At 33.1% G+C, this 72,089-nt stretch overlaps 1 protein-coding gene across 1 annotated transcript; it reads left to right on the top strand.

Moving 5' to 3' along the window:
- Nucleotides 1-35,771: 35,771 nt before the first annotated feature.
- On the top strand, nucleotides 35,772-36,562 carry LOC106115248 (uncharacterized). Its single transcript, XM_013308575.1, has one exon. The coding sequence runs from the start codon at nucleotides 35,828-35,830 to the stop codon at nucleotides 36,524-36,526; it is 699 nt and encodes a 232-aa protein (XP_013164029.1). The 5' UTR covers nucleotides 35,772-35,827; the 3' UTR covers nucleotides 36,527-36,562.
- The last annotated feature ends 35,527 nt before the right edge of the window (nucleotides 36,563-72,089 follow it).

Here is a 72,089-nt window from a genome sequence, read left to right as displayed (position 1 = left end):
AACAACAATCAAAATAAAATGTTGTCTTGTGGTACGACGAGTACAGTTAAGGTACGTGTCCATTGGCCGGACGCATCGTACGCACGGCCCGCAACGGATTTTAGTTTACTTTCCATGATTTTACATAGCGCTGCGGCGATCATCCGCGCCGCCCGTATCGAATAACAAAGTAAATTCGTTTAATCCGTACGTGCGATGCGTCCGATAAATGGACACGTACCTTTAGCATATTAAAATTGTATCATTTCTACATCTACCAAATGATACAGTAAACTTTGTGTTTTGTATACTAGCAAATTGCTTAAATTATAAAAGAAAATATGCTCCGATCCACCCTTAAATTACAATTAGAGAGTATCCCGTAATTAACGTAGATTATTCTTTATCGCCAGCTCTGATATTAAACCCTAGTTGGAGATAATCAGCGATGAAGCAGCATTTTTTTACTGTTTTCACGAAAATATTTGAAACATTTTTTATTTAATGTTTATAAATGTTTTCTTCTAAAATTCCTTTACGTTTATATTACGTCTTATTCTTAATTTCACAATCAATTTGTTGTCATGACATTTTTAATTGCTTATTTGGTACATTTCCTAATCAACTGTGTTATAATTGATATTATAAAACACTATAAAAAAACCTTTACAACTCTTTTGTCGCGTTAAAAAAATAGCATATGTTTCTCAGGTAAAGCGACACAGACAGGGTTATTTTCGAATAATATAAAAAATGTTAGTTAGGATTGTGACACAATTTATAAACAACAAAAATGACATTTAATATCTAGCCAAGTAATAAAAGAAAAATAAAAAATTTACCCCTTGAATATTCTAAGATTTATTCGAAAAGTTTGTAGGGGAAATTATAAAATTAGTCGCAGTCAGAAATGTATATCCATTAAAAATGCTAAAGCCCGCACCTAGCCTTGTTAGCCACTAATGAAACGACGTTTATCATTCTGACTGCCAAATAAAACCTGAAAATTTCTACCTGGTTGTGTGCAAGTGCTATAAAAATAAATATTATTTCACGTTAAGAGTTTCTAGAATTTTCTACTACATAGACCAATGTTATTTGTCGATTAAAAACTTAAAGGTTAATATGTTTGAGTAAAACTTTCTGATCGAAAGTAATTATTGTAAAGAACTATGTGTGAAATATCCATCTTACTAATGTAAAGGGTTGGATGGAAGGATGGATGGATAGTTTTTTTTAAGAAGGTATCTGCAGAACGGCTCAACGGATCTCTATGAAATTTGCAATAGATGTAGAACATAATCTGGAAGAACACGTAGACTACTAAATCATTTTTTTTGTTACGCACACACGGAGTCGTGGGCGACAGCTAGTATAATTATAAAAATATAAGCATTACTTATGTAAAACGTTAAGCATTTTGAGGTTTTAAACATTGTAAACAATCGAATATTTAATAATCTACTATTACAAATAAAATGTTCTTCACATAAATATATGAACTTTAGAAAAGCAGTGATACATACAAAACGAAAACTATTTCAGCATAAGATAAGTCAGGAAGTTTGGTAAGAAAATTAGTAATAAGGTCGAATGTTGTTGGCAAGATTTATGAGGTCTTTGGACGTTAGTTCGCAGTCCGGTCAATGCGATCGAGACTTATTACTTAGCTCAGGCAGCTGCCCTCTTACGTAACACACGGTTAAGCTACGTTCACACAGATGAACAGTGCAGTAACACAACCCAGTACTCCTATAGATAGAACGCGCACATCGCATACGTACAATAGGGGTACTGCACTGCTTTACTGTTCTGTTCCCATGTGAATCTAAATGAACTGATATATCACGTATGCGGAAATAAAAAGATTTTATAGAACTAATACAATTTTAGATCTTGAAATTTTAAAAATGAAAATGTATTTCGTAACCTTAGCTTTAGATATGTGAATAAAGTTTAAATTTTGGTATTTTATTATGTTTTTAACTGTATTTTAAGTATTGTAATGGATTCCAACTGATTAATTGTCTTATTATTATTATAGTAATGGTAATTTTCATTTAATTTAGTAATTAAATTATTCAAACTTTCGTGAGACATTATAATAAACTGATATTAAAACGGCTAAACACTCTGTATATTCGTCCGGTGGCGGCACCGACTAGTTTCGAGCCCATCGGTGGCACTTCATCAGGGTGAGTGGTACTGGTATTATTTCGCGGACGCGGCCCGTCGCACACTGAGCTCGCTCAGTGGGCTCGAAACTAGTCGGCGTCGCCACCGGACGAATATAGTAAGTGTTTAGCCGTTTTTATATTAATTTAGTAATATTATTAATGCGACTATTTGTTTAAAGGTATCTCCAGAACGGCTGCATAAATATCGCTGAAATTTGGCATAGATATAGAACATAGTTCGGAAGTAGTTTTTTTAAACTCTCGCGGACAGAATCGCACGCAACAGCTAGTAAGACAATATCGTATACAGTATTATATGAAATTCGTTTAAAAGCTATATCATCATCATCAGCTCACTATACGTCCCCACCGAGGGGCTCGCAGCCTACCCTAAGTTAGAGTTAACTAGGCCATAGTCAACCATGCTGGCCAAATGCGGGTTGGTTGACTTCACACATATCTTTGAATTCTCAGATATGTGTAGGTTGCATCACGATGTTTTCCTTCAACGTAAGAATGACGGATAAATGTACATAATATAAAAGCTATATATCAGACTCAAAACCGTCAGAATATTGACCCTATATTGAATTAACGTCGCAAGCAATACGTGTTAGGTACACGGACAAAACTTAATCAACTAATATCAACTTGATTGATTAATCTAGTTCATAGTTTGATGGGTAATGTATCAAAGTTACTTAAGCATACATCATTAGATAGTCTAATGAATATATCAATAACAATATTATTAGAATGGCGCTATAACACATCGAACGATCTAGACATATTCAATCCTAAATATGTCTACAGAAAGGCTGTCTTAAAAATACTGCAGTGACAATGTCTGGTTGGTCTCATCCTATTTTTACGATTTTTATTAATTCGCAAAATGTAACAGTTCAAATTTAAATATAAATTATTGTTATTATACATCCTTATTTCTATCTTTTTATATATATATAATTCTTCTGTAAGTGTGTATGTCACTGAACTTCTCTCAAACAACTGGACCGATTTTGATGAAATTTTTTGTGTGTCTTCAAAGGGATCTGGGAATGGTTTATTCAAATTAAAGACGTGTAGACAGGACAACGTCTGTCGGGTCCGCTAGTAATTACAAATAGACTTAAATCTATGATATAAAATAAAATATAAAAAAAACGAATATGTCACTAAAATATGTTATTATATTAAAAGGAGTCCCTTTAGGCAAGGTAATGTTTATTTGATAGTGTTTAATCTGATCTTTTCATGCTTTTTACATAATAATCATGTTATATACATTTACTCTGGCTTATAATCTAGCTTCTTACACTTACTTCATATATTTTGATTTTAAGGGTACCAACAAATAAATATCTAGATTTAATCACCGACAGGAATCAGTTAAACCAAGGGTTTTCACAACAAAATAAATACATACATACATACATACATACATAGCATAAAGAAATTGGATTTTTTTTCTCTTACTGTTCAATAAAATCACTTGACCAACCTTTAAAAAGATTTTGAATGAACAAACAAAAATTCTTCTGAATGCAAAATAAACTATCTTTTCTGTTATAAAACACTTCTATAATATTTTATTGTGTTTGCATTGTTAAGATTATCTTCCGTGTTGGCTCTATATCGAGTGTTGGTGCCAAGAACTATCTGGAAGGAAATGTTACGTATCGACATAAAACTTAAGCCTCAAATACACAATGTTCTTTGTAAATGACATGAAAACAAGCCATATACATCACCTTTAGGTACAGATTACATTTTTAGGAGGAGGAGGAGAGGTAAAGATTACTTTTTTTCACATCTTTTTGATCTTATCTGTTTCAATGTATCCTTTTAACATTCCTAAATAAAGTATTTTTTAATGGAAATAAAGCAAGAATTAGACCTTTAGAAGGTGAATGCCCACTGACCTCTATAAATGGACTGGCTATAACAATTAATTTTTTGTTCCTATTTGATTTCCACCATTTTGACGCTGATGGTAGCGGTTTGTAGCGGTGGTGTGGATTCGAAGTAATAATATAGATAGAATTAACTGTCACATAATAACAGGGGCGTTTAAATCTGGATAAAGCAAAAGCTTAATGTTCCAACTCTATACATTCCTAGAGATGGATGGATGGATGTTTGTTTGTAGGTGTCTTTAGAACAGCTAAACGGACCTCGATGATTTTATTATTGAATTATTATTGAATTAAGTTTTTTATTAATTAAGCAGCCGGAGCCGCGGGCGACAGCTAGTCAAATATAATTACTAATTCTAGTTTTAACTATTTGTATAAAGATCAGTAAATTGATCTAATAGTTCACTACGTTTAGTGTGAACATGGACTGTATTTGCAGCTTCATAAATAAACATGCGAATCTAGCGGAATTCCACTTTGCATCGAGTTTCAACGACACATGATTCTCGACTGAATAAGCAATCAAAACTTTTCTCCCCAAACTCCGTTACCGATGACGCAAACGAATTTTCTCTTGGATGTTTTGATAACTGTATTATGTTACCGACAAATCGTTAATCTTGACCAATATTAATTTGCCTAGGAAAATTATTATCGGAACATTGCATATCGAGCATATTTAAATAGAGATAGGCAGAAGTAGAGATAAAAGACTGAAATTAAGTTGTTAATTCTTACGAATATAAATGCGAATGTTAGGTTGGATGGATGGATGTTTGTTTAAAGGTATCTCCGGAACGGCTGTATGGATCTTGTTTAAATTTGGCATAGATGTAGAAAATAGTCGGGAAGAACAGATAGGCTACCAATTTTTTTTTTAAATATTAGCAGATTTTTGTAAATTTACTAATATTTCTTGTACCAATTCCAACTAAGCTGTAGCTTGTGCTAGGATATGGTTTACGACAATAGACGAATGGCGGGATTCGAACTCCCGACCTCGTGATCGGCTATTGGCGCTTAAAATTATGTTCTTTAATGCCGCGCGGACGGAGACGCGGGCGACAACTAGTTTAATAATAATATTACTATAGGTAATTGACATATTTTAATTTCGGTCTCTACCGTACCCTATTTTAGTAGTTTGACCCTTTAAATTAGCCGTATAGTAAACCTCACTTATATTCATGACATCTTTATATCCAACTCGATGAGAGAACGTAACCTATTCTTCCACTCAAATATTACTGACTAAGCATATTCTCTGTTGAAAAATCAAGTAATAATTAATTTTACGAACAAATTAAAAACCAAGTGAAGTTCTGGATAATTTAAGAAGATTTATTTTCCCATTTAAAGATGAAATAAATTATGGCTAATTTGAAACAAACCATGCAAATGAACGTCAGGTCGGGAAAATGTCGCCGCAATCACTCTCACCTTTTATTTCTTACGTAAATTTCAAATTACGTTCCGCCAAATTTTATTGGAAAACTTGAACAATATCAAACCCGTGTCATACGGATGCGTAGTTACGTTCAGCTGAACGAAAACAAAAATCTTGAATTTATTAGTATCGGTTTTTATACAATATTAATATATTTATCAGAATATATACAAAGTTAATCTCTACTTGATATGTTTTCAATTATATTTTGTCACAAACAATATGAAAATTACATAATTTGATCCATGGATTATATATTTTATATTACCAATAGCCAAATAATAATGCATTATCATTCACGTGAGTTCATATTATTATCCAAATCATTTAAAAAATCTTATAAATAACAATCCTTATTTCATAATGGTAATTTGTAACAAATTCACTGGTTACTCTTAAAGTTCGCCATTCTCTATGACCGTGTGTCAGAACTTTGAAACAAAAAAACTGAAATTTCACCCCGCAGCCGCGTTTCTTTTATTGACTCTCGAAGTTTATTTGAAAAAAAAATAACCTGAAGTCGACTATTAGCGTAAATCATAAGCATACGATGGTCAAAAACTTAGAACCTTGGAAACTAGGATAGGCTAATAAACGTCACGAGAGCATTGCGGCGCCCCCAGATTCTTTATCTCTGCAAGTCTTCACTTACTGTGGGTTTCTGAGTTCAACATTTCCGATTAAAATATAGTGTTATCTCTATTTTGCTAAATATAATGACAGGGATGACGATACGTATATACAGATATTTTGGTTACAGAAACCAACGGTAAATAAAGCAAGAAGTATGAAAGAATATTCGTATAATTTACGCTATAAGCTTATGCCTTAAACATTTAAATGACATTCTTTACAGGCAGAAGCTCAGATTTTATTGCTATCGAGACAACGACAGCTGTAAATATAACTAATTTTGTTTTTTCCAATGATTTCTTTGGTAATAATTTTTATTACGATGTCATTTGATAAAGACATAAAAAAAGATATTCGATTATTAACTTTAACAATATTAAAATTGAAACGATAAACTCAAAAACTACACAAACATGATTAATTTATCAGTGTGACATAAGATTTGTGCAAGATATTTCTAACAGACTGCTGCAAGTTCTTATTCCATGCAATATAAAATAACGCATAAAGAAATAAAAAGTTTTAAACAACTTTATTACTTTTCACTTTAAGTTATGTCATAAGGTGACAAACAAGCGAGGGGCCACCTGAAATCTTTAAAATAGCGAAGCTACAGATGCATTACCTACCTTTAATCGATGGAGGATGGGATGCACAGAAAAAGAATATTTTCTCTTCCCATGCATCCTCATTTCGGGAAAATCCACTTCCACTTTCCATACTCTTCTTATAAGATAAAGGGTAAGAAGGGAAAGAGGATTAAAATTACGCTTTCGGGACGCACACTCATTAGATGCAAGGTGGAATTGCTTCTACTTCACGCCTGTCTTCTGTGTGGTCGTGGTATTGCACTGGACGAGCCGGGCCAATTCTTGCGAAGATGTTTAAACGGACTCTACCACTGATAAAATATAACGAGTGGGTTCTAACATTGTTGTATACTTCGTTTGCTCCAACTCAAACCTAGTCGTTGACGGACTCGGTTTGTCACTGTGACGTCAATGTTACATCATCATACACTTAAGTCATACAAGAAACTGTTGACAGTCAAAGTTGGCAGCCGCTGCCGAAGTTTGTGCACAAATCATTGTTGCGAATGGCTTCGTATGTGTCGGGTAATGGCAAAACTTCCCCTTAACTTTGCTATACAAATACCACTAGTACAATGCTCCCTCTAGTTCGGTTTACGAATAAATTTGCCTGTGTAATAAGTAAAAAGAATAAAAATGTTTTTCTCTTCGCTATTCGCTATTATTTCACGTCAAATGATAACCGATTTCTGTGAATTCTGTTGAGATTTTTTACTAGAATATATTTCTAAATGAACATGTCACTAAACTCTGAAATGTACTTATATTTTTCAATTACCTTTGATAATTTTTCAAATTATATTTCATGTACACTTGTTTTACAAATGTATATAAAAATATATCAGTTTGTTTTATTCCATATATGACCAATTCGATCGATATAAGTTCGCTTAAAGCTTCATTGAACTTCGAAACAAAAAACAACATTTTCAACATATACCGAGAAGAGTCGCAAAAACATTTGGTAATCAGATCACCAATGATCGTGTCGGTATATATTGGATGGAATAGACATATAAACCGTTTTCTGACAATACAAGCTGTTACTTCAGAGGGCACGTAGCAACCGCCAATCTAATCAACTCACAGTAATAAGTCACAAGCGAAAGCGAGTTTATAAAAAAAACGAAGATGTAATAAAACAAAAATTCAATATATTATATCTATAGCTAAATAAATTATTCAAACTTTCGTGAGAAATTATACTAAACTGATATATAAACACGGCTAAACACTCACGTATTATATATACGTCCGGTGGCGCTAGTAGTCGGTGCCGGCACCGGACGTATATACGTGAGTGTTTAGCCATGTTTATATATCAGTTTAGTATAATGTCTCACGAAAGTTTGAATAATTTATTTAGCTAAATAAGCTAACTAAAACTAACAAGAAGAGATTAACTTATCAAAGATAAGTTACTGCTTCACACATAATCCATAAAAATAGGCATAAATTACTGATTTCCATTTGGCTCGACTATTGAAACCTTAAGTTACGGATAATCTTTGTATAATCTTTCTAAATGCTCTCTTATTTTCGTATTTTTCATAAATGATATCTGTGCTGTTAGACGAAGGTGAATAAAAAGGAATTCCATTTTCAAATAAATCAGAAAAAGGTAAGAAAGGATAATAAAAATAAAAACAATACATTGCGTCAACCGCTAAAATTTTATCACTTGGGACACCATCAACCTTTCTTTGGAAGTCTTCCAAGTCGTGTGCTACCTGAGGTTAAACGTATATAAAATCGTCGTGTACTTTACTGATTGAGTCCTCTGTCACTACAACTATAAAAACTCCTTGAACCAAACTCTTCAAAAATCACTTAATATCATGTTTTGACATTAACCTAACCTGAGTAATGCGACGAAATATCTCTTAATTGTGACATAATTGGTTCATCTTGCAAAACACAAATAAGTCTTAACATTAGAACCAATTTTTCCAAAAAAACATTTCAACAGGCACTGGCCTCAGTTTTCATAGACGACGCAGTGGGCAATTATGGTGCGAATAGTACATGATAGCCATTTCATGCAACGCCGTCCGCGCGGGATGAAAAAAAAAAGTTAATTAGTAGCCTATGTGTTCTTCCAGATGTCCTACATCTATGCCAAATTTCAGCTAGATCCATACAGCTGTTCTGGAGATATCTTCAAACAAACATTCATCCAAACCTTATTTATTACCTTTATAATATTAGTAAGAAGTTAATATGGGTCTTAATGACGTCAATATGAGTTTTTACAGATTTAATTCCATCTCTATAAATCTACTTCATGCGCTTTATGAATATTACGCCACAAAATTATAAATAATTTAATTTCTAGATGAAGTACAGAAAATTAAAGTACTTGCTTCAAATAAAACTGAATTCGACAGCGTCTGCGGTACACCGGGGGACATAGTTACTAACTTCTGGCATATCCAACGCTGTAATGAAAGTTGGGAATTGCACATTTTGAATAAATAATTCACTAATAATTACACAGACTTCATAACGCTTATAATGTTGCTTGTAATGTTTTGACATATAACTAAGTTATATGTCAAAACATTACAACATATTAAATTTAAATCTAGGAGTTCTACTAGTAGGAAGTGCTACTAGTAGTTAGTGCTACTAGTAGGGGAACATGTTGCGCGATTGTTAATTTTTTGATTACCTGCTTCAGAAGATGTTTCATGACTAAAGTAATTATCTAATCTTTATCTTACTAATATTATAAATGCGAAAGTTTGGATGGATGGATATTTGTTTAAAGGTCACCAATTTGGCTGCACGGATCTCACTGAAAGGTACATATGTAGAACATAGTCTGGAAGAACACATAACTTACTTTTATTTTTTTTATTTCGCGCGGACGCAGTCGCAGGCGACAACTAGTATTTCAATGTAAAACAACCGATGTACATTTGCTAAATTGCAGTCAAAATAACCCTTATTCGCTTAAACTATAACTTACTTTAACTCTGTACCAAATTACCGTAAATACAAATATATAAGACAGTCGTTGTTGCAAAGTTAATGATAACTCCGCTGCAACACTTACGCAAATTACTTAACAGAGAAGCGCCGAGTACCAGAGTACCAGATGTGGTGCAATTAAGTCCCTACATTCGTTGACTAAACCCACTTTTCCACTAGCGCGACTGAACACCACTCCAGTCACGCGCAACTGCTATTTCTATGAGTCACAGTCCAATGGCGCAATCGTGAAAATTATGCAATTAACAGTCGCGCGCAGCCAGAATCGAGCGAACAGTCTCGTAGTGTAAAAAGGTTTTAATATATTCGTTCGCATGTCTTGGCCCGGATCCAAACAATTATGCTTCCTGTTTAGTTATACGTAATTTCTAAATTAACTTCACTTGAAGTATAGAACTATTACAAGCAGAATTTTGAAACGAAAAAAGAATTTGTAAATAAGACAAACATGCATTGTTTTTAAATTATGGGATTATGAATGATTTTTATGTAATTTTACATACAAATATTAATAATATAATGCTAAAGAAAACATTATATATAACACGTTTTGAATTCAAATAAAACCGCATTTCAAGATTCAAGGTTTCTCATTTACGGAATTACTGTAGAAAAAATATATTCAACAAGAGATATGTATTATACGTGTACTTAAAATGAACATTCTAAATTAAGATTTTCATATCTGAATGCGGAGTCATTTACGTAAGTGCTGCGTAGACGGTTTATTCGAAGTGAGTACGGCCTTATAAAGTTTTAAACGCGCGAACAAATTCGTACCATTCAAATGCAGAAATAATTTACATCTTTTTAAATATAACTAGACCCTATTATACTAATATACTGACTCATACTCTTTTGAAAGCTTTGAATTAAGAAATAGTTTCTTTTCTTTCGTTGAATTAAAAGTGCGGAAATTATAATAGTGTTGTAAATTCTACATATTAGAACTCTTTGTTATTTTTGGTATATCTTAATATAAGGTATTTATATAAAACTCGATACTAAGTACTAAGAGCGTCGGTGACTCACGGGTTAAACACTTGACTTGTAATCTACAGGTCCTGAGTTCGAATCCCACCATGTACCAATGTGTTTTTTTTATTTTCGATTTAATTAATAAGTAGTATATGTATTCTTCAGACTATGTTGGCAAATTTCATCGAGATCCGTTAAGCCGTTCTATCTTGTATCTATCCATCCATCCATCCATAAAAACTTTCGCATTTATTAGTCAGGTATAATATAAGAAGAAAATGTTATAACAATACAATTTAAAAATAAAAATACTGTGAGAAAAACTAAAATCCCTCTTAACATATTATTTCGCTTTTTAACTTCTTTCTTTTCGTATAATTTCAAGCTTAGCTACAGATTTATTTACTTTTATAAACATAAACCTGTAAGTGTATGAACAAAGCAATTTTCCTCGCAAAATAAGAGTTGTGTAAATGTTTTCTTATCTACCAGCATTATAAAGTAAGATATAGATAACAACACTGACTTATCAGACTTTACTTGACGTTTACGAGGCTGCGAGACTATATGACGGAATTTAAATTACAATACGTAAATCTGTATAAAGTAATATACATAAGGTTTTCTAACGTAAGCTTACACGGCAGTAACAACTTTAGTAGGGAATACAGAGATTTATTTTGTACAAATACATCGGCTGTTAAAACTTACGTTAATGTAAGTCGAATCGCTAAATGAGAATTTAAAATTAAGAAACAGATATTATCTCTGATCATATTGATCGGGTCAGTTATCACTGGAACGACGACGTTGAGCTGGATCTGTTATGTTTTCAAGCAGTCACTGGCAGGAGATGGCGCGCGATGGCGATCTCTAATGTCGGAGACCAAGACCCACTTTGGGTCGCTGCGCGTATAAGATGATGAATATTACAATAACTCGCTTTGTACAAATTAATCTATAAGAATTAAAACTTGAAGGAAATTGTATAAATAGAAAAAATGCATAAAGCGACTTTTCATTAAAAAATATTTAATTTCTATATTGTTTTATTTTTGAATGTCGTCTAATGGACGACCACTAGTTCAATTACGTCATGCGTTTTCTTTTATGTTTCCAAATAAATTAACAATCGACAAACTATATGAATTATTCGTGCATATAATTAGTTAAAATTAACAGTAATAATATAAAATTAAATTGTACACAGTATGAAAATAAATGTTTAAAGGTAAATATCTTGAGTGGGAGCTTATTGGGTAATCTGCTAAAGTCAATGGCGAGCGGATAGGCGCTCGTTACCGTAATTCTTGGCAAGCCTTATACGACATATAGCTTGTCTAGAAGAGACATGATATTTTTAAATGTTTTTCTTTTGTTTTAAATCTCCATTAGTATTAGATTTAACGTAAAAATACATCGAATGCTTAATAGTTACTGGATCACTTAAATAATCCTTATGGTGAAATTTATTTTTGAAGAAAAATTAAAGTAAATTTGAAGAATAATTCGTAATTTTTTTTAACAGAGGGGGCAAACTAGCAGTGGAACACCGAGGTGTTCAACGATGCCCATGGACATCAGCAATACCAGAAAAACCGCAGATGCATTGCCGGCCTTTGAGAAATTATTTTTCATAAGATGAAATTCATAGATGTGCGTCAATTTCCGGGAGAAAATACGACGCGGCTTGCACCACGTTCCGTCTTCCGCAAGGGCGAAAAGTGGATTGTGGAGGTTCGTTTGGCCACTCCAAATGGAGGTCCGTAGTCTACCTACCCTTCTGGTTTACAAGCGTGAGTTGTGTTTTGTTTTTTTATTTATTTTGCTTTGAGTAAAAAAAATGTAAAATTTATAATCTTCTCATGACCTTGTCTTTGTATTCTCGAAGTCACATCCAGTAGCGATATGCATATTTGTTTTCCTTAGCGTGGGATCATTAACTTTGAGCACCTCCTTTAAGTGTAGTAAGCTTTAACAGCCTCCTGACTGGTAATTAAGGGGTTCTTTATGAATACCTCGCAGGTACGTTAGTTCTCCGCTGATTAAATATACGATAAACTTTAGGGCTCTTTAAAAGACGTTGATCAGTAAACTATACTTAGTAAATTAAACAATATCTCATAAATTATGGATAGACACCTGCATGTATCAAAAATAACCTAAGACTCCATTTCCACTAGTACGACAATGCCTTTGAATGCGATAGCTCGCGTTGTCACTACAAAACAAATGACGCTCGGCAGTAATCGTCCGGCTAGTTGCCTAGTTAATAGGATTTTAATATGGATAAAAATCGAAATCGTACGAAGGTTTTGGGCTCTTGATTTCTTAATAATAGTACTCATGATTTAAGGTCTTGTTTCACTGGAAGAGGCAACTTTATAGCACTCTTGATGTTAAAAGTAATACCACAGAACTCATTAATTTGATTGATTAGATTTTTAAGGTTAAATGTGTAATTTTTTAATTTAATATAAACCAGACGTATTAGACACGGCGGACCGTTTCGGCTCCGCAGAAAACATAAAAAACATTTTACGTTGTAAGGTCGTAAAAGAGTCCGCTTACGCGATAGACTAGTTTTCCGAATTACTTTTATGTATCCAAATGAATTTTAGTAAAGGCGCTCTTCTTATATATTTCCTCGAGTTCCAAAAAAAGGTTTTTTACGATAGTATTTTATTTAAGGTAACAAACCTGTTCACTTTGTTATATGGCAATGTCTAATATCCCTTAATTTATTTTTCACATAGTTCATTTTGAAACAGATCCTTAATCTAGTTTCGTTGTAATTAAACTACACTAAAGGTCTACTTAAATGAGTATAAAAAATTTTGAGTGTGGCATTAGCTTTGTATAAGATTGCACTATAACATAATTAACTTTAAAAATGATTTAAAAGCCGACGAAATGAAATTATAACAGCGAGAGATGAGTTCTGTCTGTGTACGCCATCTCTACACTTACGCTAATGAATTTAAAAATTGTGATTTAAAAGACGAGAATTTTTATACTAAAGTAATTATCAAAATATAGCTGTTGAACGCGACTCCGTCCGCGGGGTATTAAAAACACTTAATACTTTGCGTGTAGCCTATGTGTTCTTCCAGGTTATGTTCTACTACATCTAAGCCAAATTTTATGGAGATCCGTTTACTCGTTCAGGTACCTTCTAACAAACATCCATCCATCCATACATTGACATTCAGGATTATGTTGCATTCAAAATTCTGAATGTGAAAAATTGGGAACATTGCGCCAATCGGCCTAACTTCCAAGATTTTTTTTAATAGCTCCGATTGATTGTATAGATTCAATAAGCCCAAATTACATATTATAAATTACATAATTATACATAGACATTCCTCAAATTAAAGCAAAATGTCCTTGTTAACAGTAATTAAACTTGCAATCGTGTCCATTACAAACACGTAATTGAAAACAAATTTGATTGGTGGCGCTCGTCGATGTGTTTGTAACATTCGAAACGTCGTTTGTAGTTGACAACGATTTGCTGCGACTTTATATTGCTCTCGGAAATTGTGTTAGTTTCTACAAATTACTATTGCTATTGAATATTATTTTATATTATAGTAATTTGGATGGTACTATAATAATTATTATTGCAACAACTGATTGTCCAGCTGTCGCCCGCGACTACGTCCGCGCGGAATAAAATAAACTTAATTAGTAGTCTAAGTGTTGTTCTGGACTATGTTCTACATCTATACAGCCGTTCTGGAGATACCTTCTAACAAACATCCATCCATACATTTAAACTTTCGCATTTATAATATGAGTAACACTAAGATATATGACGTCTTCCGAATTAAATTCAGAAGTTGCTAATAGTTTTTGCTCAGTTTTATGTAAATATATAATAAAAAAGTTTCCTGAACTTATTTTAAAGGAAATTAATCTTTTTTAAAACTAAAATTCCTTTTCAACGTGTAATCAGAATTGGTTAGCTAGTTTATATAACTTCTATGAGGGAAATATTATCGCATAGAGTATTCGCAATCAAGCTATGTTACAAGCATCTTTATTAGTATTCCACACGGCTTGGTGCGGCGCCCAACCTTCCTCAATTACTGTACACACGCTAACTACGTCACTCGTTATATTTCATATGGAAACCACTAAAATGGCGCTCTTAAAAAATTTACTTAAATTAATTGAAGTCAAATTGCTCTATTGTTTAAGTCTCAATAAAATAAGTACTTATTACTTTGCAACTGCAATTTTGTTGCATACTAATAAATATTTATTTTATATTTACATTTCTAACGCTACAGAAAGCAACAGAAAATTAAATTTTCAAGTTAAAACGACATACATATCTGATCTATTCTGTAGTTTCTTTATTTACATTGATGTAAGAAATGCCGTGTTTTTTTATTAAGTAGCATTATGTAAGTGTAAGTGTAGCGTTAACGTAAATCAACTTAGGAATATTGTCTAAAGCGACATTTTAGCGCTCTATGTCCCAGAGGAATAACCTTTCAGGATCTTGTTCTAGCTATATCGTTCCAGTAAGGATTTCACTGACCAAGCAATAACAGAAAGTACAAGTAAAACTAACTTATTTATTAATATTATAAACATATTTAATTACATAACTGATTTAACATCAAATAAAACCAAATATTGTTGTTTTTTTTACACAAAAAGGTATAAAGTCTTGTTTTTTCTTTGCATATGCGTTGTCTACCTTTAATCGACGGAGGAGAGGATGCACAGAAAGATAATATTTTCCCCTTCCATGCATCCTTTCATCCGGAAAGTCCACTTCCACTTCCCATCCTTTCCTTATGAGAAAAAGGGTGGGAAGGGAAAGAGGACTAAATTTTAGGTCTCCGGGACGCACACTCATCAGACGAAACGCGGAATTGCTTCCACTTCCACGAGCCTGGCCGATTCGTGCGAAGATGTTAAAGGGGGCTCTACCACTGTTAAAAAACTGTTGTTCTATATTTTCAATGGCCAACAATTACTTTGTAAGTGCATGTTTCCACAGTCTTATGTACATCTTAACGAACCTTTTTTTAAACAGAATAAAAAGAATGACCGTTTCTACGTGTGTTTTAAAAAACGAAAACTCAAAATATTCACAATAAATTTATAAAATACATTTTATTTAATTTTATACTTTGATCCATTTCTAAAATAATTTCAAATTTAACATCGTATTAACTGTAACACAATAACAATATCGTATGTTAAATGTGTCAAATAAATACGCGCCACGAATGTGTTGTAGAACCTAAATACGGTTTCCAATCTCGTTCGCCCTTTCAAGTAGAATTAAATCCGTAATCAAATAAAGCAGCCGTAATCACGACAATTTGAAATGAAACACCACTGAAAGCTAAGCTATATCTTACTAATATTATAAATGTGAATGTTTAAATGTTTGTTTAAAATTATCTCCAGAATGGCTGAATGGAGCTCGATGAAATTTGGACATATAGACCATAATCTAGAAGAACACATAGACTAATTATTTTTTTTAATTCCGCACGGACGGTGTCGCGGTTGACAGCCAGTTACAATATAAATAATAAACATTTCTAAATCAAAGTGATTACTAAAATTTTAGAAATTAATTCCAACATTCTTCTACTTACTTTCCATGATAATTTTTTTTCTGAAAGGACGTAATTAAGGCGTAATTGTAGATAAAAACTAGAATGTAAGTATCAATGTTGCCATCTCATAAGTGTGTTGTCGTACCAACATAAAAAAATATCCTTAATAAGTCTATCGATGGTATAACACGGCTTAATAATTTTAATAAAAGTAAAATAGTTAAATCTTAGCATTGCATTGGACAAAATCTTTACATCGTCTGTCCCTAATTATCTATTCTTTAATCTTTAACTTTAATACGAAAGCTTTGTCCAAGTACTCCGCTATAAATAGACGTTGAAATACCTTTGTTTCTGTTTAAATGTTTGTTTTTGTTTATTGTTCTTGTATAAAAAACTGGGTGTAATATAATGAGCTGATAGGCGCCATCTTTTTTTATATTAAATAGAATATTTTCTTAAATTCTACTGACGTTAAATTAAATGTGAACCTTGTCAATTAAAAGCCTGATCATCATCATCTCCCTGATCTTATCCTACTTATATGGAGTTCTCGCAGGTTTTAAAAACCTTAATGTTTTGGCTTTGTTTGGCTTAAGTTTTTAATGGCGGCGGCTTGCCTGGTGCCAACCCGAATTGGGAGGAATAAATTCAAATTAAATATTAAGTTTTTAAATGAGTTAAGAACCCGATAAAGAATTTGGTCTTAAATAAAGATAGTCTTCTGTGAATTATAAATCAATCATGACACAACGAACCCTTTTAATACTAAAGTTAAACCCAATCAAATGCTGTTCAAATAATTCTACTTAGTCTAAGAGAATATTTTAATGTCAAAGCAATAACACGCGAATGAATTTCTCTGTGAAATGGGATTTTATTTGGGCATATTTTACATTAAGAAAATTGCCAGTCTCTATGTCACAGTCAGATTGTTGACGTCGACAATCGACAATCTTACGATCTACATTGTAAACTTGCAACTAAGCAACTAACCAGTTTTCGTTGATAAAAGTTTTATTATATTAGTGTTCAATCTGAGAAGAATTTGACTATGAATAATATAGAAATACGTAAAACTAAACGTATCGGAAGATACTTAGATGCAACGCTTAAATTAATATAAAAATCTAAAGAAATAGGTACTAAAAATAATTGTCAGTTTTACGATTTCCCTTATAATAAAATATGATAATTTAGTACTGAACTACACTGTTTCATTTAAGACTTCAAGAAGTTTGTTATTGGTAGATCCCAAAGGGTTTTGGCAATAAACAGTAAATCTCTAGTCTAATCAAGTTGGCAACCTCTGTTATGAAATTGTCAATACTATTACTACACGGCATCTGTTTTAGGTAAACATAATAAACTGACGAAATACACAATTTGAATGTAACTTCTTATAGTAATTTTTCACGTATATATTTTCTTATGCGACGGGAGTTATCACAATATGCTAAAATTCACGAAATATCTGTAACATGGTTTGTTTGTGCGAAACAGGAATTATTGCTTTCAATACTTAAAGTTTGTTTGTAAATCATTCACGGCGGCGTTGTCGCCGGATTCCGTGTCGTTGCTTTACGAATCAACTCGATACGTTCAAAGTTTTTTATGTGCGTTTTATTTGTTAACTTCGGAAACTTTAATTTTATTATTCATCATTCGCTCGTTCGCGGTATAAATAACTCTTCTATTATTTTTAACCGACTTCAAAAAGGAGGTTCTCAATTCGTCTTTGTTTTTTTTTAAATTTTTATTCGTCCGTAACTCCTCTCCTAGTTGTCCGATTTTTATATTTTTTTTGTCTGAAAGGTATAGTGCATCATTTGGTTCTAAAAAACTATCGGCCTCGGCTGAAACCAACTCCATAATAACAATAATTGTACAATTTAGAAATATTACAAAAAAGAAAACTTTCTTACTTTCGAGGTTATTTAAGAACATTTTTTTTATTGAAAACGGTTTTATTTTTTTCTTAATTTGTTAAACTAATTTTGTTTATCAATGGAGAAAAAAATTAGTAATCACGTCCGATTTTATAAAAGTAGATCAATTTTAATATAAAATACCTTTGTACGCCCACATTTTAGGTGTTTTTAATATATTAAAATTTTTAAATTAAATTCACAAATTTGATATCACGATAGTTAAAATTCTCGGTAAAGATTTCGTGGGTGGAACCTACTCCACGTATATTTTATCAAAGGCAATGGATTTTCTATCAATAAAATGTCTCGCTTACATCCTTTGTAAGCGTTGTAAAGAGAACTTCTTTGTTATTATTTTGGTACATCCTTTTCGTTCAAAAATAATCCTTTGTATGTTTAATCAAGTGTTGCCAGACTGTATCAATATGATATTAAAAGATTTATAGAATAAATTGGATCTATAAATATTTATCTGGAAAATAAATAAATCAGAGAAATAAGACAATAAAAAGTTGCTTCGATCAACAACGGAACGAACGTTAGATAAAATGAAACACAAAAAGAATTTATTCCCTTTGTAATAAACATTGATAAAGGTTAACGAGTTTCGTCCCTTATTGATAGGAAATTCGCAAAATCTCATTTCCTCTAACGCAATATTTATTTACCCCCATTTAAAACATAGACTGCGATGTCACCAATTCTGACGTACCATTTATAGGATTTATCGACGGATTTCTTTAAAAAATTGTAGAGTGTAACAGAATACACGCTTTAAGTTACTAGCGCTCACCCGTGACTTAGCGAAATTTTACCTTAAAAGTAGAATATAATATTCACGCATGCATCAGCCATCTTCCGTCAAACTATCTTTAAAATCGGTCCAGCTGTTCCCGAGAATATCCGGAACAAACGTGGCCTTACGGACAGACACTCTTATTTATATTCTAATGTATATTTACATATAGTTAGTTACTGTTAGTAAATGGCGAAAATAAATTTTTAATAATGGAAACGTATAGCTTTAAGAATAGGTAATATCTTGAACATAATTAATTTTCTTTCTTTACTCATCATAATTCAGAACTAAAGGGTTTGCCTATTGTCTATACTATTCTATTCTGTTCTTTGTTTTCTATAGTCATGGTATTTCGCTTTACATATCTATAAAAAAAATAATTCGCTAAACCTTTCCGTCTTTAATTACTTTTGAACCTTTTTATTCTATTCAAAATGACCTTGAATAAAGTGGAAATTGTAGCTGAATATCGTAAAGAGAATAACATAGTATCAAGACTAGAAATTCAATAGTAACGGCTGACCTTAAAAGCTCTTTCCACTAATTGAAATAGTGAACAGTAACAATGAAGAGAAGGGTTTAATGGTAAGATATAAAATTTCACTACAATGCAATTTATTACTTTCCCGCTCATAAGAAATTAATTAATAGACAAGCCTCTTATTACTTATGCTAGATAAATCAAATATTTAGGGTCCAAAAAACACACTAGGACTACAACGCGGATTATTGGCAAATCGTGGCTGTTGAATACAATATTATGTGTAGATTTACGATATGAATCTGATTCATAGTACAATGCGGAATTCCAACTCAGGACCTGAAGATTACAAGCCAAGAGCTTCGCCGAGCGTCGGTGGCTCTTTTCGACTTGACTTTGTTCAGATACTTTTTACGACGAACTTTATTTAGATAAAGTTAATAGTCATAGGACAAGGAACATGAACGGGACTCCAAGGGAAATGAACATGCAAATATCGAAGACGTGAATTTGCATTCATAACAAGTCCTGTTCATATATTCTACGAGTATTATAATAGAATTATGCATAGTGTACTAGACCTCGTATATGAATTCAAATACTTAAGCCCTTGGGTATACAGGCAGACCTAGAAATATCCTACTTCAGAAAAGGTTAAGAAAAGGAAAATTGTCAGCTGTAAGACAATCTTAATTATACTGTAACTGACGGTCGCCGGCGACTGCGTCCATGTGGATTAAAAAAAAACTAAATTAGTAGCCTATGTGTTCTTCCAGATGTTCTATATGTATGCCAAATTCCTTACCTTAGAAGACATACCTTCAAACAAACATCTATCCATCCATCCATCCAAACATTCGCATTTAAAATATTTGAAAGAAGTAAGATAAGATTGATCACCAAGTCTGACTTTTACCAAGTCAAAACTCTGATCTTGTTTATTAAACTCTCTTGACCTTGAATTGAATCCTCTAATTACAGCTTTTCTTTAATATTTTACTTGGATATTCGTTTGAGTCAGCAAATAATTAAAATATTGTTTATGAGACCATAACATGATCTTATAAAATTCAGCGAAATGATTACCTAACGTCCGTAACATCCTTTTCTGTAACCTGAATCGAATTTTCCCGCGTGAGACTTAAAATGGCTCCGGCACTTCAAAGCTTTACTTATGTAACCGAATATTCGAGAGCGTTGGGGGCTACTCAAAGAGAATCGCTAATGGTCTCCGAGAAGCGATAATGATTTACTTACATATAGACTAACAGATATTTAGTAATATAATGTTTTCTAATATTAACGTGCCTCTATACATTAGAACTAATAAAACACTTCAAATAAGATCGAAATGTGTTTTTAAAGTGCTTGTATTGCCGTCCTTCTTGTATTCTTTACATAAAGTGTAATAACAATAGTATGTTATTGTAAGGATGTTTGCAGTGTAAACGCAAACACATACATACATCCGTATTTATATCACCACTACCTTATCGTATTAGTGTAAGCTCATGAACTGTCATACTCAGAGTCACTTAGCGCTCACTTATTTTACTAATATTATGAATGCGAAAGTTGAGATGGATGTTTAAGTATCTCCGAGACGACTTAATGTATCTTGTCGAAATTTGGCATATATGTAAAACATAGTCTGGAAGAACACATAGGCTACTTATTAAGTTTTTTTTTTAATTCCGCACAAACGGAGTCGCTGGCAACAACTAGTACATACACACAAAGGGTTACCACTTATTTACTTTCAATGTGGTAATATTTATTAAAAGACATACAAATAAAAGAAACATTCTTTTCACATATTCGAGGAACTTCAATTATATAATATATTTCGTCTGGCGAAAATTCCATTGTGCCTTGTAAACTGAAAATCACCGCATTTAATTTTCTCTCTTCCGCTGACAGCGGCGTTGTCAAAATACTCAAGCAGGCAAACAAGACGAAATGTTTCATTCTATCTGTCACTTTATAAACTACGTTAATTTAAAATCGGTCTAGATAAACTATAAAAAAGCTGTCGCTCGCGAATCGGTCTACGCGGAATGAAAACAAAAACTTAATTAGTAGCCTATGTGTTCTTCCTGACTATGTTTTACATCTATGCCAAATTTCAGCGAAATCGATTGAGCCATTCTGGAGATACCTTCTAACACTTTATAGACTAACGAATGCAAATTGTAAAAATATACAACTGATACCAGTTGTATATTTTTACAATTTGCAATGGAAAATATACATTTTCCAAAAAAAATATTGATTAAAAAACACATTTATTTCTTTATTCATGACGCATATAATTTAAAATAATTCCTTTAGTCAGTTCTTCCGCGCTATCAGTTTTTAATGTTTTAATTTTTAGACCGACAATAAATTGACGGACATTACACTCGCTCGGTAACATGTCCACCGTATTATCTGCAAACGAATTTATTAATTAAAAACATTCGCTGTGGAATATCGCGAGGTGTTGAAAAACCTGAATTTAAATTTAATTTCACGCTAGAGCTATTTCATTTATACTGAATAAGTCTGATGTATTCATTTGTATCACTCAAAAAATTACTGGTAAAATATTGTTCTTCGTGGTATAATATTCGCGTTAAGTCGGCCTCGAGACGCGAGACGCCGTAGAGATGGACCTTCGGAAGCAACAAGAAAAGGAACCAGTCCGATAGGAGAAGGCGTAGGACAGGCGACTTTGGCGATATCTTGTGTTAGCTGCGCCAGTTCCTATCGATGTTTTTATTCAAGTCAAAATTTCTTAGGAAACAAAATTCTAACTAAAATATAAATTGGCCACATAATTATTGAATAGAACTGCCGTAGATAGTAGATATCCCCTCCCCTCGACCCGGCGCTCGAGCTTTTAAGATTGGCGACGCCGCACCGTCTCGCATACCGACGCGTGAAATACAGACTAACTGCGTACAGAGATAACACAACATTGTAAAGTTGTTAAAAAGTATACTTCATAGAGTAACCAATGACGTAATCTGAAAGAGTTAAAAACGAGTGAATGCTACTCATGAGTTGAAAATTTTAATAAAGTAATTCAATTGTTAAATTAATTAGAAAATAAGTAATGTATCTGTGATTAGATATTCCGTTCTTGTATTAAAAAAAATTCTTGCCTTTAATTTTCTTTAAATACAACAATAATTTTCAATAGAAGTGTAACGGCAGAATTTTACCGTTACAAACCAAAAAAGCAACCGCTCTGAATCTTGCGTTATACTGTGCATTGGACGCAGAAGCTTTCCCCGCTCAGTCTTCCTTGAAAGCCTCAATTGTCACGCAAAACACGTTCGACTTCGAATTTACAAGCAATTCATTCGATATTGGATTATTAGGCATTGATCTCAAAAAAAATTCTAACTAATTCGTTTCTGCGTCACCTCCTATGATTCTTAATTTTTCTCGAATGAGAAAATAATGTCGGTACTGAACTCGAATGGAATCCTTAATTGCTTTTCTATAATGTTTTGTAGTAGAATTCTGTTGATATCTTTTCTTTAGGCGAACTTAACAACCAAGCCAACTCACTGAAATATTCGTCAACCTGAAACTCGTCTTACATTGAAAACAACACACGCTGCTCATTTGTTTGTTTCAATCACAAAGAAAAATGTTTGTTTTGTTGCATATTTCTCTCTCCCCCCCCCCCCCTCTCTCTCTTTCTCTCTCTCTATCTCTGCGAAATTTCTTCCTCCCGATTTTTATTCTTGATCCTATATTGTAAAATGATTCTCCATTACTTGCGATCCTTAAAGATTTGAATGATATAATGCATTGAGGTCTCGAACGCAGTGAATATTGCAGTTGTGTTACACTACCTAACTATATGAATATTTTCCTACAAAAATGCGTATCCGTCTGTATCAAATATCTCGTTAAATTGTCAAGTGTTTTATAATTGAGTGTTGCTTCAGACGAGACGGATGTTTACAAACGCTACAAGTTCATACAGGATTTTATGAAAGCAGTCGTCAACCGCCAGTTCTAAAGGGGAACGTGAGACAAATTTTAATTAAACACTAATGTCATTCGCGAGGAAATTAACAATTGAAATAGTGATGTGACATTATAAGATAATAATTTTTAATCGACTTTAATTTGTTATTAAAAAGTAATATTTATTTTACTTTCTTCCCCTCTTTATTTCTTTCATTCTTTATATAAACATGCTACGTTTATTTTACACTAGCTACTCGACCGCTACTCCTTCTGCTCAGAATTAAAAAAACTTAATACGTAGCATATGTGTTCTTCCAAACTATGTTCTACATCTGCGCCAAATGTCATCAAGATCCGTTGAGTCGTTCCGAAGATACCTTCTAAAAACATCCATACATCTAAACTTTCGCATTTATAATATTAGTAAGATTAATTTAAACTAATCACTTCCAACTATAAAATATAACTTAACAAACAGCGTATATTTGAATATATTATACTATTATAAAATGTTAGAAAAAGTTGCCAGGATTGTTTAAAATATTTGCAATTAAATTATAACGTCATTTGTAACCCACATTACGCGTATATTTAGTTATAATTATGTAAAGTTTGTTTTTTAACAAACATCGATAACAGTAAAAGCACCGCCCTATCTGTGCGTAGCGATGAAGAAATTATTTTGTATATTTGTGAAGTGGTAACGAAGCAACCGCGCGTTTCAAACTAAACAAAATGATACATCATATTCTTTTGACGTATGTTTTATAAATTGTTTATTATAAAAGAAAAACATTTCTTCTTCTTCGCATACTTCATTACTGGAGGTCGTGTTCGCCTTGATATTTATTTACAGATGCGTTGACCAGATGCTTTCACGCCATCGTGTCTTCCCTTGGTCGGGCCAACGATATTTGTATTAGGAACATAAGAACTTAAAATAAACAATTCAACAGTGGTAGAACGCTTTAACATCTACGCACGAATTGGCCGGTTCGCCCGGTGCAATACAACGACCATACAAAATGCATGAGTCAAGTGGAAGCAATTCCGCGTTTCGTCTGATGAGTGTGCGTGACTGAGGCCCAGCGGCAGGTCGCTCGTTTGCCACCTTATGATATAAAATAAACTCTGGAATAAGATAAAGTCAATGCAACTTAAATCAAAGAAATATGAAAACAAACGTTGCTCCTAAAATGCAAAGATATACGTATTAATACTTTTACATTTGGCTGCAGTACACAATAATTTAAGTGATACGCTTTGAAAATGCCAAAATGTTGGAATTAAGCGAACAAGGCAAAAATAACCAAACTTAGATATAGAAGCAATATTTGGCATCGTTCGAGGATTGTTCAGTATTTACAAAAAAATATTCAACGTCTATTGCCTTGAGGCCGTTTGGAGAAAATTAAATTGGGCCATTAAGTGCCCTATCGCCGGTTAAAACTGGTTTATACCGGCTTAGGCACCGAGCACACTGGATAAAAATCTGTTACGTAACGTTGCGTTTCTTATTATTTTATGCTCTGGGAATTGCTACACAGTGAACATGCAATACGCTTTATCTTTTCAGGAATTTAAAATCTGTTTCCTACATTTATGATTTTACAAGTTTCCATTAAATTAACTATCATAAAATTAAAATGTGTAAAATATTTAAAACTTTTAATAATTGGAATCTGTGAATTCGTGGATTTCAAACGAACAAGTTCAAATAGAAATGTTAATATAGACAACGCGGATGTTGTTTGGTACCGAAATGCTCACGCCTGAATAAATCATTTTACACAATGTTCCATTTATACAGGATGTTAAAAATTTTATCTTACATTCTAAATTGAATTTATATGAATTTAAAGACACAAATGTAGGACTGCAGTAGTAAAACATAAGTAGTAAAACCTTTCCTTTTGTTTGAAAGAAACCACAGAGGTCGTTTAAGGAAACACAATATGATATTATACAGGATGTTCTGGCAGTGTTAATCGGTCAGTTATTTACTACAAACAGTTTAATTGTTGCAACAACATAACATCAAGGAGATAGAATCTACCAAAGGTACGGGTACCTTGGTTAAGGCTTAAGGTTGACGAATATTTCTAATTCCTTCGCAGATAAGTGCAAGTTTCCTTACGATGCTTTAGTATTTTGAAAATAATTAAATAAACATCCTGTAGATGCAGTTTTAAAATTTATAAATGTTGTATTTAATATACTTGTTTTGAATGTAACTATAGATGTAACATAGCACATAGGAATCACAACAAATTACGCGGCCGTCGCAAACAAACAAGTTGGGAAATGTTACGGACGAACGCACTGGCCGTTTTTTTATTTTTTGTACAAAACTATGTTCATTTCGAAACAATGAAAGCTATTGAGTCATTTTGCTTAATTTTATTTTCACAATAATTTATTTCTATGTTTATAGAAATTAGTGGACAATCAGTTGTCACCTTAAAATGGTAAGTTTATTATTTGATTAAGCTAATTAGGTGGCATTATTTTTAAGCTTCTCCTGTCCCGATGTTTGTCATCAAGTTTTACAAATTAAATTTATGTTAACATATTATGATGAAACGGTGCTGATCTGAGGATGGCCTTAGTAACTACGCGGTCAAACAACACCTTGGCTCGTTTGAATCATCTTGTCGAATAGTTTTTTTTAATTGTTTTTTATTTCATTAAATTAGCACAACAGATAATTAATTTTCATACTTATGATATAAATAGTAAAAAAAAACGAATTTAACGTAAAATAATTCTATTGATTTTTTGAATGTTTTTTATTTTCTCGAACTTGTGTTCTTAGAATCTTCGCCGATAACTAATTAACAAGACTTCGCCCAGCGTGAGTTATACCTGAAAGGTAATAAAACCCCTCAATTACTAGTCAGGAGGTCATTAAAGCCTACTACACTCAAAGGCGCTACTTAAACTTAATGGACCCATGCCGGGAACAAATACATAAGAACAGTGGAAGTGACACAATCATATTTAAAAAAAATCTTTCTTGCATTTTATTCGAGGTTAACATTTGAAAATAAAATAATTCAAATAAAAAAATCGTTTTTCTCTACTTTTTCTTAAATTCCTCTTTTAATAATTATAAGGTATTGATTTTCTAGATAAAGTTCACAAATTTTTAAGTACGTACAGAGTAAGCTCCAAATTATTATAAAAAAAAATAATTATTTAATCTGATCACAACATACTTAATTCTAGCACGATAAATTAAAAATTACACTCAACAAAAATTACAAGGTAAACAACATTGTCACTTCCAGATCTATTTATAAAGCGGGGGCTTCGTAAAAGATACGGTAATGAGTACTCGCCCCTCTCCCCCCGCCAATGACTTTAGCAGATTACGTGATGAGCGTCTACTTAACGCCTACACCTGATAATATATCTAGATTCTTTACCTCTATAAATTCTGATCTAGATTAATAAATAACGTACATCGAGCAAGTTTGCACATGAGTATAGCTCAACTCACGAATTGTGTTTGAGTATGTTAAGGCTCTCTTGGTATTTGGAATCCTAGGTTGAGACATAGCGAAAACAATGTATAGGATACAAAATTTGTTAAAAAATTCAAGTGCAGCTTAATAATGCTACCAAAACACACTGTTTTACTAATAAACAGATTCATTTTTGCCTGTTTTATTGTGACTTTCAATAGTATGATTTAAATCCTATTTGAATCAATTCACAAGCTACTACATTTAGTAAGGCTAACTGATGGGTGTATTGTTTTATAAAATTTATTTAAAGAAATCAAAATTTTCTCAGAGTGTAGTCCTTCGCTCTGTGTTTAAGCCCTTCTAAATTATGTAAGAAGTTCCATGTCTCAATTGGCATTGTGTTGACGGGTATTATGCGAGGGCACGGCCGCTCTGAGGCGGTCCTTTGTCCCACGCGAGCCGGCTTAGCAAAACGTTTAGTTTCACACGAGGACACAAAATGAAACAGATTAGTGTACACTACAGTATTGATAGAGCGGTATGTTGTTGTGTACACGTGCGTTCAAACAATAGTAATACTGCATTACCTAGTAGCAGTACTGATATGCTTCACTGTTCTATCATAGTGTAAGGAAGCTCAACTTCCCTTAACAATCGTACCTTGTGAATGCTTTAATAATTTAATACTGAGTTGTACTTTAAAGGATGTGTGTGTAACTTTGTATACGCGATTGAAGTTATATTTGTTTACAAATAACTTTAATTAATGAAAACACACACAAGTACGTATTATGCTTAGATGTATATTCTTTGCCACTTGTTGGCCAAGTTTGGGACAAACTTATTAAAGTAACGAGGAATTATCTGACAAATCAAGTTGAATTATTTGTTAAAATGACTAATCTGTTCTACTATAATATAATTTTTTTTATATTATAACAGAAGAGGGCAAAAGAGCAGCGGAAACACCGAGGTGTTCAACGATGCCCATGGACATCAGCAATACCAGAGGAACCAAAATAAATTTTTTTTTTCCTGAATATGTATAAACAAGCAAAAATCGAATCGTATTTTCAGTACCTGGAAATCTTTTAGCATACGCTTAAGGCGTTTCGACCGTACGGCGGTTTATGACCGGCCCTAATCCGTCTCTGGAGAACGAAGGGGTTACGATATCTGAATATAGGTCTACATGGAATTTATCTACTAGTTAATTATGATTCATTTTTCTTTTCTTTCATAAATAACAAACATGCTTAATAAAAAAAAACAATAGCTTTGACCAACGCTTCCTTCTTCAACGATGTTACAACCTACAGATATTAGAAATGATGTATTTCATCAATAACTATGTCCATTTTTCGTCTAGTACCTTTTAATTCGTTGAAGCTTAAGGGTTATTTTCACTATCATAAATTTTACAAATTCAGTGACACCGAAAAGTCTGTCGAGTACATTTTCAAAAAGTAGTAGCTATGGAAAAATCGTAATGGCATAACGTGTTTTAGATATTCCGAAAATACACCGAGAAACGGAGGAAACAGCACATTTATACACTTTGCTAATGCTCTTTTGTGTTTTCTACTTCAATTTCTAGACACCAACTAACGTGTTAGTACTTACACGTTAGTATTACTACTAAAGTAATCAAATTTCAATCTGAACAGATTAAAATTTGATTACTTTAGTACATGTCAACTACTATTTAGGTTATAAAACACTTTTTAATCGTTTATTTGAATAAATACGCAATGTCTAGGTAGCAATAAATTGCATTTCAATTAAATTTCATTCTCCCCTCGTATCCTTGCATCTCCGCCCGTTGTTTCTCGCAAACTATTTTAATTTGCGCAAAGTGCTCTAAAGGTCAGCCATTAGCTAGGACTTCCTTGAACACAACCTCTTTATTGCTAACTTTATGACCTGGAGGTTCATTACAAATGCTATTTATGTTTTAAAGTATAAGACACAAAACAATTTACAGAATTTAAATAAGAAATCAAATTAAAATCTGATTTCAAACTGATATCAAATGACATGAAAAATTATCCCTGCAAAAAAATGAACAAGTTACATTGCTATTATTTTTATAGTATTAACAAAATTATTGATACAGTTGCAATGTTCATCATAAAACATCACGATATTCAATAATAATAAGTATATTAAATCATAAAACAACTTCCCGTTCCTTGGTGACTACCCACAATATAAATCTTTGATGTATAGTCGGCAGATCTTTCAAAGTTATTGTAGCGTATTTAACGCGACTATTCTGCAATCAATCTTGGTGATATGTGGATAGGTTTTCCGGGGTCTTTGCTTTTAATTCTGTAACGAAAAAGGTTCAATACCACAATCAGAAAATATAGTATTGCGTTAAAATTAAAAAATGCTAGTGTGAACACACCCTAATGTCATCCTAAACTCCCTAAACAGTTTAATCTGTGAAGGCATCTTAAATTTCAAAGTCGTAATCCTAAACAAAGAAGGCGCTTTATATTTTAAAATTACCAATAAAATATTAAATTTTCCCCGGAGTAAAACTTTGCAAGGTAACAAGCTCATATTATTTGTTGGTACAATTTAAAAATTCAAGCGCATTCATAGCGCATTAAGGGATGCACATAAATATAACAGGCACTGACAGAGCGCAGTGCCACCAACACAATGCTTGTAAGTAAAACTGGCAGATTTATATTTGCAGTTTCAAATGAAAGAACTACTCTCCCATCCTGTCGGATAATATCCACTTAAAGCTATGATATTTTCCTTCCGTGAGAAAATTGTGTTACATTTTACATTTTAATTGGTCGTTAATTATCAAAGATTTACCGTGAGTTTCTGATACTAAAATCTCTGTCTAGAATATAACCTTAGACAATACAGAGATAACAATATGTTTTAAACGGATATATAGGTCTCAAAAACACACGATTAGAGTCACGAGTAGAGTTTGTTGTTATAGGTTTACAAAAAATATTTAGTGCCTGTTTTTTTTTTTTATATATATATTTTTTTTATTTATTTTTTTTTATAGTCAGGAAATGCATTTACGCACGCCTACGCCGGGCGGTGCAATGGCGTAGGGAGTGTGGGACTCGCCGGCCACAGAAGGTGACCAGAATACCCACTAAAACCTGACTGCTCTCTGACGCATCGGGACGGGGCCACGGGCACGCTTTCGCTCTCGTCCGCGGCAGTGCCTGTTTGCACTAGCTACGCGCGGCTCTCATTTTGCAAATTACAGAGTCGCGTCAGTGGAAACCAATCCGCATATAAAAACAGCAAGTTCTTACCTAAAAATAATAAATTTACAAAAGATAAATTATGAAAAAGACTATTTTTGTTGTAATTACTTTAGTTTGAAAACAAAATATTTAATTCAATTAAATCTAGTATACCGGTAGCCAAATATTCTCATAACGTATTCTTCAAACGAAATTGAAATTCCGGACGATAATTTACATTTTAATTGTTTTCACTACTAAAGGTAATCAAATCAAAGCAACGAAAATTCATGAAATTAAAGGCAAATTCTATTAAGTTAACGTTTAGACTTTGTTACTAAAAAGTAGAACTTTCTCGTTTACATTTTATGAAGGCAAGGAAAGTAATAAATAAAACGTTTTGAGGCGAAGCGTCTTTCAAAAGCATTGGCTTATTTTGTCAGCGGAGAGCGGCGATTAATCATTTGAGTGTCCCAAAGGAACGCCTAGTGACCTTCATCTTAAAAAAATTGTCAAGCAACATTTTCCTTGTTGCAGCCCCTCATCTTGCTGTCTTGACGTTATAATTAAGTTAAATTAATTATTGACTATTCTGACAATATTTATGATTCAAGCCAAAATTTAAAAAATATGGCTGAGAGTCTATTAAGAATATTTACGACGTGCGTTTTCGACAATATATATTTCAAAATTTGTGTGAGATAATATTCGCCCGATAGGTGGCGCTGTACAAATTTAATACAATTTTTTTCGAACACGTTACGAATGCTTTTTCGCAAATTTTCATGCTAGGTCCTCTATTCTATCGTAAATTAAAATAACAATATTATATACTTGATAAAACTAAATTTTAGGTAAAATTCATATTGATAATTGTACTTTTTTTTAATAACGAAACTATGAACGTACTGTTACGAATAAAATCCAGAAATTAGCCAGTGTATTGACTCAACACTAGCCTTACTAAAAGGTCGACGTTTGTGTCCCCTCACTATTCATTCTGACAGGAGACTTTGTAACGAAAGCACGTCATTCGTGCCAAAGGATTGTAATTAATAACGTCTAAAATTACTTTGTTTTTATTATTTACATATTCATAATATGTTAAAAAATCAAATTTAAATTCACGTTAAAGAAAAACATAAGCGGATGGAGAAAGAAGAAATTTAATTAAGAGTTGGTTGGAATTTAACGTCTGCATGTTGACTCAATTTAAATGCAAATCCATTATTATAATTTCTTGTCTATAAAGTCTACTTTAGGTATAAACTTTAAAGCCGTAATTTCTATTCATCTATTGTACTCGGCCTCTGATTTTCTGTATTCCTGGTACTTAAATAGAGTTTGTTTTTTTTTAATTTTAAATTGAAAAAGCAGTCATTAAATCTTATCTTGCTTTAATCTTACGTCCGTGATATTGCAAATATTTACGCAACTTTTATCTTTCTCTCACCGTTTTGCGCATCCGTTATCAGTAATAAGAAAAATCATGTAAAAAACTAACTTCTTTTGTAATCTACTCTCTAGCCACAAATGCAAATATCTTTCCAAAATCAAATTTTCATTCTTGATAAAATAGGCCATAGACCTCGCTATAGAGCTCGATGATTTAAAACTTCCAATGAGAAGTTTTAAATCTACCACTTTCATCATAATTAGGTCACTATCGGACCTCGGAGACTAAGCTAAGTCAGGGATGATTTTTCCATAGTAAACCACGCAGGCCCAGTATGGGTTGACTTCAGACATATCTTTGAATTTCTTCGCATATATGTTCAGGTTGCATCACGATGTTTTCCTCCACCGTAAGAACTTAGGATATATGTACATATATAAATCGATACACACGTTAGTACTATGCGAGATTCGAACCCAGGACTTGCAGATTACAAGTCAAGTGCTTAACCCCTGTGCCACCGACGCTCTACCAATTTATTACTGAGTTATATGAAGTTGAATTACCAAATACCGAAATTAAACTTTTCTCGCTAGAATTGTGGAAACGGAAGCAGATTTAAAGCGCTTAAAGTAATGTAATGAGTAAATTATAATTGATTTGATGGTCAGCGAATTAAATTTTGGACGGTCTCCAGAGAGGGCGCTGCGCCCCCGAGGGCCCATTAAAAGTTTCCATTGTTCAAACCTCGCAACACTCGCCTGATGAATTGCTTACAAGTTTTTATTTTCTCTTATTTTTACTGCCTGTATGTTGCATAATCCTTTCCACTTGATAAAACAGCAGGAAATTATTAAAGCTAGCCGTCGCCCGCGACTCCGTTCGCACGCAGACCTACTGAATATTTGTATAAAATTTCATAAAACTCGGTGAAGTCGTTTTGGACGAGACGAGAGAGTATGGTAACTAACATTGTGACACGAGAATTTCATATATAAGATAGCTTTTTATGAAAATACTCACTTGAATATGATGTTCTTTTATTATTAACTGTAACGATGTATTTTCTGTTAGGTTTACACATCTGAGAGACCAACATAAAGTAATATTGTTATCTCTGTCTATCTCTTTGAAAAATCTGAAATAATAATATGTTTTTGTATAAATGTTGAGACAATGAAAACATACGGTTAAGGTGAAACAAATATTCATTGTACAACGTTTCATCACGTAGCTATCAAATTACGAACGTAAAAATAATACTATCTATTCAATTCCATCAGAAGGTAAACATAATAAAACTAACTTGTAAAAATAAGTGCCATTTTTTACGATCGTCGTCAATTTGTTGCCTTAATAAAATTTTATATTTCATCCATAGAGCTTTAAGAAAGCTATCAGAAGGGTTGACTATATGGGCGTTAATATTTTTATAGAAATACGTGATTAAATTATATAATGCGCCATTTCCTTTGAACTATTCTAGTAATCTTACTAATATTATAAATGCGAAAGTCTAGATTGATGGATAGATGTTTGTTTGAAGATATCTCCAGAACGACTGCGTTGATCTCGCTAAAAATGTTGCAAATTTCATGGAGATCCGCTCTGCCGTTATGGGGATACCTTTAAACATCCATCCATCTACACATTCGCATTTATATTAGAAAGATGTCAAAATGTTATTTGTTCTATTATGCGTAATCATCATTACAATCATTTGCGTTGATTTCCATTTCCAATCCGTATAAAAAGGGGAAAGTTTTTAAACTAATTTTAAATTGTTTTCAAGCTAAGTTACCTAAAGATATCAATTAACGCGTTTATTTCTTTGGGACGTTCTCATGTAACTTTGTATTCTAGAATTCGTATCTTTCTCAAAGTGCTCATCTTATTTCGTAATAACCACATGTGTGGGACTGACAGATAACTAATTTCCCTCGAGATCTTTTCAGACTCGCACTATGAAATTACAGCCTAGAAACAAACCAAAACTTTCATTGGTACTCGCGATTGACGTGAGAAAACGCAGAAATATATCGTAGGTACGTAGATCTTAGTATAGTTTTAGTGTTTTTTTTTTGTTTCTTGTCGTAAACGTATACTTTATTTTTATCTGCGTCACAGTGCTCCGTTCTCCTTCCGATTTCAATTAGTCTACTCACTTCTTTGACAACATTACTGACAATTCATCTGTAAGTTATCTTTTCTTTTCATCTTTTACCGTGGATCTTAGGTGGCAGTCAATTAGCGTGCCCGTGGCCCCGTCCCCATGCGTTGGAGGAACAGAGAGGTTTAGTGGGTATACCTCCGATATGGAGGAGAATCCCACATAACTACCGCGTCCCCCCCCGAGGCGCGGAGAATGCATAAAGCACTCCGCTCTGAAAAAAAAGATGGTTGTCTAATTGACAACCATCTTTAAATCTTACTAATATTATAAATACGAAAGTTTGGATGAATGTTTATTAGAAGGTATCTCCTGACCGACTCAACGGATACCGATGAAATTAGGCACAGATTAAGAACATAGTCTGGCACAACATATAGGCTACTTACTAAGTTTTTTAATTCTGCACGGATGGAGCCGCGGGCGACAGCTAGTTATTCTATAAATCAAACAAAACGATAAACATACGGACAGTATTATAAAATGATTTGAATTCATTCTAATTAGAAGATAGCTAAGTTAATCAAAAATCCAATAATAAACTAAATAAAATGTCAGAAAAATTCTATAAAAACGTATAAAGAAATCAGTGAAGCGGTGACCACAATTGAGAGTGTTCGTGAGGACTAAAAGGACTTTGTCCGAAGGTGCGGTGACCAGGAGCCGTGAAATTGGATTGATATTCACTGTATTGGAGTACATTGTGTTAACCTAAACATTAACTAAGATTATAAACAGTTAATATAATAATATATGTAATTTAGGACATAAATTATGGTAAATAACGAAAGGACAGATATAAAATAGTGTTGTGCTTAAAATAACTTTCTTCTAAAAAAATTGTAATGCGAGAAACGTTATAAACAGACTGACAATACTTAGGTAGTACTAATGTAAACATGAAAATATGTGAATTATTACATCCCTTTTAATCATTTGGGGTAGAGTAGACTACTACGTCTATTCTGTACTGAATATTTATAAAAAATAAACAACTAACTCTCGCCTGCGACTCTGTTAGTACGTAATTAAAAAAAAACTTAAATAATAGTCTATGGGTTATTCCAGACTATATTCTAGATTTATTTTCAACGAGACCCATGCAGCTCTTCTGAAGATACCATCTAACAAACATCCATCCATCAAAACATTCGCATTTATATATTAGTAATATAAGATCACTTGGTTATTACGCAAATTTTAGATAAAAAGATAAGTAGAGCGGTTAAATATTAAACCAATCTATGGTATTGTCTTATCGATTTATTTCTGTAAGTTAAATTGAAAACTCTTCAAAATATCAAATACTTAGGCGTCCTTGATACATTTAACACTTGATTTACTGATAGAGATTGTTTTCACCATAGATAAAAATAAATTTTTGATGTAAACTGTACGTCACATGGTAAATGTTTGCTTAATTTATTATCTTTCCTACGTTATCGTTTTTGATATGGTGGTACAGTCGCGCAGAACAAGTGAAATAGAGAAACGTATGAAAAATGAATTATTTTTGGTATATTCAAAACGAATGTGGAAGGTATAAAAAGTAATTCAAAAGTTGTCAAAACCGTCATAACCTAGATAACTTCAAAATCCTGTTAAAATATTTTATAAAAAAAATTCTCGAGTCACAATGTTAGCTACCACACACCTCCGAAACGACTTGACCGAATTTTATGTAATTTTATGTGCATATTCAGTAGTTCTGAATATCGGCTACTATCTATTTTTAATTCCGCATATACGAAGTCACGGTCAACAGCTAGTATTATACAATTGTACATATATCTTACTAATATTATAAATGCGAATGTTTAGACGAATACAGCAGCTGTATTTTGCCATCTATATAGAATATAATCTACAAGGAGATATAGGCTACTTATTAAGTATAGTACAATTCCGCGCGGACGGAGTCGCAGGCGACAGCTAGTTATAATATAATAAAAATGTTTAAGACTTTTCTCAGTGACTGTACGACAGCAGTATCCTTACTATCTTTATTATCAACTACAGTTCAATTTTACGGTTAGTTCCATTATTGTACTGACAACATCACACAAAGCCGATAACATGAAAACTGCAGTATTCAGTCTTATAGTTATTCTTGCAACCAACACGTATTGTCTTCTACTAACAAAACCAGAAAATGTTCAAGAAACAACCAATGATGGGGTTTTTCTAAGGAAATTACAAACGATAATTCATAGTGGAACGGATAAAGAAGCAACATCTTTGTCGTGGAGTGAAATTTTTGCTGATATATTAGTGAATAAAATTGGTCTATCTAAAATTCTACCAAAAGAAAATGAACAAGTTGCAGAAAATAATAGTACACAAGATAATTTCTTTACTAAGATATGCAGTGTCGTACTAAATGTATATAAACATTTTGTATACGACAAATTCTCTCAACAACCAGCCGAAGATATACCAACTTCAACCAGTAAACTTGTAGTTACCGAAAACAATATTGAATTACAAGAAATAGAATCAAATACTCCGGGAGTTAATGATTTCGATGTGATCACAATTAATCCAGACGTGGAAATAATTGAACCTAAATATCATGGGAAATTATGTAGTGGTTGTGATACTCAAAATATTGAAAAGAAAGAAGTGACGTCAAAAAGTTGTCCAGAAAATCTTGTTAAAGATGCTGAAGGAAACTGTGTGGATCCTAAATCATTGAATTATATGATATCTATTCCTTACCAATGTCCGATTGGCTATAGGCTTACTTGGTCTGGATATTGCAGGCCAATATTTTAAAATGCTACGTAAACTAATTTTAATGTCATTGCTCATGTGAAGAAATTAATTACTAAACATCGTATTGTGTTTAATATAAAACAAGATAAAGACTGTATGTGTTACATTAAATTAGTTACGTTGATGGAATTTAAGTTTTAAAGACTTTGTTATTATTTTTGGATGTAGCCGTTCAGTATGTTTTTATTTTTTTACTGAATTCCGCTAACATTTATTTTATTGGTATACATGAGGTCTCCAGCGACTCCGTCCTTGTGGAATAAAAAAAAACATAATGAGAAGCATGCGCACATGTGTGCCAAATTTAATCAAGATCTGTTCAGCTGTTCTCGAGAAAACTTCAAACAAACATCCATTCATCCATCCATCTAAGCATTCGCATTTATAATATTAGTAAGATCTTCTTTCGTGATTGTTTCGATAGAATTAGGATCTATTTAGTATAAGACCTTTGTTACGAGATATGGTCATTGAAAGTAAATGTATCATTGTTAAATAGTCTTGTTTTACTACTAGCTGTCGCCCGTGACTCTGTCCACGCGGAAATAAAACTTAATTAGTAGCCTATGTATTCCTCCAAGCTTAATTTTTAATCTATGCCACAATTCAGCGAGATCTATGCAACTGTTAAGGAGTTACCTTCTAACAGTCATCCATCCATCCATACATCCAAACATTCGCATTGATATTAAAGTTTTATTTCAGAATTTATTGTACAAACTGTAAATATAAGTTAAGGCAATCCATGGCTTTCTTTGATAACAATCTTTGAAGTCTTTTGAAAAAGAAAAATAAATAAAAGAACTTACATATATATTCATTTGGTTTTACTCATCAACAAATAAATATTATTTGTACCGAAAACTTCAAACTGATATCATACAAAGCAACATACATAATTCAATAGAGAATGTCGTTCGGTGTTTACTTATTACAAGCGAGGCAAAGGAAGTAATTTCGTTCAGCCAGTCGGCAAACAAGTCTTTTTACATCGGATAGACAATCGAACGAGTCAATTTCACGCTGTGCCGACCACAAAAGAAGGTCCCGGATACGTACCTGGGATCAAACGGACGTTCGGCAGAGGCCGGATCGCCGTAAATTGACTGGTCTACAGAGTGCGCGTTATATTCTATTGAATCTGTAAATAAAATAAAGGCAAGATATTGATGGCGGTGGAAGTGTTTGGGGTCGGGGAAAACATTCAGCTGTCAACGTGTTGGTTCGCTAGATAAGGAGAATTAATAAGAACTTTCGTTTGTTTTTATTACTTTTTAATGGACTGTCGCAGTTAGAATTGTTAAGTCATTACTAAGGCTGTAATTATTAATAAACATTAATTTCTTCTAAACTAGCTGTGGTCCGCGACTCTATCTGGCCGCGCGGCGCGAACTTAGTAACTTGCTTAATAAGTAGCCTAGGTGTCCAAATTTCGGCGAGATCTGCACCGTCATTTTGGAGATACCTACTTACAAACATGTATTTATTCATCCATCCATTACATTCAAACATTCGTATTAATAATATTAGTAAGATTCGGCCAAAGGAAAGCACCACGTTGAATATCACTAAAGACGTATAAAAAGTTGAGTTTATAGCGACAGCAAAGACTGGCTGTTATTTTTTCTTTTTTTAAAAGCTGAAATTATTTCAAATTAAGAACTATAAATGTAGTCAGCCAGGCTCTGAGCGGTTGACATTCTCTCGTCGTGGGACGTAATTAATCAAAACTAACAAAGTTTTAACGAGCGCGAAGTGGCGTGAACCACATACGTTTGGTATTCAACTTAAATATTTACGATTTTTGCCTCAAAGTGGGAATTTTGTTTTGAATAACTTTAAAGTACACCATGTCTGCGAAGTTTTGACGCATGATATTAACATTTAAATGCGAATGTTTTACGGTACCTGATTTGAATGTATATCTTTAATAGCAAATGTGGCAAACGCGCGGCAACTTGTATTCGCAAAATAGCAAAGTATCCTTTGTCCATAGAGCGTTGGCCTTTAATCGACAGAGAAGTAGACACACAAAAATAACATATTTCTCCTTCCCTCCTATATATTAGGATAGTCTATCGGGTACAAGAAACAAAAGAAATCTTTTATTTAAATATTATTTTGGAATTAGTTAACTTAATTATTAAATCGATGCAAAATAAATTCCAGCTTGATACCTTCACGCGTTTTTAAGAAAAAGGGTCTTGACAGACGGACGGACAGACAACAAAGTGATCATATAACGGTTCCGTTTTTTTCCTATGAGGTACGGAACCCTAAAAAGGAATGAACAAGATATAAGTAGTACCCTATTAAAGTAATGGGAAAAACTCCAGGATATTCTACTTCGATAGTTTTGGTGGCGTTACAATCCCCAGCGTCTGTCAAAGTGTTAAAATGAAAACATGAATAAACTATTATATAAATTAATAACATAAACTTAAGTTGACCTAAAGTTTAATCTTATGGGACATTAGTTCATTTAAGATACGAACTATGTTATCGTTACGTGGATACAAAAGACATATTTTAACGACTTAATATCACGTAAGTATGTTATTTGTAACAAGATTTCAGGGAATTTCATCAAGTAATCTGTGAGTCTGAACATTGTATGTTTTGTGTCCTGAGTTACAGGAAGTTATGCGTCACAAACTTGGTGAAACACAGGTGTTAATTACGACTTTAGTGGCACAAACGACCATTATATCTTGGTCTTCGTCAACATATACAGTAGGGGTAAGTTTCCTAGGTGTGAAAGGTCATTTGCCACTGGAGCACGGAATAGCAACTGTTATCGACAAGACATAAATTAATAAAATTACCCTTAGTGTGATCCAATTATAAGATGTCAGTATAACAGTGGTATTTTAGCAAATTAACGTCTGCAATCATGAATTACAAGCTGTCGCCCGCGACTCCGTTCGCGCTTAATTAAAAAAAAAGTTAATAAGCAGCTTGTGTGTTCTTCAGTCTTTGTTCTACATCTATGCCAAATTTCATCCAGATCCTTTGAGCCATTCCGGAGATATGCCTTCAAACAAACATCCATCCATACATCTAAACTTTCGCTTTTATTATATTAGTAAGAAGTAAGAGTTTCATGATTTATCGTAAAAGTTGAAATTCAAACCCCAAAGGCTAGGGAAGAAGGAAAAATATGTAAATCAAAAAACTTAAATATAAAATTCTCGTGTCACAGTGTTACCATACTTCTTCGTAACAGCTTGACCGATTTTTATGATATTTTATATCAATATTCAGTAGGTCTACCAATCGGCTACTATCTATGAAATAAGTATGTAAACAGAAAAACTCAAGTAAATGTAATGAGTGTCGTGATTTTAGTACTAATATAAAGCTAATTAGATTTCACAGTCGATTTTAAAAAGCTTAAGTCATTAAATAACGAATAACTAATTAAATTCACTCTTTGATATAACAATTCGTCAGCAAAAAATCACGTATTAACGATACAAGATACTGGGACACCTCGTACAGATCCCGTTATTTGGCAGATCTCCAGAATAATTACTTTACGTAAACCAGTCGTCAACTCATCGAAGCTGGACTATGATCTAAAACAAATAACGGATATGGTATGTCACAAATATATAGTTTACAAGCTATCGCCCGCGACTCCGTCCGCGCGGCATTAAAAAAAGATTAGTAGCTCATGTATTCTTCATTAAGATCCGTTCAGCCTTTTTGGAGATACCTTCAAACAAACATCCATCCATTCATTCACATTCGCATTTACGAGTATAATAGTAGTAGGAAGTAAGATTTTTATTATTGTCGTGTCATGTTTCAGTCTGATTATTGCCGATTACAAGCGTACAAGCGAAAAACTAATGCATCATAGTTAACACTATTAAAAGTAAAATCAATTTCAACTAGCGCACAACGCCATCTAGTGACAAACTTGCGATAATAATGCCCAATTATATATAATATTTTCTACTATAACTATAAAATGTGTAAATAAAGATTGAAATTAAACGAAGTATTTCTTATCCATTTGAATCTAGATTCTTGTTGATATATCTTGTTGGCAACAAGCTTCCAATACGGTTTTTGTATCAAATATTCATTATATCATCGTAAAAGGTATTTTGCAAGCGGAGAGGAGAGCGCAGCCGATTTGGCAGCGTTGTAACAAATAAAATACGGCCATAACAATATCGAATAACCTCGTTAAACTCTTGATTAAAGAAAAAAATGTATATTAATTTCGAGTTGGACATACCGTGGTTTTCGCAAACTATAATCTCCGTTAAAACATATTGTTATCTCTGTTTGTTAACGATGAGAGATAGGGATGACGATATATTTTATGCAGAGATTTTTGACTCGGTCTTAGTTTGACACGCCTTCGTGTGAAATATCATTTCTTTGACGACTATTATTGTTTAAATGTTTATAGATAAATTTTGCGAATGTCCGCTCTATAAGCAGATTATTTGAAACTCTTTGACAACAATGCAACGATAGAGGTATACGTCAGTTTATATTGGGTGAATTATGAAGGAATCATTTCTAATTTTTTAATTGTTTTATCATCAAATTTTGAATCTTTATATTCTGGAATACTTTTAATGTTTAAGTCATTACAAAAATCGCTTATAAAATTTAATTAAACAATATTACAACACTGCACGTTGTCAGTATCAAATTATGTCTGAATCAAATTCTTAAACTACACTTGACGCGCTTAAATTGGATCTCGCTCTGGGAATTTTTTTCCACTAAGCTGCTCGTAATTGGATCCCAAATTGACCGGGGCCCAGACGGTTTAGAATGGGATATCTACAGGATGCCCTCTCTATCGGTTTTATATCCTTTGTTTAAAAATGAACTGCTCTCTAACATAAGAATATAGCCCTTTCATGAATTGCGCAATTTACATTTATGTTTACTTTCTCATTTACTACGTCGATCCCAAAGCTTTCTATTTTAGATTTTTGATTAGAAGCATTAAAATTCCTTTTTTATTTTAACAGTATCTCGACAAATTTGTTGTAATGTTATTAAGTAACGTAATTTTTCAATTCGACGAAGAATTAATTTTTTAAGGTAGAAATGGAAGGTGATGTGAATTCAACAGAGGAAGAGAGAGGAGCAGAGAAAGAGGTTTTCCATTATTATGTATCCTCTCCTCTGTCGGTAAAAGGTAGGCACCGCATCTGCAAATACGGATGTCTATAGGCAACGGTTGCTTCGCTGTTTCGGCGAATTCAGGTGCCCGCTTGCTCGTTTGCCAAGTAATAAAAAAAAACATGATAAATTTTATTCATTTTTTTATAAATTAGTACAAGCTATGTGAAAGTCGCTCGTGCAAAATTATTCGAAGCAACTTTCCGATATAATCTTACCCAAACCGCGGAAACATTTTAGCGAACTTTGTACTTTTTGAAAATTAACGAAACCGTTGAAAGTTTTTCAGTTTCCTAAAGCCACGCATGAATTTGAAAGTAACCACTTCCTTTGGTATTCAATTTAACTGAAACTTAAATTTTAGTGATTAAAAATTTTGCGTTTTCATAACGCATTTGAACTACGTTGTTCATTTTTAATGGAACTTTTGTGGAAAATTTATGTTTTGGTGCGAGGAGTTATGCAAAAAATGTAAGTACATTGCTGAAAGAGAACTTCAAATCTTTGCCTTGCCTCAGCTTATGTGTTCCCACCAAGGGACTCGGAATCTTTTTTATTTTTATTTTTTTTTTCATACAAAAGATTTAACAAAGAATTTTATCTCGCCAAGCTGTAATGCTTAACGGCGAGACGCGCTCGTTATCTCTATCCAAGTAAGGGATGACTTGCCTATGGGTTAGTTGACTTTAAATTTTTTTTATTTCTTCCCAGATATGTACAAGTTTCAATGATGTTTTTCTTCAATGTAAAAACATCGGATAATTTAATTAAATTCAAAAATTGAAATTTGGCGAGGATCGAACCTGGACGTGTAGATTCCAGTCCGATCGGGTCAAGAGCTTAACAACTGCCCCACCGACGCTATCCTCTATAAAAAAGAGTTTTTTCAAAAACATATTTTTCTTAATTCGGTTTCACTTTGTTAATTAAGATGATCGTTGAACGAGAACTTGGCAGAAAGAGCTATACTGCAAGTATCAAATGCCATTCTTCAGATTAATGTAATTTCCAATATTAAATTTAAATGGATTTTGGAAATGCAATTACAAAATCTTACAAAATATATTACGGAAGTAAAAAATGAACGTTCCAACAAAATACATTTAAAAAGATTTCTACTATATTTTTGAAACTTAAAACTAATTCCTTGCAGTCGAATAGTGGTGAGGATGAAATCCTGACTTTATCCAACACTTTGAGATTTAACTTTAGTTCGGGAAAAATAAAATTCGATTGTGGAGAAGCTAGGCTTAGTACAAAAGAACTAAGTATATTTCAATGCCTGGTTTTCTTGATAAATTTTATTATTTTTTATTTAGGAAAAAGTGGCGAACGAGAACGCTGCCATCTGAATTAGCTAAAAAATATATAAAGCAAAAAGCTAAAGTTACTTATATTTTGTCTTGCCTACCATTATTAGACAATAAAGAGAATAAACAGTAAAGGGCTATTTCCTTTTCTAACTTCGAAACAATCTCCCCTTCTCATATTTTCATTTTAGAAAGAGATGATAAAGAAAAGAAGACTTGAAGTAATAAGGTAATTGTAATTATAATAAAGTCTTATTTCAAAAAATAACTCCATGAAACAAATACCTCTTCTAACAAATAGAAAGCAAGTTAACAAACAAGATGCATAGTCCAAACTGTTTTCCAACAAATTAATTTGCAAACTCTCCAGTTAGGCGACAGTTGAGCAAGTGCTTCTAGTTTATGTGAGGTGTGGCCGGTTAATAACTGTTACTAAGTTTGTTGCAGTTACCAACACTAATTACCAAACAACAAAGACTCCGCTGAAGAGAATTTTAATCAATTCTTGTATTTGACAGTACACTTATACCATTGACATGAAAGACTTTCAGCCAAGTAACGAAAAAGGACAACATATAACAATGGTAGAGTCAACAAAAATCATCTATTCCACGAATGGGCCTGGTCGATTTGTGTAGACACAGAAGACTGGCTTGAAGTGATGAATGTGCCTACTGAAGGACTAATGTTATTCCTCTTCCCTTCTCATCCTATTGTTATAAGAAAGGGATGGAAGTAGGAAATAGACGCATAAGAAGTGAAAATATCCTCTTTCCATGTGACTCCTGCTCTGTCGATTAAAGATGGGACACGCACCTGCACATGCAGATATTTATTACTATTTATATGGATCCCATATCAACTCCTTTCATCACATGGCTCGATTCGTATGTTTGTTTCGAATAAGCTACTCTACTACTTCAAAAGCTACTCTGACAATTTTTTTTTTCAACATAACAATAATTAATAACAGATAAATAACCGTACATTTAATGAAAATTATTTTCATTTCAACTTAGTTAAAATATAATTGTATTTCGTCAATTTTTTTTCAAAGAGAATTTTGTTAAAAACCGTTGAAATGAATGTCATTAAAAATAACAAGAGTATTAATTAAAATAATATGAAAGAAACAAAAGCCGCTCGTGTAATAAAACTCTGTAGATGTATAGAAACATAATAAAGAGAAAGAAAAATTCCTTTTCAAATTATTGCTTCCATACGACAGTCAATCATCCGCATATTTCTTTACACAACTCCCGAATTTTTTTTAGAATAACATGTCATCTCTCTTATTCTCTAAAAACAGATATAAGAATATATTTTTTCACATCTCCAATTTTTTTTATCCGTCACTACATTGTTTAAAACAATATGTACGTCTGTACGTCACCTCATTTCCTCTTCCATTTAGCTTAACCTCCACTAATGTGAAACTGCTTCTAAATTGTAATGAGACGGTTCTGAGCATTTCCCTTGTGTTTGTGGTTTGCTGCTTTTCGATTGTTTTTCGCTAAACTAATATAACAAACTTTCCAGTCATACGACATTCGTGGTAACACTGCTTTGGTCTATCGCTAGCAATATAAATTAACTTTCAGTACAGATTTTACAGATAAAATCACACGAGAATCATTTATCATAATCATCATGCGATTTATAATTTACTAAAAGAGTGCGTGACCACGAATCCATCTTATTTTAAGTGTTGATTTATTCATAGCTAGTTTTAACCTCGTCTATATTCGAATGCTGGCAGCTAAGCGACGAGGCTATATTGTAAAATATTGCATTCGATAATCGCTGCAGCAAACTAATGAGTGCAATACGAGGTGACGTAACGAGCCATCGCCGTCGCCGTCGCCGTTCGAACAAAACGTCCCACCTGGCAATTGTCCAACCAATTAGACCATCCATTGACTGACATTGTCTCTATTTCATTTTAATCGCAAAATTCTCTTAACGAAACAGTCAATTATTTTTTGTAAAATCACTATCGAATTTGTTGATATACATAAATGATAACAACGTCTTTATTACGGATAAAGATCTTCGAGAGCAACATGTCCGGGACTAGGTATGGGGCCAAGGCCACTTCGGGTTGCTGCGTCAATCTAGTTAATTAATTAATTAGTTATTAAAAAACGCATTTTTAAATTTTCTAAAAGATTTTCCCTTTAACATTACAAAATCAGTGGACTGATAGGGGTGAAACTTTAGAATGTTGTTGTGAGTTACAAAAGCTTATTCTATAAAGTTACCCAAAAGGTAATAACCTAACACCCTTGTGCTCGTAGATACTCCCAACAAGCATACAAATATCCTACATTCGTTTAACAAAACGAATTAAAACTCAAAGCCTTTGTGTGGAACAAACGATGTGCTAATTTTTGAGTTCAGCTAACAAAAGTTTGGCGTCGGATTTAAATTCGATTAACGCCTGGTGCAAATTATTTAGACGAATTGTATACTATTACGTCTATTTTACTTAGAAATTGACTTATAATATTCAAATTTAGGATACAAGGAACTTGTGGCTTATACACTGTAATTTTTTTTTATATTTAAATTATGGTTGTTTCTCGGTTTTACCCGATATAAATTCAAACGATTCTGAGGGTCTTATCATTATGTATGATATTACTACACTAATGAAGTTTTCGACCTTAAAAATGTAAACTAAAAGTTGTTTATTGGTTTCAATGAAACCTTTAATTGCACTACGTTTTTTTTTACTATTTTGTCTATGTTTTGTCTTTAGCATTTCAAATCCATGTTTAATTAGTAAATAAACATCAAAATTACTAATACATGAGTAAACTAGAATTGTTTCATTAGGTACTAAACAGAATTGATTTGTAAATAACTATCTGTACAAACAAATTGGATTGTTTGAGTGTTGACTCGTTCACGGACTATTTAATTGAGGATCATTTGATTTGTTTGTCCCTAATTAGTGTTTTGAATAAACATTTATCGATAGTAACTTTAGCTGGAATAACTACATGACGACATATTATATACACCATGTATTTGTATATAAATTTACTAGAAAAAATTACTACGAAAGTCGTAACCATTGCGTAGATGTAGTCGTAGACATCACGTAGCCGTAGATGTAGCCATAGCGTAGCCTGTTAAACAAGAGGCTGAGAATTTTATTTAACACGTTCCTGATACATTTCTCTTGTTACTTTTAAGTTCTTACACGAAAAGGTCGCTTACTGTTTAAAGTTGACTGCTCATTAAAGCTAAACGACTGTCTGTTACTAGTACAATGCGTAGACGTCGCAATTATGCCCATGCCTAGCGCAACTAGAAGTACATTACATATATGTTTTTTTTTATATATCATAAGGTGGCAAACGAGCGAGCGGCCACCTGAAATCGCTGAAATACCGAAGTGACCGTTGCTCATAGACATACGCAATTGCATAAGCGTTACCTATCTTTAATCGACGGCGGAAAGGATGCACTGAGAGAGAATGTGTTTCCTTTCCATGCATCATCTCATCCGGAAAGTCTACTTCCACTTCCCATCCTTTCCTTATAAGAAAAAAGGTAGTAAGGGAAAGAGGGCTAAATTAGGCCTCTGGGACGCACACTCATCAGACGAAACGCGGTATAGCTTCCACTTCACGCCTGTCTTCTGTGTGGTCGTGGTATTTCACCGAGCAAGCCGGGTCAATGAGTACAAAGATGGTAAAGCGGGCTCTACCACTGTTAAATGTCTTTTCCATGTTACTAGTTGATTTGATATTGGTTTGTACGTGACATATTTATTTTGCCTTTCAATATTAAAGTTCAACAGAAATCAATTAATCGAAGTCTCTCGCTTAGAAAACTTGAGCAAAGACAAATGTTCCCGCATCGCGTCAGTCAAACGATGGCCTAATTGTTTGGAAAATTGCCAGGTGCCGGTACTGTCGCATAACAAAATATTGTAGTATAAAGTAATTTGCTTTAATAATTATCGATTATATTAGTAATTATTTATCAAAGATTTGAAGATATCAAATATCGTCTACAATTGTTTAAAATTGTGTATGTTTTAATGGGAAAAGATGGATGGATGGATTTTTGTTTGGAGGTATCTCCAGAATGGCTTCATGAATTTCGCTGAAATTCAGCAAAGACGTAGTACAGAGCTTGGAAAAACACACGGGGTACTTATTAGGTTTTTCTTCAAGTCGACATCGACAGACTCGCGGGCGACCGCTTGGTAAGTATAGTGTAGTAACCAAAAATGACAATTGTTATTAATCTATATAGATAAAAGAAAGTCGTTCTAGTTACACTATTTATAACACAAGAACGGCTTTACCGATATGCCTGAAAATTGGTGACGAGGAAGCTTAGAGCATGGAGACGGACATAGGATACTATTTATTAATTTTTTTTTCGAACTTATGCCTTGAAGAGCTGCTTTTTATTTAACTTACTAATATTATAAATGCGAATGTTTAGATGGATGTGATGTGGATGGATGGATGGATGGGTGTTTGAAGATATCTCTAGAACGGCTGAACGGATCTCGATTAAATTTACGCATACGTATAGAACATAGTCTGAAAGAACATATAGTCTACATTAATTAAGATTTTTTTATACACGCGGACGGAGTCGCGGGCGACAGCTGGTAGTCAATAAAACATATTTAAATAAAAAAATCAAACCAAAAACAACTAAACAAATTACTTATAATTTAAGAAAGTGTTACGTATTTCCATTTCAACTTGAGAAATAACCCAATTGCTTAAATGAAATAACATTTGTATTGAAGAAGTGCAATTCAGTAGCAGATAAGTACAGCAATCAATTTGTGCAAAAGAAACGTTCTATTTAGAGGCGAGAGATGGCGCCACTGAGATGTCATTGGTATATTACATTAGCTTAGAAAGAACTTAATTAAAGGATCATTTCCACTAGACGAAGGAGGCTTGAAGTCTATGTTTTATCCTTGAGTTATTACCACCGCTAATCTTACTGTTACTAATATTATAAATGCGAATGTTTGGATGGATGAACGGATGTTTGAAGATATATCTTTAGAATGGCTGGGTGTATTACGGTGAAATTTGGCATAGATGTAGAATGTAGTGTACTAATTATTTTTTTAATACCACGCGGATGGAGTCGCAGATGATAGCTAGTGTATATATTTTCAAGAAGATTGATATTGCCATATAGTTTTTGTTTAAGTTTCGCCAATGGAACCCATGCTAAGTAACATAAAAAAAAATTGCGTGAACCTTACTTAAAATTAAATTAAAGTTCTTAGTAGTAATAAGGAAAATATAAGATTTTATTTCAGTGGCAACTTTAAAAAACTTTTCTTCCACTCTGAGAATGTTTCACGAGAAATAGTTATAGCTAGTTTGAATTGCGACAAATATAACAAACTTTATCAACATTGCAAATTGCAAATGTTTTTACTTTGCATTCCGCCAGCAAAGCTTATTTTTAATGTTTATTTGAATTCGATTCCACGAACCTTTAAGGAGTTTTATAGTTATTTAACCTTTTTTAGAATTCATGTATTAAAATGCAATTCCATATGATATAAAGTAATATTAAATTTGTTTGAAAGAGGATTTGTGTACGTAAGAAATAAATTCAGAAATTATTATTAAAGGTATATGAAAGAGTTGATAGAATACTGCGATAAGGAAAAAGGAATGGAAAATAAGTTGTTTGTAAATTGTGAACTTTATATATTCACACGATCAGTTTGTTCAAACTGAAACTGTCTTTACAAAATTTTCTTTGCGTATAGATTTTTTTCTAAGTCATTGATTCGATTCTTCGTTATCTAAAATCCACAAATAAAGTTAAGAGTAGATAATTTGTGATCCAGAATCCGCAAGATTCGTCCCTCGCGGGCATACCAACAATTACGACATAGAATTCTCCCAGGAAATAATTTTGATCGGAAAATAAAATTGTCAATTTGCGACGACTCGTGTTCTTTAATTGGGAATAAATCCGTAGTTTATAAAAGTACAATGATTTTAACGCTGTTTACAAAGATAATTGTAGATATTTTTTTTAACTAATTCCAATAATTGTACGGCCAAATTAATTTACCAAATAATTAAATTAGACACTATTAAGTAACATAATATCAAACTTTTAAGGTACGTGTCCATTGGCCCGCGCCGGACGCATCGTACACACGACCCGCAACAGATTGCTTGTTGATAAATACCGTCTGTCGATGCGGGTAGCGGGAATAATTGACGCTATAAAAAGCAAACTAAATTGCGGGTCGTGTGTACGGTGCGTCCGGCGCGGCCTAATGGACGCGTACCTTTAAAGAATTCAACATTTTCACGTATTTTTTTAATTTTATTTTTACTATTCCTTATTTATTTTCTAAAACTAATGAGTGTTACACGACGCTGTAGTCTAATACAGATATTCTATCTACAAATAGTCCACTAGCGTATTTTCAAATAAAAAATCTTACATCTCAATACTTCGATAGTGAGAGTATAATTGATAAATGAAACAAAAGCAACTAATTCTGTTAGCATGAAATTAAATTTGCATCCACTTTAAGTTCGTCACTAAAAGCAGGACTCGAAATTAAAGTGGTCGAGTGCTGCAGTAATTGTATTTGCAAATTAACCCAAGGCGTTAATTGGAGATTGCGTCCGCCCGGCTAGCGGCTAGCCCAGCGCGGCGCAACTGCGGTACATTCTTCTATTATTGTCATACTAGCTGTCGCCTGTGACTCCGTTCGAGCAGAATTTAAAAAATCTATATAACTAGCCTATGTGTTCTTCCAAACTGTGTTCCACAACTATGCCAAATTTCAGCTAGATCCCTTGAGCCGTTCCGAAGATACCTTCAATCTAAACTTTATAATTTTAGTAAGATTTACAATTCAAAAGGCATCATAATTACTAGTAGTTATATTTTTTTATTGTTATTTTAATTCTTATTTGATTGTATTATACATTTGTATTTTTTTATGAATAAATAGTCTTAAGCTAAAATAAGAAAGTAAAAAAGAAACGACCTGCGAAAAAATCCGAAGTTTTGATCACATAATCGTAATCATAATCGATGGGGGAGGCCTACGTCCAGCAGTGGACAAGTTTAGGCTGAGTATGATGATGATGAATCATAATTTATTATTATTAATTATAATGAGTTAAATAAATACGGTAAAAATTATGATAAGGAGAGATTTCAGAAAAAAAGGAAATAAAAATAACGATTATAATTATACACTGTTTGTACATTTTAAAAAAGTTAAAAATCCTACTTAATATCGCATTTCAACGACGCATAATAATCAAAGTAAAAAAAATTCTTCCTTTCTTTAAAAATAAGGTTTTTATTCCAAGCATTTTTAATACAGAATGAGGACGGATTTATTCTTACTGTGGCAAGTTTCGATTTCAAGTAGCACCGAGTACACAGTTTAATTTCCGGTTTAACAAAATAAAAGACGCGAGTTGTTTGTGCTTTGCATTCAGCCAGCAGCTACGGCATCTAAGTTAACATTAAGTTGCTTTGAATACTCAAGTATTAACTTATGTTTACTTCGAAGATTTTCAAGCACTAATACTGCAGTATTTTTCTCATTTTATGTCTCGATTTTTTAAGGTTGTGCGAAGTTTTGCACGCTATAAAAAAGATGCCTGCCTTTATTAATATGTTTTCTTTGTCTATCAATATATTAAACAAACTGTGTAATCTTAAAACGTAAAGACAGATACAAAAATATAGTCAAAAATCGCTTTTTAGCGGTTAATTCTGTCACAAAATATGTAACATGTTCATAGAAAATGGCATTAAAAAAACATAAACGAGTAAAAAAAGATAAGATAGACATAATATATATATTTTGAAAGCCATTTATAAAATGACTAGCTGTCGCCCGTGACTCCGTCGGTGCGTAATTAAAAAAAAAAAGTAACCTATGTTCTACATCTGTGCCAAATTACATTGTGATCCGTCCAGCCGTTCTGGAGATATCCTGTAACATCCATCCATCCATTTAAACTTTCGCATTCGTAATATTAGTAAGATATGTACAGCAATGATTTAGCAGTGATTCTTACTGACAGTAAGTTAATTGCAGTACACTCATTCTCCACAGAGTGAAAATCATTGTAGAATCAATACGGCTGTCAATTTCTCGACCAATCATTTTAGTCCGGTAATTGCGAATGTTTCCCGCTCCGGGGACCGTCGGTTGGCATCGATTCCGGATATTTAATTAAAAGAAGCCAGTGTTTTGTATACTGCATGTTTGTGTTGAGATTTTATGAATGATAAATAATTGGTCCATTTTTATTTTTGAATGTTTAAAAAAGTTGCAATTATAAAATCATAGTTTTGAGTTTTATCTTTACCTTTTACTATTCAATCCTTTTCGTACAGTTCCGAATATTAAAAATTTATAAAAATAACGTATAATAAAGGACAATTAAATAAAGAAATATTAATTACTAAATCTTACTAATATTATAAATGGAAAAGTTTGGATGGATGGATTGATAGATGTTTGTTACAAGGTATGGAACTTTCGGTGCGGTCCGGAACTGAACGGATCTTGATGTAATTTTGTATAGATGTAGATCATGGTGTGGAAGAGTACATAGGCTATTAAGTTATCTTTTTTTAATCCTAAAACTAATTACGATATAAAACTTCAATACCTATAATTTTATTTTCTAACCCTACACAGTAAATGACCGTCAATCGCAACTCGGGTGCTTCGTGGATTTTTTTCGAATTTTTCCGATCAAAATTGTTTCCGTAGAGAAATCAGCGGGACATAATTGTCGGTTGCCGGCAGCGAGGGAATTAATCTTGCGGTTTTTACTCTTGTTATTATTATTGAATCTTCGTTTACTAACGAATCATTAAAAAAGTAAATAAACATATATTTTAATACTCATACTGGCTGTCGCCCGCGACACCGTCCGCGCGGAATTTAACAAAAAAAACATAATAAGTAGCCTATGTGTCCTTCCAGACTACGTTCTTCATCTATTGTAAATTTCAGCGAGATCCGTTGAGCCGACCCGGAGATACCTTAAAAGATCCATCCATCCATCTAAACATTCGCATTTATAATATTAATAAGATTACTCTGCCGCACTGTACTGCCCTCGTGAGATGCTAGCATGTTTTCTTCGTGAAGGTACCCGTTAGTAGGTCCCAGTGATAGAGTAGGGAGGAAAATTTACTCTATTTCACAGTAATTGTATCATTTGCTTGTACAATTAAGAGTGTTGTGCATTTCGCTTGTACAATGCACCACCATTAGGCGTGTTTTGTTTTATAATTGAATTTGTTTGTGCAATATTATTTACAATTTATTTTAGTTTATGACAACACTCTTTTATGTTTTATTAATAGTTTTAATTTAAAAATATACTCTATATATTATTTATTATTATAATTTGCGAGAACTCTACAATAACAAATCAATTCACATTTTATTAATAATAACTTTCGCTTCTATTATTGCAACATATAGCAATTTTTTTTATAAGAAAAGGGGGCACACGAGCTGCGAGACCGCAGCCTAGTAGGTTACCTAGGTGATCAATGACACCCATGGACATCCGCAACACTAAGGGTACTGCAGATGTATTGCCGGCCTTTAAGATATTGGTATGCTCGCTTTCTCCAAGTCGTTAAAAGTACAATAATATCATTATCTCATTTTTAGGGTTCCATACCTGAAAAGGATAGAAACGGAAACCTTATAGGATCACTTTGTTATCCGTCCTTCTGTTAAAAAAAATTAAGAGAGAACGAGAGGGAGATATTTTCACAGTGTAAGCCCACAGTTAAAGTCTATTGTATAGCATTTCCAATAGTTATAAGATAGCTGTCGTTTGACTCAATTGTCGAGAAGCGGAGTTCCTGTAATTATACAAGAATATCTACCGCCAAGCTATCCAAGCCACCGACTAAACTGTTCTACTAATTGTCGCCATTAGCTTAGATTGTGTTAGAAGACGGTACTGTAATCAAAGGAAATACTCTAACTAAGAGCTTCAACTAAGCCGTACTACCAATATACAGTACTAAAATAATTACTGATTAATATTAGTTTTAGTTAAAATAATACTAATATTAAATTGTTCAAACTTTCGTGAATCATTATAATAAACATATATAAAAACGGCTAAACACTCACGTATATTCGTCCGGTGGCGGCACCGACTAGTTTCGTCGCTCAGTGAGCGACGGGCCGCGACCGCGAAATAATACCAGTCCCACTCACCCTAATAAAGAGTCCCCGATGGGCCTGAAACTAGTCGGTGCCGCCACCGGACGAATATACGTGAGTTTTTAGCCGTTTTTATAAATGTTTAATTCTAATATTTGTCAATTGCAAAGTAAAGGATTGAAATAAAACCAGCGTCAATGTATTCTTATGACGTGGATAGATGTGTTATCGAAAGATTAGAAATACCGGCAGTTTGTAATTTGCTAATACAAATTGGAAGGAGACGGCAAAATGGATATTAAATGCATTTATTTAAAGGAGTAACGTAATGATATCTGGTCGGAGATAATACATAATTGCAATGTTACTAGACAAATCTCAGATGTACGTGAATCGTGATTTGCTTGTAACATACAAAATCGTAAATATAAACTGATGTCTACTGCATACCATCTCTCGGATTCACTATATACATAAGTTTAAAGTAACATAATATCTCGGAATGAACTCAATATAGAGTACTGAGTATTGCATAATTTCAAGAGATTGAATGAAATCCAACGCTTCCGATACATATCAGCTTCCGAGGCGCTTTAGGATTGAAAATAAAATTACTGGAAAATAAGCTATTTGATATCATTGCATTTTATTTCAAATTTAGTTCCAACCATTCGAATAAATCTTTTATATATAAAATTCTCGTGTCACGATATTAGTTACCGTACTCCTCCAAAACGGATTGACCCATTTTTATAAAATTTTATCTGCATATTCAATAGGTGAGAATAGGCTACTATTTTTCTTAATCCCGCACAGACGGAGTCGCGATAAACAGCTAGTATTAATGTAAAATTGTACCGAGACAAATGTCGTTATCACATATATTATACCTCTGTTTACAATATACTTTTGGCCAAATGCATAGCCTATTGGTAAAATTAGAACCGCTTTTTCGTTTGCATTTAATTCTACGTAGTATATTGTCATATCAAAAGGATATAACACCCAATTCGTAGAACAATATGCGTTCATTGACTATTAGTTCACGCTCAATCGAATATAGTTCGTTAATTAAGATTTTAATTACGATTAAGCATATCAATACAAGAAAATAATCACTAGCATTGTTCGTAGTCAAAATTATTTTGACATGTGGAGCATTTGAAAATGGAATACTCCAGTGTTTTCAAACTTGGTAAAGGCATGATAGAATTTTTTTTATTAAACCCCGTGCACATGCTTAATCGAGAGGGTCCCTTTCCTATCGCGATCCAGGACATTTGGAATCGTACCTGAGGTGAACCAAAGAAGGTTTTACTGTTAATTTCAGAGACCAAAATCTCTTCACCCTTCCCCACCACAGACTACAAAATGTATATATACGCCATTAAGTAAGAATTAAAAAAGGTTAATTGGCAGTACATTTGTAAGATTATTTTAAATTTCGAATTCCGTTATCATAACCGTTATATTTCATAACACGTTAAAAACGTTCTAGAATGCAGTTAGCACGTAGTACAGTAATGTCGACCTACACTTTCTCGTTACGTTACCGTACAGTTGCAGGTAACGTTACGTTTAGTTAAGTCTTACTAACGAGATGTATACGATTCACTGAAAATCGTAGTATATTCATTGAAGTTGTTCGTGATATTGTAATCTACGGATCTACGGTTTCTCTGATATTGCAGATGTCCATGGGCGTAATTGAATGCTTCATTGTTCCCTTTGCTCGTTTGCCCATATATTTTATAAAAAATAATAGCAAAAGACAAAAAAATAAAAATAAATCAATACATATACATTACATATTCAAAACGCAAGTACTAAATAACAATATATAACGTTTAATTTGTCGGATCGAGACAAGATACAAAGCAATTAGCTTAAAAGCCCCCAGTGAATAAGACAGTTGCCTAAGCTGTGTAATAACAATTAGACCTAACTGAGATTGCTCAAGTTTTACCTTCGTACTTAGATATGTTCAATATAATAATATTAAACAGACTACGGAACTACTTACAATTAATTCTTGAACAAAATTTTATTGCTTCGAATTCATAGCTAAGAAATAAACCTCTTTTGGTAGACCAAAAAATAGATATTCAAAAAGATAATTATAACAAGACAAAGAAAAAACGAAAGAGCTAATGGCCATAATTAAAAAAAACATATAACCTTTTTTGTTTCAATTTAAAGTTCGCTGTTATCTTCAAAAAAAAACTATCAGGGTAAAACTTAATACAAGGTTTTTAAGCCATTATTTAAAGATACTTAAACTTACTATTAACACTAGAGCTTGTCCGCGAGAGGAACAATCTAGAATATTAATTGATGCGGTCTGTAGCTTAAGCACTGGGTAATTGCCGGTTGAAATTATTATCCGTGCGGTGGACATATAATCCTCACAAACATGTTGTCTGTAAATAGAATTTTTGTTTAATTAATAAAAAAAATACTCTGATTCTTTAAAAGCGTTGACCTCTTTATTCCACTGGACAGGCTATAAGCCGTGACATTTTGTGCGTTTTTGTTATTTTCAACATTATGATGCTGACTGCAGAAGTTGGTACGTACGATGGAAACTAATATAAGGAGGAATTAGTTAACATTAACTTCAATCGGCGCTTTTAACATAACGAAGCAACTGTCGTTTTCAAGCAGCATGTCCAGTGTATATCAGTGTTTAAGGAAAAATAAATCATTAGACGAAACATAAAATATAACTAAACTGCAAACCATCATCACTGAGGGTCTCAGAGCCTACCCTAAATAAGGTGACAAGGCCATAGTCAACTACGCTAGCCCAGTGTGAGTTGACTCCACAAATATTTGAGAACCATAACTTCAAACTTTTTTCAGCGAGCCTATCACCACCTCAAAGGCCGGCAACGCATCTGCGGTTCCTCTGGTATTGCTGATGTCCATGGGCATCGTTGAACAACTCGGTGTTCCCGCTGCTCGTTTGCCCCCTTCTGTTATAAAAAAAAACCGTAATGATAATAATTTTTCATTTTAATTAAAAATTAAATATACCGTTAATATTATCGGTATACATGAACAGAAGTAATCCGGTATTAAAATGACGTAATTCATTTCCGACTGTCTCATTCCGAAATGCATTTACTAAATTACAATGGTATGAAACGTTCGCTGATTATCCTTAAATCTACCAACGAAATTGGTTTTTGTTATTAACGTAATCATGTTAAATATTTAACTAGAGTACATGAGATAAACGTTTTTTTTTAAATACAATTAATTTAAGTTTTAACTATAGCGATTATTTATTCAGAGCTTTAAAAGTAATAAATTTACTTTTAATTTATGATTGTAGTAACTTTTTGACGTAGCCTATCAGCCGGTGGGAGTTGTTTGTATTTTTAATATCATTAAAAACCTTAATTTACCTTAAGGTCTGATACCCTTTTCTTATAAGGATAGGATGGGAAGTGGAAATGGCCTTTCCGGATGAGAGGATGAATGGAAAGGGATATGTCTTTCTGTGCATCCTCTCCTCCGTCGATTAAAGGTAGGCAACGCATATGCAATTGCGTATGTCTATGGGCAACGGTCACTTCGCTGTTTCCGCGATTTCAGGTGGCCGCTCGCTCGTTTGCCGCCTTATGATATAAAAAAACATTTCAATGGCGCCAGAAGTTAGGGTTATAAAATATTATTCAAAATAAATTTTCATGAGGGAAGTAAACAAAAATACCTTATTAGTAGCCAGTATTTTTGATTAACAAATGTTAGCCTTATAATATAGGTTAAATAATAGTGTGGAAGAAGAAGCTAACAGTGGTACAGACTAATAATATGACGTCAGTGCGCAATGAAACAATAAATTTTAAAATGTAGATTAAAAAAATTAAAAATTGTTTAATTATAAAAAATAAAATACACCACGTAGACAAAATAATATATATTTAGTCGATACTACAAAAGACATTTTAATTTTATTAACTGTATCATCTTATATATAAAATTCTCGTGTCACAAATTTCGTTCCCATACTCCTCCGAAACGGCTTGACCGATTCTCATGAAATTCTGTGAGCATATTGAGTAGGTCTGAGAATCGGCCAACATCTATTTTTAATCCCGCGCGGACGGAGTCGCGGGCGACAGTTAGTGACAAATAAAAGTCGTAAAAAAACATCAAGATAAAAGATTTCTAAATATATATTGTACTTAACATCACTAGACTATGTATCACGTTACTGAAAATATAAAACCACGTAACAAAATAACGGCATCGGGCACCTTACTTTACCCTGGTTGACCGTGTGAAAGTCCGGCAAGCGTGAAGAGCGGTCGAAATTTGATCAAGAGCTACGCATGTTGAATTATTAATACACAATAAGAAGATCCTTTTGCGATAAGAAAACACGGTCCAGGGAATAAGAACGAAACAGCACAACGGATAACTTGAATAATAAAACTTGTAAAAATCAGCCCAACAAACCGTGTTCCCATTCGTTAGATTACTGGCTGGTAAAAAACGGTCCATTGTTGAAAAAAAAATTAAAACAGATTAAGGAATAGGTTGTATTATGTACGGATTAAAAAAAATTAATCATGAGTTTGATCAAAATTGGACAATATTGGTTACAAAATTTCCGGTACAGTCAGCTGCATCAATATGAATACATTTACATAGCTTGAAAAATTTGTAAACGTCTTAATGTTAAGAAATTTGTATGTTCGTATCCTTTCGTATGCTTTATACCGTGAGTAGATAATTATGACTAATACATGTATACGTATTTTTGAAACCGAAGGCATTTACAAGTTTCTAAAGTTTTTTTAAATGTATACATATTTTTGATGCTGACTGTACATATTTTGAAAGAAATCTAATTCGAACTTAGGGCGAACGGACAAGTTACTGGGATCGCTTTCGTTCAGTAAATAACAAAATAATAAATACAAAATCCAATAATCCAAAGTCGGATATCAGATGTCGTCCAAATCCAACCTTGAGTGAGGTCTGCTGAATAATTAAAAGCACATCCGCGTCGCCTTTGATCCGCCTTTTGATAGAACAACCAAATGGAACAATGGTACGTGACTTGTACCAACAATGTCCATACTTTTTAAACACTCCAAATCCATTGGGAAATATTTATTTTTGATCAAAATAACGGCAAAGATGCATGCAGCGTACACTACTATTCTAACTGCGTTCTTCCCTAAAACGTTAACATTTTGTCATCTTGGTAAAAATAAATAAATAAATGCTATGGGGACGATTACTGTCTCTTAAACTTACTGATATTATAATTGCGAAAAGTTAAATGGATGGATGAATGTTTGTTCGAAAGTATCTCCGGAACGGCTCAACAGATTAAGAGCTAATTTGGAACAGATGAAGAATATAGTCTAGAAAAACACAGAGGATATTGATTAAGTTTTTTATAAATTCCGTGCGGACGAAATCGCGGGCAATAACTAGTAAATAATAAATACAAAATCCAATATAAATTAATGCATCTCCAAATGCCCACTCAAAATATAATTAAATAAACACTAATCAGCCAACCATATATACATTTTGTTATTTTAAATATTATTTTAGGATTGATTTACGCGAAAATTCAATATTTATTTATCCACTAGCTGTCATCCCCGACTCCGTCCGCGCGGCTTTAAAAAACATAAATTAGTAGCCTATATGTTCTTCCACACTGATTTATGGGTATGCCAAATTTAATCGAGATCCGTTCAGCCGTTCTGGTGATACCTTCAAACATACATCTGTTCATATAAACATTCGCATTTATTATATTAGTAAGATTACTTCTTTTAAAAGTATATATATGATTATTACGTCATTATATACAATACGTTTAGTCTATGTTTGTAACAATAAATTTATATTGGGTACATTTGAGATGTCCGCACCCCAAACGAAGGCTGTTGAATTATTAAAATCACGATCTGAGGATAACTGATCTGTCATTTGTTGACAAATCACAAATACGTTTGTAGATTCTACAAACTCCAAGTTAAACAGACTGGCAAGATTAAAGTTACAACACTAATAAACCGCAACGGCTTCGCTTGAGTAAATACACAGATTAAATTAAACCTTTATTACTAGCTGTCGCCCAGGATTCCAACCGTGCCGAATTTTAAAAAAAACTTTTGAAGTATCCTTTATGTTCTCCAAGATTATTTTCGACATGGGTTCCAATATAGCTTCCAGCTTCCTAATTTTAATACCTATGTCTACGCTAGATTTTTAACAAGACACTAGGCCAAAGTTTTGTTTCCATAGTTTTGGACCTGTCGATGTTATTAAGCGGTTACCGACGAGCGCATTAGCTGCAATTAAGGCACGTCCATCACATCGCGCCGCTGCAACCAGAAGTGGCGCTAGTATCGCACAATTTTTATTATTTTATCTTTACATATTAATAAATTGGTATATATGTAATATCAAGAAGGAAAAAAACATATTTCGTACACGCGATATCTTTGTGTTGCTGTTAACGAAAAGGCAATTTTATAAATGTTTGTCTTTCCGTACGTCTGTCAGTAAGGCCGCGTTTGTTCAAGGTTGTCCCAGAGAAAATCTAGACGAGATAATATTCATTCGGAAAAACTATTTGAATTTAACAGTAACTTTCGTTTAAGTAAAAATTTGGTGTTTGATAGAGGGACAGTTAACAGTGGTAGCGCCCGCTTTAACATCTTCGCACGAATTGGCCCGGCTCGCCCGGTGAAATACCACGACCACACAGAAGACAGGCGTGAAGTGGAAGCAATTCCGCGATTCGTCTGATAAGTGTGCGTCCCGGAGGCCTAATTTAGTCCTCTTTCCCTTTCTACCCTTTTTATTATAAGGAAAGGATGGGAAGTGGAAGTTGACTTTCCGAATGAGAGAATTTTCTTTCTGTGCATCCTCTCCTCCGTCGATTAAAGGCAGGCAACGCATATGCAATTGCGTATGTCTATGGGCAAAGGTCGCGGTATTTCAGCGATTTCATATGGCCGCTCGCTCGTTTGCCACCTTATGATAAAAAAAAGAAAAGGGAATCAAAAACCCAATTGTCACCGATTGTAATAGACTTCAATTCAGCCCCAGTGTGAAAGTGTTAACAATTTGCAATATGTATGGCCACGCCTAATTACGAAAGTCCGGGTTGTACCTTATACTTAAAAGTAAATTGTGTCAGTAATTGTTGGCAGACGTATTCTCGGAGCGAGTCTGACTGTACTAAGGACGCAATATAAATGCATTTCGTGCAATTATCTCGGCCCGTCTCTAGACATGTGGGAACTCATTTGCACGTCATTAAGATCGCTTTGAAACATTCAGAAAGCCTCGGAACTGAGTCTTACGCTTTTACACATAGCTTATAATAGCAACTAAAACATTCCTAATATAAAATTGAAACATACGTGTCAATCTTAATAATATAAACTTTATCCATTTATTTATCATATTTTTAATATATTACATTTCATATAAAAAATAAAAAATTATACAAAATATATTATATTAAAAATAGAGCACCACCGGCTGCGGAGTCCCATGACTCTAACAACCAGTGGTCAGGGCTGCAGAGACAGGAACCTTCTCATGATGCCTGCGGTTTCTAGGATAACCGCCTTTTGTATCGGGCACTTAATCTAACTGTTTAGCGAGAGCTTCTTGAGATGTTGGTAGAAGCTATTCGCTATCAGTCCATTCACCGATACGACTGTCGGAATAATGGTAGTCGATTTCATACGCCACATGGCGGTAACCTCGTGAGCCATATATATATTAAAAATATGTATGGTATGTATGGATGGATGTTTATTTGAAGGTATCTCCATAACGGCTGAACGGATCGCGATGAAATTTGGCATACATATAGAACATAGTCTGGAAGAACACATAAGCTACTTATTAAGTTTTTTTTTAATTCAGCAAGGGAGGCGCGAGCGACAGCTAGTTTGTTTTATAATTTGTTATTTTAATTTTATCATCGTATTACTCAACGAAATCATTTTCTAAAATAAATCTCGTATGTGAATGTAATTTACGAAATTAATTAATATATTAAAGTGAATACAATTTCGTAGAATTACGTAATTCATTTTTTAATTTACAAGCATTTTCATAAACAAAATAAACTACCGTAATAACACTCATTTATTGGTAACCCAGCTATCGCCCGCGACTCCGTCCGCAGGGAATTAAAAAAATAACTTAATTAGCGTATGAGCCATTCTGGATATACTTTCTAACAGATATCCAACCATTCATTCATCTAAACATTCGCACAATATTAGTAAGATAATACGATGTTTTAATTTTAATTTAGTTTCTTAAATCTATACTAAGGGTTGCCATTAATTAACATTATAGAAACTATCAAAATGATACATTTTAAACTGAAATAACAAGATAACAGTTCGTTGTGTCATGTTACAGTGGAAATGCGATTCCCGGCAAGCGGTCACTTAGCGATCTTCAGTAATAATAGATGCGGTGTGAAGTTAGCGTTAAGTGATTGCCACTTGAAACTATTACACGCCAGTTTGTTGCATTGTTCCTCAGTGGCATTGGAGTTCTGATGTGTGAGTAATCTAAAACGGTGCTATTTTGGGTTCAGTTTACACTAAACAGATAAATGAAAATTAATTTCTATCGTCGACACGGATTAAGAAAAAACTTAATTAATAGGTCATGTGATGATCTACATCTGTCAGCGAAACCATACATTCGAACAAACATCCATTCCATCTGTTTAAAAATTCGCATTTATGCAATATTAGTAAGATGTTTACTTTTAAAATTGCTCATCAACATTTACTATATGTTTCTTTTGTACCTATGTTATTTACTTTGAATTGTAATGTAACATATAAAGATAATTTCGAATAAATATTATATTTATGTTTGATTTGATATATTTGAAACGGAAATTATAAATATTCAAGATGCGATTCCGATGTAAAAATCAAGGATTCGAGTGAATGCAAAATATCGCGCAAGATTTTATTGAATGCAATCCGAAACTTGGGCTCCATGTCGAGTTTATCGGTGGACGGAATAGAAAATAAGTTTTATTGTAAACCTGCTTCATTTCATATTCAAGATTAATACAAAAGAACTTTACAATTCAATAGAAAATATATTTTATGTTTTCACTATTTAAGATTTAATATTCCATTAAATTTGTATTACTGGGTATTTTCAATATTAATAGTAGCAAAAATCGTATTGTTTAAGCAAATAGGTAGCTTGAATAAAAACACTGGCCAGTTGGCTAAGGAACTGGCCAGTGAGAGTGATATTTCATTTTTGATTTCTTTTTTAAAACTAATTTTTCATATTATTTTGCTGTTCGCTTTGATGCCACAAAAGGTAACCTAATAGTTTAACATTTTTATATTAATTTGAATTCTTTTTAAATATTAAATATAATTTTACTATACTACCAGAAAAATTGATTTTTTTTTACCAAACAATTAATGGCGACCATAACAAGACCCGAAACTGCAATCTTGAGACGAAGTATGGTGAATAATATTTTAAATACTATAGTATATTATAGGTAACTTGAGACATCATCGCATAAAGCAATTAGCAATAAGATAGTTTGAGCGTCGGTAGCTCACGGAACAAGCACTTGACTTGCAATCTGTAGGTCCTGGGTTCGAATCCCGCCATGTACCGATGTGTGTTTTTCGATTTCCGATTTACATATGTACATTTATCGGACGTTCTTACGGTGAAGGAAAACATCGTGATGCAACCTGCACATATCATAGAAGAAATTCAAAGAGAAGTCAACCAACCCGCACTTGGCCAGCGTGGTTGACTGTGGCCTAGTCACCTAGGGCAGGCTCCGATCACTCGGTGTGGGACGTATAGTGGGCTGATGATGATAATTAAGATAGTTTAGACGATTTTCTCACTACATGTTATTTTTTTAATCTTTAAAAATAAAGTTAGTCTACGAGCTAGTGGTTATAACGCTTATTGTAATGATTTTCGTAAGACATAATTAAACTGACATCCTATTGCGGGATCGTTTGAATTTATAACAAAGTTTTATATTTAAAACTTTGCTATTGGATTTAATTGCTTCTAAAGTGGAATTAGAGTTATAAAATTTATATCAAACTTGAGGATAATTTAAATTATTTCATCTATTGTTTGTAAGATATTCCGCGAGATTTTAATAATGTTATTTTAAATAAGCTAGTTTAATACACAGCACTAATTGAGTTTTTCAGATATCAAAATCACTCTATAAAACATATCATCCTTATCGTCAACTTTGTCAAAGAAGATAAAATTATTTTATGTTTTATACAGGAATTTTCGTCTCAAAAACAAACGATAAATGTGTCGCTAACGACTTCCTCTCCACTGAAATAAAAAAATCTTACTTATATTACCAATGCGAATGTTTGGATGGATGGATGTTTGTTTAAAGGTATCTCCAAAACCACTGAATGGATCTCGATGAAATTTGGCATACATAACCTAGAAGTATACATAGACTTCTAAATATATATTTTTTCAATTCTGCGCTGACAAAGTCGCAGTCTACAGCTAGTCTAGCAATAATAATAGCCTACGTCTCCTGGCGATAGTGTAGCTTACCAATAGTGAAATAATTTTTCCAATGGGTTTAGTAGTTTTGGGGTCAGTTCAATGCAAACAAACAAATCCTATCCTATTTTATGATACACAGAAATTAAGGTAGGTAGAAAGTGTTATTATTATATTGTAATCATTATAATGATAGGAAACGTTGCTAAAGACATTTAATTATCAATTAGAAAGCAATTAGAGCTGTGGAAACGTCAACTATGTAGTTAACAATTAGTTTGGGCAGGTGTTAGACGAAACCCACTAACGAGCCTTAAAACTTTTAACTTTTGACATTACAACGAATTTTGTTAGAACACAAATAAACAAAGTTCTTTACAAATTATTTATATAGATTTATTTAAAAATGTAAGAAATACAACAATACTAGCTGTCGCCTGTGACTCTGTCCTCGCGGAATAAAAAAATACTTAATTGGTAAACCTATGTATCCAGAGTATGTTTTTCATCTGCGTCATATTTCAGCCGTTCCGGAGATACCCTCAAACATTTGCATTTATAAAATTAGTAAGATTATAAGTATTTTAAAATCTTTTAGCTCTAGATATGTAGGACCTTCATTAAATGAGGTTCGTCGGATTTAAAACTTTATGACACATGGTAATCTTATTATAATTTATATTTTACACTAGCGATCACACGCGACTTCGTCAGTGCAGAATTAAAAAAGTATCCTGTAATATGCCCGCTTGCATTAGCTACCTTTTCGTCAATATCCCGTCAAAATCGTTCCAGCCGTTAACGAGATTACCATATCTCTTATGTTAATGTTGAAATTGCACTTGATTCCTCTTATCTTATATCTTTAAATGAGCAATTCTTGTATAATTCGAATCTCGGAATCGGCTCCAACGATTTTCATAAAATTTAGTATGTAGAGGGTTTCGGGGGCGATAAATCGATCTAGCTAGAAATCATTTTTAGAAAATGTCATTTTATTTGTGTTTTATTGATTGTTATCAACTTAAACATAAACTTGGAAGAAAAATAACAAAAAGAAGGCGTTTGAGTAGTCTCAAACAAATAATATTATTCATATTTCATCATTTTATTAGTAATTCGTAATTAAATATAATTTCCAAAAAACACAATTAAAAAAAAAATACCGAGCAAAGCTCGGTCATCTGGGTACTTATTATTATATGTGTTACACAAGTGATTATCTAAAAGTAATAATATGAATTATAATAATAATATTGAGTTATTAGAACAAACAAGACGTGACAATGAACACTCCGTCTGCCTGTAGGAGGTCGCGGCGCCGCTGATTATTGTTATATTAATTGCCTCGTCTGTATCAACACAACTCAATTGATAATGCCCAGTTATTTGTAATAACACTAACTATGAATTACTAATGTTGCCAGTAACTTATTGGTGGTACTCATACGTATTATTAAAGGGAAAATTCTTAATAGTAACCCAACGAACATATTTCAATTTGTTATAGCTTTTCTATTTTTAAAACACATATATTTTTCATACGATATAAAATATGTACAATCGAGGAAACTAGCGGTAGTTCACTTTAAAAGTTACATTGAACATTTTTTACGCATTGAGACACAGACGCGTAATAATAACCTATCAGCAAAATAATATGACGGAGCTTTTAAATACGACCATTTTTTCGTACAAACGTACAGACTTACAGACGAACGAAAAAAGAACACTACTAATAACTTTCTTACTACTATGACATCTTTTATAACGTTTGCGTGTACAACTTATTGATACCTAATTGAATACTTTGAAACAAAGGGGGGAATTTGACTCGTTTCAAAGAACAAGACAGCCTTACTGTAAATGGAACACCGCGAAATTCCCTGACTGTACACATAAGTTTTAAAGTTAACAAGGTTTTAGATATGATTAAAACTTGAGCCTTCAACCGCAAATAACAAAGCCCGCCTTATCCAACCAACTGATTATAGAATTTCATTAAACTTTTCGTCTTAAAGTTCTCGTGAACGTAACAAGGCTTCTTGATCCTTGAACGTTAAGCTTGCATATCATACAATACCTTACAAGATATAAATTAGCGCCATCTAGCGACTTAAATTGTTATATAAATTATCAACCCATTACTACAACCTTACCTTACGACTTTACAATTAAAAATATATTTGTGTTATTTTAACTTGAGTTCACTATGAACACATATGTGTATATAACATATTATTGCCATCTCTCTCATACAATTTAAAGAAAACAGAGACAACTATAGTGTGATTATACATGTGCGAAAAGAGTTGAAATTCACGTAAATGTAGTAACTTCACATGAAAATAACACTCGTTACACCCTAAGCGTACAATTCCACTGCGGTGTGTGCCTCATTTTTTTAAATAAAAGACAGACTACGATACGTTTAACCACTAGTATCATGGCAATGGAATTCTACGGTTAAATAATGTGTTTCATTTGTTTTATCTTTAAAAATGAGTGATTATGTACAGCAGTTGGTGTGGTTAGGCTAAAGCGCAGGCCGCGACGTGTGATGGACGGGCCTTAATTGCAGCTAATGCTCTTCATAACAACGAACTAAATCTGATTCCTTTCTCTAGACGCTGTTGTATAGCATAAAATTCAAATAACAAAGTTGTTTTTTTTAATAAATTTTGATAGTGAACATGAATGGGATTAAATATCAAATTAAATTTACAAAGAATTTCGAAGTCAATTTTTAACTAAACCACTTATCTATATTCTCTGGTTTCGATTTAAAAAATGTACTCTGTATTTCTGCAAATACTAATAATCACAAAATAGGGCTGACAAAATCGATTAAATGTTTTCGCTTTAAAATATTCCAACTCTTTATCGAATTTATTTAGGAAAAATATATCAAGATAGATAGATTAAAAATCTCAATAAAAATTTATAAATTTTTCTAAGTTTATTTCACACGGCTTTATTAAATTAATTGGCACTAAAACAGTACTGTTTCGAGCTAAAAAAGTGCAGCCTTCGATACCCTTTAAGCTGAAACGTTAATCAATGCCTCCGATAGTTCAAAGCCTTGCAGCCTAGCTTACAGCTTAATCTCCTGTTTGAAGCCGGCTTACTCTGTGGTTTTTCTTACTTATTTCCAACTTGTATATAAAGTTATTTTACTTATTATATATCTTAGAACAAGTCAACTTATATCGAAAACCAAGTCGATTAAAAGTATGAGTGGAATGTATAAATTTAAATTAAGCCAGGCGAAATTCCAATTACAATCTTATTAATATTATAAATGCGAATGTTTAGATGGATGGATGTTTGTTTGTAGGTATCTCCAGAACGATCTCGATGAAATTTGATGAAATTTGGTATACATATAGAACATAGCCAAGAAGAACACATAAGCTACTAATTGTGAGTTTTTAAATCAGCGCGGACAGAGTCGCGGACGACAGCTAATAAATTATAAAGACTAATTGGTGTTAGTGTTAAAAAATTACGTCTAAAGTGATGAGCACCTGACGCTCAGTACTGCCAAATGTATTTTGATTTTGTTTTTAATTGTCATAAACATTGCGAATAATATTTTTCGCGCGTATACACAGTCAGATAGTGCACAAGATAGAGCGAACGGGCGGCGTAATGTGGTCGCCCTCTACCCCACTACGGGGACATAAGACATTAAGTCAAGGCAAGTCAGTATACACAGTCAAAGACTTAAATTTCCTTCCCACATAAAGTTGTCAATCGTAAAGCAATGTTAAAGAATCATTAAAAATCCAATTGGTGTGTACATTTTGATATATTTAAGGTGATATAAAACTTTCCAAATTAAATAAATGTACTAACAAGTTTTTTATTATCTCTTGGTATTTATTTTGCCAAAGTTTGGTATTGGCGTAACGGTCCCATCAAATTTACGAAGGAACTTTTAACGTAAATGGAAATTGATACTTTACCCGAAGTTTGTTCCCAAGCTATTTTATATTCTTCGTCCATTATATGACGTCATAAATTAATCATAAAAGCCTTTTTATCAAGTCATATATAATCTTTTAAGGAAGTTGTAACGAAAATTTATATTAAATATAAAAAAATTGGAAATAAAAAAATATAAATATTTATATAATACAACCAGATATTTCGCAGATTTAATTGGATGTATAAATATGTCATCCTGTTTCCTATTATAATATTCATAATTCCGGCAACAATGGCCACACGTCCTAAGCTCGTGTAAGCTTAAAGGCTTTACAAACTTTTCGGTAGCATCCTATACAAGCTGGTTGGATTACCAAGACCATTACGGCCGAACTATCGATGTAACAAATTAAACCGATAGTTTTAGAGTTCAATTATTCGTGAATAAACTTGAATGAGTTGTTACTACATAATTATATCATAATCTCATATCGTTATTGTAGTGTATGCATAAACGTAGTGTTGTTTGTCTCGAGCGTACACGCCATAAGTACATGCCGGAGAGAGGGGACGTCAGTCGATGTCAGACCTTTGAGCCGGCAACACGTTATGTTACAGTTATGTTCGTAATAGTCCCCCGGTCCGTATATGTAACGAATATAACGTCATAAATAATACATATGTATATAAGTACGTGGTAAGAGCATCGGTGATTCAAAGGTTTCACTTCGCTTGTAATCTGTAGGTCCTCGTTTCGAATCCCGCCATGTACCAATGTGTTTCCGATTTCCTATTTACAAATTGCTTCTTTACCCGCAATTTAAGAAACCTGTGATCTATGAAAAAATAATACGTAGAGATTTCTTTATTACGTTATTTCCCACAAAAAGCGTTTAATTTTTGACATTAATTGGCGATAATCAAAAGTTTTCAGCGTGAAAAATAAGAAACAAACGTTAAACTGAGAGTTTACAAAATAAATGAAATAAAAAATGCAAACCTCCAATTTGATACTTGTTTACTTTACCCTCTAACAACACGGAAACTAAAGTTGCGTTCAAAAGTTTTAATTAACAATTTCATTTTAACTATGAATAAAATATTATAACAATCTACACAACAACCCTAAGGGTTCAGTGGTTACAATTATTAACCTTTACACGGAGTATCATCAGTTCACATCTCAGACTTATAAATTTTGATAAAAAAAACTTATATTATTCTGTGTCAGTACATTTTTCGATAATAAAAGTAGCCCATATGGTAATCATGTTAAAAATTTCATCCAGTACCATTGACCCATTCTTAAGTTAGTTAGTCAGTCTTTGGAAGTAGTAGAAAATCCGGCACTGTGCCGGTGTATCGGCGCAACACTAGCCTTATTAAAATATCAACGTATATGTTCCCACACTAATATGACACATGACTTGGTAAAGAAAGCGAGCCATTCGCGTCAAAGGATTCTAAGTATAATAATAATGTCTAAAAGTACTTTTAATATTAATAAATCAATACAAAATAAGCATGTTCATTTATTTTTTTTATATAGGAGTTATCCGCAATACTCATTGAAATTCTATTGCAACTATTATCCACAGCGCACGGCGCACAGCGGGCGGCGGACGGCGGGCGGCGGACGGCGGGCGGCGGACGGCGGGCGGCGGACGACGGGCAGCGGCCAGTGACGGGCGGTCAGAAAGCAATTAAGAATAAACCACTTTATTAATTTATCATACAGTTCCTATACGAATAATTTTAAATGTAGTATTCCAAAATAAAACCAATAACAATTCTAAAGTTGTATATCGATCTAATCGAGAATGCGGTTGTTATAACGTTCAGTTAGTCATTGTGTAAACACTCGATAAAAATTTGCTATCTCAGTATTTATCAAGGAAAATAAGAGGGATGGTAATACAATTAGCAACATTTTTTAGTATATACTATAAATTACATAATGCATTTATGTACCATGCATATAAAATTGTATTTATGCACCTTGTTTAAAAATATATGTAAAAGACGAAACTATAATCAACCTAAATAGTAAATAAGTTTTTAGTGGAATTTGTACACAGAAGCTTCGTAAGGATTGCCTATGATCCTTCGAGAAGTTTGAAAGCGGATGGTCCGACATGTTTCCCAAATTGTTATCAAGCAAGCGGCCATCTTGAATGTGTTCCTTTGTCTCAACCACTAAAGGACTTTATTGAAAATACATTGAAAACAAATTGGTTTTCACTGTTGACGGCACAAAGACGCGCACAAGACATTGCTGGTTATTGAAGAAAATAAACACAACATCGGTGATATACATTAGTATAGTTTTATAAGCTACTTCCGGTGTAATGACAGCACTCGTCGTACCGGAAGTTGTTTTGAGGTCATATTCACAACAATCAATCTAGCAATCAACCATCCAACTTATATCGAAAAAACAAACAAATTACTTGCGTTATCAAGATTTTTTTATTTTGTTTTAATACTACAAACAATATGTATATCGTATTCTGATATAACTACGTACATATACGTTCTAAAGATTAAAATGAACGAAATTTCATTAAAGGCATGGAAGTGAATAGAGCTCTCACAGTTTCATAAAGAAGTTATGAAACGTTTTAGAGAGCTCCTCCGACGAACTTTCTTTAGAGCAGAGTAAATACAGGCGCAATCACCCGCGCTCACCCGCGTTTTCCCGCACTCAGCCGCGCTCTTCCGCGTTCACCCGCGCACACCCGCGTTCACCCGCATTCACCCATGTTCACCCAACAGCATTACGCATTCTGCATGGACGTTTGTAAGTTTTTACATTGAATATATCGGGTTGTAACGTTATAAGCATGACTTTAACCATGAATGTCACCGATCAAAGCGCTGATAGGACAACATATAGTCGTCCCTCTCATTCGCTTTAAACAAACAGAGATAACAATATTTTTATCTGACTGTCAATAAAATGTATCCATTATGTCCATTCCATTGAGACTATTGTGAGGTGAGGTGTAATCCGATTCGTATTTTTCCCCGAAGTTATAGGGCTACAGTCGGCTTTATTTTTTTTATTTTAAACTAGGTTATAGATAATACGCCAGTGGGGGCTTTGTAATATTTTTTCTTTTTTTTGATACTGGCTATTAATCAGATATTTTTTCTTTTTTGTGTAACTATAGCCTGTTAAAAATGGATAAAAAGGTTTTAATTCTAGACTTTGCTACAATAAAATAATACAATGGGCCGGATGTGATAAGAAAGCTATAAATTAGCTTAAACTTGTAAATAATTTGCAGTACCAATTTAGGTTCTATTTCGCAGACGTAGTCGCCGGAGGGTTTGCGGGGATGGATCAATTATCGCAACCTCTAATAACAAAACCCTCTTTATCGGATTATAAAATATTATATTCGTAGTTTTATTATTATGAGTTGTACTTGTACTCTCTATTATGTTAAAAAAAGATTCTTGACAGACAGACGGACGGACAACAAAGTGATCCTATAAGGGTTCCGTTTTTTTTCCTATGAGGTACGGAACCCTTAAAATATATAATCGTTATTTTATCAAAACGAATGATGGCGGCTAGATTATGTTTTATATTAAGCGTCAATTTTAACAAACAAAAGAATTCTGGGGACTGAAAGCGGGTTAAACTTTTTTTGCGTCAACTATTTGATCTTTTTTTAAGTGTTCCATTTCCTAGTGTTAAAAAATGAAAAACAAAAACATTTCTTTGTAAATATCCTTCTAGTTTATTCCTAAGTTTTGTTCACACTACATTGACTCGCAAGTCGGTCCGGAAGCGGGTGACGGGTACGTCCGGGCGAGGCGCCGACCTCGCGCCGTCTGACCGCCTTCACAATAATGACTTCGGAACTCACAAATATACTACTGCTGTCTTGTTTGGATAGTTTTTATACATAGTTACAATGGAACATAAGATTACTTTCCAACAACATGACAAGGACCAAGAGAAATGAAAGAGTTGAAATAGGTGGCAAAACGTTTGGGATACTGGCTACAAGATAGAAAGAAAAAGATTAAGAAACAAACGATTATTATAACAAACCTATTACAGAAGACGACAACATAACAGAATTCTTTTGTTATAATTTTTTATAAAAGCTTAGTTATACTAGTCCTGGTACATTTTTATTAAAAACTAAAAGTCAATCGGTTAATAGATTTCACAAGACTTATATTTTATGTTAATTCTATAAAACCTATTGAACAAAAGCCTATTCTTCTTTCAACGTGAACCTTAGGAAAGGTCTAACATAGATGGTCGTGAAGTACATCATCATAAAATAGGATTACGAAGTTTCTGTACAAATTAATGTATCACACATGTCTGCACTAAAGTCTGGATAAGTTCGAGAGCTTTCACAAACTTTCCGGTCTC

This window comes from Papilio xuthus, unplaced genomic scaffold (genome assembly GCF_000836235.2).
Source record: "Papilio xuthus unplaced genomic scaffold, Pxut_1.1 DF827870.1, whole genome shotgun sequence".
Classification (NCBI taxonomy): Eukaryota; Metazoa; Arthropoda; class Insecta; order Lepidoptera; family Papilionidae; genus Papilio; species Papilio xuthus.
Note: the sequence above shows the minus strand (reverse complement) of the source record. Positions and strands in the feature narration are given on the sequence as shown.

Bases quoted from the DNA above. Each gene is read 5' to 3' on its own strand.
- LOC106115248 (XM_013308575.1), top strand. From the start codon at position 35,828: ATGAAAACTGCAGTATTCAGTCTTATAGTTATTCTTGCAACCAACACG.